Below are 72089 nucleotides of genomic sequence, written 5' to 3'. Positions count from 1 at the left end.
ATCTTTTATATTTTACCAAATAATTGGCCAATATATTGTGTTTTTGTGCATTAAAAGTAAAAAAAAGTGTTTTTTTTTTCATTTGCTTTTGAAAAATCGCTGCTCAAGTACTATGTGACAAAGAATTGTAGCACCCACCATTTTATACACTAGGGTGTCTGCTTTACAATATATATATATATCTATATATATATATATATATATATATATATATATATAATGTTTGGGGGTTTAAATTAATTTCGTAGCAAAAAATACTAATTTTTTTTCATGTGGACAAAGTGTCAGAAAAGGCTTGGTCTTCAGTTGGTTAGAAGAGTGAGTGATGTGTGGCATAAACTTCTAATGCTGGGCATAAAATGCCCCCACCCCCCAAAACGATCGCTTTTTGGAAAGTAGACACCCCAAACTATTTGCTGAGAGGCATGTTGAATCAATAGAAGAACATATTTTTTTATCACAAGTTTTTGGAAAATGACAAAATAACATTTTTTTTTTTTATGCCATGAGCATATGTGGAATTCCTCCCCAAAATACATTCTGCTACTTCTCCCGTATATTGGGGTACTACATGTGAGAGACTTTTTGGCAGTCTAGCCAAGTACAGGACCCCAAAATCCAAAAAGCACCTTCAGGCTTTTAAAGAGCTTTATTTCCTCATTACACTTCCTGAATACCTATCACAGTTTCAGAGGCCCTGAAATGCCAGGATTGCACCTAGCCCCCCCAAATGACTCTTTTTTGGAAAGTAGACACTCTGATAAGAAGCATGGTGAGTATTTGCAGATCTCATTTGTTGCCAAAAGTTTTTGGAAAATTAATAAAAAAACAAAAACATGTTTTTCTTTTCTCTTTTTTTTATATTTCAAAACCTTGTGAGAAAAAATTAGATCTGCAAAATACTTACCATGCCTCTTTAAATTTCTTGGGGTGTCTACTTTCCAAAAAGGGGTCCTTTGGGAGGGGGGGGATGGTTCTATCCTGACATTTCAGGGCCTCCGAAACTGTGATAGGTAGTGAGGAAGTGAAATGAGGAAGTTGCGCACCTTCAGGCTTTCAAAGTGGTCATTGGATTTCAGGTTCCTGTATGTGGCTAGGCTCCCAAAAAGTCTCACACACGTGGTATACCCATACTACTCGGCAGAAGTAGCAGAATGTATTTTGGGGTGTAATTCCACATATACCCATGGCTTGTGCGAGAAATAATCATTTAAATGACATCTTTGTGTAAGTCATTTTCCAGAAACTTGTGGAAAAAAAATAAATCTTCAATGGACTCAATATGCCTCTCAGCAGATACATTAGAGTGTCTACTTTCCAAAAAGGGATTATTTGGGGGTGTTTGTACTATCCTGGTATTTTAGCACCTCAAGAAATGTGATGGGCAGTCAGAACGTAAAAGCTGTGTAAATTCCATTATCTATACCATAGTTTGTAGATGCTATAACTTTCACACAAAGCAATCAATATACACTTACTGGGATTTTTTTAACCAAAAACATGTAGCAGAATATATTTTGGCCTACATTTAAGACGAAATTTTTGTTTTTTTTGGATATTTAAAAAAATGTTTTTCTTCAAAACTTTTTTTGTTTATAGCGCCAAAAATAAAATGCACACAGGTGATCAAATACCACCAAAAGAAATTTCTATTTGTGTGATTTCATTTATGTACCGTATTGCATGACCGCAAAAAAAAAGGCGTAAATTGCAGTATCTATACCATAGTTTGTAGACACTATAACTTTCACAAAAAGCAATCAATATACACTTATTGGGATTTTTTTTACCAAAAACATGTAGCAGAATACATTTTGGCCTAAATTTATAACGAACTTTGAGTTTACTATATATTTTTTATAGCCGAAAGTAAAAAATATTGTTTTTCTTCAAAATTTTCGGTCTTTTTTTGTTTATAGTGCAAAAAATAAAAAGCACACAGATGACCAAATACCAATACCAGCGAAAGAAAGCTCTATTTGTGTTAAAAAAGGACATAATTTTGTTTGGGTGCAGCATTGCATGACCGCGCAATTATCAGTTGAATTAGTGCAGCGCCGAGTAGCAAAAAGAGGCCAGGTCAGGAAGGGGGGTAAATCCTCAGGAGTGCTAGCTGATAATTTATATATACATATGATGGGAAGCAAAACATAAACTCATTTGCAGACAAATCTGAGAAACATAGCAATTTCACTTTTCCCATGTGTTCCCCAAGTAGAGTAGCAGATTGTAAGATTAAAATCATTTGGGATTATAGCGGTTTTCTTTGGAATGACAAAAGAGAATGCACACAGAGTATAATGGGAACCAAGATGTGACCTGGAGTCAGAACCATTCAACATTCCAAATAAACGCTTAACCTCCCTGGCGGTATGATTCCTTCCGATTTTTTGTGCTGAAAGTGGTACCATTTTTTCGCATGGAAATAGTTTTTTATTGTAGGCTGTAATTTTTAGGAAAATTTCCCCACAAATCATTATCACTCAATTCTGCAAGTGGTTCTGATTTACTATCGCTGTTCTCTAGCCGGTCTAAAACCGCTTTTGACGTAAAGGGACGCTTTTTGGACGCCATGGACTTTTCTAAGTTTCCAGGCAGAAAGAACAGACAAAATGCAGGCAGGGCACAGGACAAAGCACTAGGGACAAAATGTATATGAAATGGGATGAAACAGCAATGTTTTACTATTGAAAATTGAAAAAAAAAAAAAATGACTTTTTTAATTTTTTAAGTTTCCCGCCGCCGGCGGCGCCCGTACGTCCTGACGTCATGGGGACCGGAACACAGAAGCCGGATGCCGGCATCGGCCGCAGGAGATGGCCGGGGACACTGCAGGGGACACATCGTGGGAACGAAGGACAAGGTAAGTGCTGCAGGGACCCCCAGAGCAGCGCCGCATGGTAAGCCCGAGTGTAGCTCGGGGTTACCGCTTGTGGTATAGAAATTCTACCCCGAGCTACACTCGGGAAAACCGCCAGGGAGGTTAACACACATACTCTCCAAGTTCAGTGGTGATGTTTAAAATTGAGATTAAGCTGTCTATAGAATGCCAAAAGTCATTTTCCAACTGTCAAAAAAACCTGTCATTTTCTAAGTGTCATTTTCCAACTGCCAAAAAACTGTCATTTTCCAACTGTCAAAAAAACCCTGCCATTTTTCAGCTGCCATTTTCCAACTGCCAAAAAATAACTGACATTTTCCAACTGTCATTTTCCAACTTTCAAATAAAAAAACCTGCCATTTTCCAACTGTCCTTTTCCAACTGTCCTTTTCCAACTGTCCTTTTCCAACTGTCCTTTTCCAACTGTCCTTTTCCAACTGTCCTTTTCCAACTGTCCTTTTCCAACTGCCCTTTTCCAACTGCCCTTTTCCAACTGCCCTTTTCCAACTGCCCTTTTCCAACTGCCCTTTTCCAACTGCCATTTTCCAACTGCCAAAAAATAACTGCCATTTTCCAACTGTCATTTTCCTTCCAACTGTCATTTTCCTTCCAACTGTCATTTTCCTTCCAACTGTCATTTTCCAACTGTCATTTTCCAACTGTCATTTTCCAACTGCCATTTTCCAACTGCCATTTTCCAACTGTCAAAAAATAACTGCCATTTTCCTTCCAACTGTCATTTTCCAACTGCCATTTTCCAACTGCCATTTTCCAACTGCCATTTTCCAACTGTCATTTTCCAACTGTCATTTTCCAACTGTCATTTTCCAACTGTCATTTTCCAACTGTCATTTTCCAACTGTCATTTTCCAACTGTCATTTTCCAACTGTCATTTTCCAACTGTCATTTTCCAACTGTCATTTTCCAACTGTCAAAAAATAACTGCCATTTTCCTTCCAACTGTCATTTTCCAACTGTCATTTTCCAACTGTCATTTTCCAACTGTCATTTTCCAACTGTCATTTTCCAACTGTCATTTTCCAACTGTCATTTTCCAACTGTCATTTTCCAACTGTCATTTTCCAACTGTCATTTTCCAACTGTCATTTTCCAACTGTCATTTTCCAACTGTCAAAAAATAACTGCCATTTTCCTTCCAACTGTCATTTTCCAACTGTCATTTTCCAACTGTCATTTTCCAACTGTCATTTTCCAACTGTCATTTTCCAACTGTCATTTTCCAACTGTCATTTTCCAACTGTCATTTTCCAACTGTCATTTTCCAACTGTCAAAAAATAACTGCCATTTTCCTTCCAACTGTCATTTTCCAACTGTCATTTTCCAACTGTCATTTTCCAACTGTCATTTTCCAACTGTCATTTTCCAACTGTCATTTTCCAACTGTCATTTTCCAACTGTCATTTTCCAACTGTCATTTTCCAACTGTCATTTTCCAACTGTCAAAAAATAACTGCCATTTTCCTTCCAACTGTCATTTTCCAACTGTCATTTTCCAACTGTCATTTTCCAACTGTCATTTTCCAACTGTCATTTTCCAACTGTCATTTTCCAACTGTCATTTTCCAACTGTCATTTTCCAACTGTCATTTTCCAACTGTCATTTTCCAACTGTCATTTTCCAACTGTCATTTTCCAACTGTCATTTTCCAACTGTCATTTTCCAACTGTCATTTTCCAACTGTCATTTTCCAACTGTCAAAAAATAACTGCCATTTTCCTTCCAACTGTCATTTTCCAACTGTCATTTTCCAACTGTCATTTTCCAACTGTCATTTTCCAACTGTCATTTTCCAACTGTCATTTTCCAACTGTCAAAAAATAACTGTCATTTTCCAACTGTCATTTTCCAACTGTCATTTTCCAACTGTCATTTTCCAACTGTCATTTTCCAACTGCCATTTTCCAACTGTCAAAAAATAACTGCCATTTTCCTTCCAACTGCCATTTTCCAACTGCCATTTTCCAACTGCCATTTTCCAACTGCCATTTTCCAACTGTCATTTTCCAACTGTCATTTTCCAACTGTCATTTTCCAACTGTCATTTTCCAACTGTCATTTTCCAACTGCCATTTTCCAACTGCCATTTTCCAACTGTCATTTTCCAACTGTCATTTTCCAACTGTCATTTTCCAACTGTCATTTTCCAACTGTCATTTTCCAACTGTCATTTTCCAACTGTCATTAAATAACTGCCATTTTCCTTCCAACTGTCATTTTCCAACTGTCATTTTCCAACTGTCATTTTCCAACTGTCATTTTCCTTCTGTCATTTTCCAACTGCCATTTTCCAACTGCCATTTTCCAACTGCCATTTTCCAACTGCCATTTTCCAACTGCCATTTTCCAACTGTCAAAAAATAACTGCCATTTTCCTTCCAACTGTCATTTTCCAACTGTCATTTTCCAACTGTCATTTTCCAACTGTCATTTTCCAACTGTCATTTTCCAACTGTCATTTTCCAACTGTCATTTTCCAACTGTCATTTTCCAACTGTCATTTTCCAACTGTCATTTTCCAACTGTCAAAAAATAACTGCCATTTTCCTTCCAACTGTCATTTTCCAACTGTCATTTTCCAACTGTCATTTTCCAACTGTCATTTTCCAACTGTCATTTTCCAACTGTCATTTTCCAACTGTCATTTTCCAACTGTCATTTTCCAACTGTCATTTTCCAACTGTCATTTTCCAACTGTCATTTTCCAACTGTCAAAAAATAACTGCCATTTTCCTTCCAACTGTCATTTTCCAACTGTCATTTTCCAACTGTCATTTTCCAACTGTCATTTTCCAACTGTCATTTTCCTTCCAACTGTCATTTTCCTTCCAACTGTCATTTTCCTTCCAACTGCCATTTTCCAACTGCCATTTTCCAACTGCCATTTTCCAACTGTCATTTTCCAACTGCCATTTTCCAACTGTCAAAAAATAACTGCCATTTTCCTTCCAACTGTCATTTTCCAACTGTCATTTTCCAACTGTCATTTTCCAACTGTCATTTTCCAACTGTCATTTTCCAACTGTCATTTTCCAACTGTCATTTTCCAACTGCCATTTTCCAACTGCCATTTTCCAACTGTCAAAAAATAACTGCCATTTTCCTTCCAACTGTCATTTTCCAACTGTCATTTTCCAACTGTCATTTTCCAACTGTCATTTTCCAACTGTCATTTTCCAACTGTCATTTTCCAACTGTCATTTTCCAACTGTCATTTTCCAACTGTCAAAAAATAACTGCCATTTTCCTTCCAACTGTCATTTTCCAACTGTCATTTTCCAACTGTCATTTTCCAACTGTCATTTTCCAACTGTCATTTTCCAACTGTCATTTTCCAACTGTCATTTTCCAACTGTCATTTTCCAACTGTCATTTTCCAACTGTCATTTTCCAACTGTCATTTTCCAACTGTCATTTTCCAACTGTCAAAAAATAACTGCCATTTTCCTTCCAACTGTCATTTTCCAACTGTCATTTTGCAACTGTCATTTTCCAACTGTCAAAAAATAACTGCCATTTTCCTTCCAACTGTCATTTTCCAACTCTCATTTTCCAACTGTCAAAAAATAACTGCCATTTTCCTTCCAACTGTCATTTTCCAACTGTCATTTTCCAACTGTCATTTTCCAACTGTCATTTTCCAACTGTCATTTTCCAACTGTCATTTTCCAACTGCCATTTTCCAACTGCCATTTTCCAACTGCCATTTTCCAACTGCCATTTTCCAACTGTCATTTTCCAACTGTCATTTTCCAACTGTCAAAAAATAACTGCCATTTTCCTTCCAACTGTCATTTTCCAACTGTCATTTTCCAACTGTCATTTTCCAACTGCCATTTTCCAACTGCCATTTTCCAACTGCCATTTTCCAACTGTCATTTTCCAACTGTCATTTTCCAACTGTCATTTTCCAACTGTCATTTTCCAACTGTCATTTTCCAACTGTCATTTTCCAACTGTCATTTTCCAACTGTCATTTTCCAACTGTCATTTTCCAACTGTCAAAAAATAACTGCCATTTTCCTTCCAACTGTCATTTTCCAACTGTCATTTTCCAACTGTCATTTTCCAACTGTCATTTTCCAACTGTCATTTTCCAACTGTCAAAAAATAACTGCCATTTTCCTTCCAACTGTCATTTTCCAACTGTCATTTTCCAACTGTCATTTTCCAACTGTCATTTTCCAACTGTCATTTTCCAACTGTCATTTTCCAACTGTCATTTTCCAACTGTCATTTTCCAACTGTCAAAAAATAACTGCCATTTTCCTTCCAACTGTCATTTTCCAACTGTCATTTTCCAACTGTCATTTTCCAACTGTCATTTTCCAACTGTCATTTTCCAACTGTCATTTTCCAACTGTCATTTTCCAACTGTCATTTTCCAACTGTCAAAAAATAACTGCCATTTTCCAACTGTCAAAAAATAACTGCCATTTTCCTTCCAACTGTCATTTTCCAACTGTCATTTTCCAACTGTCATTTTCCAACTGTCATTTTCCAACTGCCATTTTCCAACTGCCATTTTCCAACTGTCATTTTCCAACTGTCATTTTCCAACTGTCATTTTCCAACTGTCATTTTCCAACTGTCATTTTCCAACTGTCATTTTCCAACTGTCATTTTCCAACTGTCATTTTCCAACTGTCATTTTCCAACTGTCAAAAAATAACTGCCATTTTCCTTCCAACTGTCATTTTCCAACTGTCATTTTCCAACTGTCATTTTCCAACTGTCATTTTCCAACTGTCATTTTCCAACTGTCATTTTCCAACTGTCATTTTCCAACTGTCATTTTCCAACTGTCATTTTCCAACTGTCAAAAAATAACTGCCATTTTCCTTCCAACTGTCATTTTCCAACTGTCATTTTCCAACTGTCATTTTCCAACTGTCATTTTCCAACTGTCATTTTCCAACTGTCATTTTCCAACTGTCATTTTCCAACTGTCAAAAAATAACTGCCATTTTCCTTCCAACTGCCATTTTCCTTCCAACTGCCATTTTCCTTCCAACTGCCATTTTCCTTCCAACTGCCATTTTCCTTCCAACTGTCATTTTCCAACTGTCATTTTCCAACTGCCATTTTCCAACTGCCATTTTCCAACTGCCATTTTCCAACTGTCATTTTCCAACTGTCATTTTCCAACTGTCATTTTCCAACTGTCATTTTCCAACTGTCATTTTCCAACTGTCATTTTCCAACTGTCAAAAAATAACTGCCATTTTCCTTCCAACTGTCATTTTCCAACTGTCATTTTCCAACTGTCATTTTCCAACTGTCATTTTCCAACTGTCATTTTCCAACTGTCATTTTCCAACTGTCATTTTCCAACTGTCAAAAAATAACTGCCATTTTCCTTCCAACTGTCATTTTCCAACTGTCATTTTCCAACTGTCATTTTCCAACTGTCATTTTCCAACTGTCATTTTCCAACTGTCATTTTCCAACTGTCATTTTCCAACTGTCATTTTCCAACTGTCATTTTCCAACTGTCATTTTCCAACTGTCATTTTCCAACTGTCAAAAAATAACTGCCATTTTCCTTCCAACTGCCATTTTCCTTCCAACTGCCATTTTCCTTCCAACTGCCATTTTCCAACTGCCATTTTCCAACTGTCATTTTCCAACTGCCATTTTCCAACTGTCATTTTCCAACTGTCATTTTCCAACTGTCATTTTCCAACTGTCATTTTCCAACTGCCATTTTCCAACTGTCATTTTCCAACTGCCATTTTCCAACTGTCAAAAAATAACTGCCATTTTCCTTCCAACTGTCATTTTCCAACTGTCATTTTCCAACTGTCATTTTCCAACTGTCATTTTCCAACTGTCAAAAAATAACTGCCATTTTCCTTCCAACTGTCATTTTCCAACTGTCATTTTCCAACTGTCATTTTCCAACTGTCATTTTCCAACTGTCATTTTCCAACTGCCATTTTCCAACTGTCATTTTCCTTCCAACTGTCATTTTCCTTCCAACTGTCATTTTCCTTCCAACTGTCATTTTCCTTCCAACTGTCATTTTCCTTCCAACTGTCATTTTCCTTCCAACTGTCATTTTCCTTCCAACTGTCATTTTCCTTCCAACTGTCATTTTCCAACTGTCATTTTCCAACTGTCATTTTCCAACTGTCATTTTCCAACTGTCATTTTCCAACTGTCAAAAAATAACTGCCATTTTCCTTCCAACTGTCATTTTCCAACTGTCATTTTCCAACTGTCATTTTCCAACTGTCATTTTCCAACTGTCATTTTCCAACTGTCATTTTCCAACTGTCATTTTCCAACTGTCATTTTCCAACTGTCATTTTCCAACTGTCATTTTCCAACTGCCATTTTCCAACTGTCATTTTCCTTCCAACTGTCATTTTCCTTCCAACTGTCATTTTCCTTCCAACTGTCATTTTCCTTCCAACTGTCATTTTCCTTCCAACTGTCATTTTCCAACTGTCATTTTCCAACTGTCATTTTCCAACTGTCATTTTCCAACTGTCATTTTCCAACTGTCATTTTCCAACTGTCATTTTCCAACTGTCATTTTCCAACTGTCATTTTCCAACTGTCATTTTCCAACTGTCAAAAAATAACTGCCATTTTCCTTCCAACTGTCATTTTCCAACTGTCATTTTCCAACTGTCATTTTCCAACTGTCATTTTCCAACTGTCATTTTCCAACTGTCATTTTCCAACTGTCATTTTCCAACTGTCATTTTCCAACTGTCATTTTCCAACTGTCATTTTCCTTCCAACTGTCATTTTCCTTCCAACTGTCATTTTCCAACTGCCATTTTCCAACTGCCATTTTCCAACTGCCATTTTCCAACTGTCAAAAAATAACTGCCATTTTCCTTCCAACTGTCATTTTCCAACTGTCATTTTCCAACTGCCATTTTCCAACTGCCATTTTCCAACTGCCATTTTCCAACTGTCATTTTCCAACTGTCATTTTCCAACTGTCATTTTCCAACTGTCATTTTCCAACTGTCATTTTCCAACTGTCATTTTCCAACTGTCATTTTCCAACTGTCATTTTCCAACTGTCATTTTCCAACTGTCATTTTCCAACTGTCAAAAAATAACTGCCATTTTCCTTCCAACTGTCATTTTCCAACTGTCATTTTCCAACTGTCATTTTCCAACTGTCATTTTCCAACTGTCATTTTCCAACTGTCATTTTCCAACTGTCATTTTCCAACTGCCATTTTCCAACTGCCATTTTCCAACTGCCATTTTCCAACTGTCAAAAAATAACTGCCATTTTCCTTCCAACTGTCATTTTCCAACTGTCATTTTCCAACTGTCATTTTCCAACTGCCATTTTCCAACTGCCATTTTCCAACTGCCATTTTCCAACTGTCATTTTCCAACTGTCATTTTCCAACTGTCATTTTCCAACTGTCATTTTCCAACTGTCATTTTCCAACTGTCATTTTCCAACTGTCATTTTCCAACTGTCATTTTCCAACTGTCAAAAAATAACTGCCATTTTCCTTCCAACTGTCATTTTCCAACTGTCATTTTCCAACTGTCATTTTCCAACTGTCATTTTCCAACTGTCATTTTCCAACTGTCATTTTCCAACTGTCATTTTCCAACTGTCATTTTCCAACTGTCATTTTCCAACTGTCAAAAAATAACTGCCATTTTCCTTCCAACTGTCATTTTCCAACTGTCATTTTCCAACTGTCATTTTCCAACTGTCATTTTCCAACTGTCATTTTCCAACTGTCATTTTCCAACTGTCATTTTCCAACTGTCATTTTCCAACTGTCATTTTCCAACTGTCAAAAAATAACTGCCATTTTCCTTCCAACTGTCATTTTCCAACTGTCATTTTCCAACTGTCATTTTCCAACTGTCATTTTCCAACTGTCATTTTCCAACTGTCATTTTCCAACTGTCATTTTCCAACTGTCATTTTCCAACTGTCATTTTCCAACTGTCATTTTCCAACTGTCAAAAAATAACTGCCATTTTCCTTCCAACTGTCATTTTCCAACTGTCATTTTCCAACTGTCATTTTCCAACTGTCATTTTCCAACTGTCATTTTCCAACTGTCATTTTCCAACTGTCATTTTCCAACTGTCATTTTCCAACTGTCATTTTCCAACTGTCATTTTCCAACTGTCATTTTCCAACTGTCATTTTCCAACTGTCAAAAAATAACTGCCATTTTCCTTCCAACTGTCATTTTCCAACTGTCATTTTCCAACTGTCATTTTCCAACTGTCATTTTCCAACTGTCATTTTCCAACTGTCATTTTCCAACTGTCATTTTCCAACTGTCAAAAAATAACTGCCATTTTCCTTCCAACTGTCATTTTCCAACTGTCATTTTCCAACTGTCATTTTCCAACTGTCATTTTCCAACTGTCATTTTCCAACTGTCATTTTCCTTCCAACTGTCATTTTCCTTCCAACTGTCATTTTCCTTCCAACTGTCATTTTCCTTCCAACTGTCATTTTCTTTCCAACTGTCATTTTCTTTCCAACTGTCATTTTCCTTCCAACTGTCATTTTCCTTCCAACTGTCATTTTCCTTCCAACTGTCATTTTCCTTCCAACTGTCATTTTCCTTCCAACTGTCATTTTCTTTCCAACTGTCATTTTCCTTCCAACTGTCATTTTCCTTCCAACTGTCATTTTCCTTCCAACTGTCATTTTCTTTCCAACTGTCATTTTCTTTCCAACTGTCATTTTCTTTCCAACTGTCATTTTCTTTCCAACTGTCATTTTCTTTCCAACTGTCATTTTCTTTCCAACTGTCATTTTCTTTCCAACTGTCACTTTCCAACTGTCACTTTCCAACTGTCAAAAAATAACTGCCATTTTCCAACTGCCAAAAAACTGTCATTTTCCAACTGCCAAAAAACTGTCATTTTCCAACTGCCAAAAAACTGTTATTTTCCCACCGCCATTTTCCCACTGTCAAATCCTTAGCAGACATATTCTCCACATTCACGTGGCGATGTTTAAAGTTGATATCAAGCAGGATTATCATTGTTTTCTATGAAATGACGAAGGTGAATGACAGAAGAGAATGCCCATAGCATATAATGGAAAACAAAATCTAAACTCATTTGCAAGCAAATCTGAGAAACGTAGCAATGTCACCTTCCCACAGGTGTTCCCCAAGTACAGTAGCAGATTGTAAGAATAAATTATTTGGAATTCTAGCAGTTTTCTGTGGACTGACAAAGGTGAATGCCAGAAGAGAATGTCCATACAGTATAATGGGAAGCAATGTTGTGACTTGACATCAAAACCATTACACATATTAACCGTTTCAATACCGTGCAATTTTACACCTTCCTGCCCAGGCCATTTTTCAGGTTTCAGCTCTCTCACACTTTGAATGACAATTGCGCAGTCATACAACACTGTACCCAAACTAAAATTTTATCATTTTCTTCACACAACTAGAGCTTTCTTTTGGTGGTATTTAATCACCACTGGGGTTTTTATTTTTTGCTAAATTAACAAAAAAATACCAAAAAGTTTGAAAAAAAAACACGTTTTTCTTTGTTTCTGTTATAAAAGTTTACAAATAAATGTTCTTCATAAATTTAGGCCGAGATGTATTCTACTACATGTCTTTGGTGAAAATAACCCAAATTAGGATGTATTTTTTAGTTTGTAGGAAAGTTATAGAGTTCACAAACTATGGTATAGATCTGAATATTGATCAATCCTGAAGTACTGACAGCCAATCTAATTTCTTGAGGTCCAAGAATGTCAGAACAGTACAGATATCCCCCAAATGACCCCTTTTTGTAATGTAGACAGTCCAACGTACTTCATAAGAGGCATGGTGAGTTTTTTGAAGTTGTATTTTTTTTTGTCATTTTTCGGAAAATGAAAAAATGAAAAAAATAATTTTCACCTTTTTTTTTTTTTTTACATACTGTCACCAGACTAATATATATATATATATATATATATATATATATATATATATATATATATATATATATATATATATATATATATATATATATTTTTTTTTTTATTACATTTTTTTTTTTCTTTAAGATTTTTTTTCATATTTTACTATGACCAAAGTAGTACAATGTTACCATAGTAACATTGTACTACTTTGGGGAAGTGATCAGTATTTTCTTTTTTTTTTTTTTTACACAATTTGCTTATAGCAAAGAATTACTTTGCTATAAGCAAGCATTTACCTGAATGAAATCGATTCATTCAGGTTTTTTTTTTTTTTGTGCTTAGCTGTGATTTGGCCACAGCTAATCACATGATATGTGCATGTGATTAGCTGTGACCATTCACAGCTAGACACTAATATACAATGGATGGCATGAATGAAGCCATCCGTTGTATACAACTGTCATGTGACCTGCTGTGATTGGTCACAGCAGGTCACATGGTACCTGCAACAGGGGCCAGTACTCAGATCTGTCATCGGCCGTGTCCGAGGTATACGTCCGGTGACAGATCGTGCCGCTGCGCAGCTCTGCAACCGCGCATGTGCGGGAGGACGCCAAATGGCGTACACCCCGGAAAGGTAATGCATTTTTGCGGCCGCCAAACGGCTATAGGCTGGGCGGCAAATGGTTGAAGTTGAGATTAGGTTCACACTACATGCAGTCCAGTGCAGGTTTTTTTCCAGCATCAAAAACTCATTGATAGTAGGTCACAATGTTTCCAATGGCATAGTTCACACCAGTGCAGTCAGTTCCACTGCGTTCCAGTGAAAAAAAAAAATGCTGCATTTTTTTTCTGCACTGAACTGTACTGGAACGTAGTGAAACACACCAAAAGCGCACTGAAACACACATGTCCTTATTTAAGCTGAAGAAAAAGAGGGGAAAATGCACCGTAACGCATACAGAAATGCACCTGGGCTGCGTTTCTATGGTGTGAACCAGCCCTAAGTGGGATTATTCTAGTTTTCTTGTAGAGTATGTTGGCTAAGGATTTATTGGATATGTCTAATGGTTCTGATGTCAAGTCACGTAGTACTTCCCATTATACCAGCATTCCATTCTGTCGTTTACCTTTGTCTTTCCGCTATAACCCAAGATCATTTCAATATCACAATCTGCCACTCTACTTAACCTTCATCTTGTGTTAGTTTCCTGTTACCATCTCTTATGTTAATGGATCGGTTTTGACCCGTGTCTTAAATCAGCTGTAAAATACACTAAAAACAATTATCTATCATCCAATTTGTTTCTCATCTCTTGGCTACCTTGTTAGGCTTCCTTATCCATGAAAATATTGGTTTTAATATTTTTGGTGTGGGCCCCTGGGCCTTTTTTTGTCAGTATACCCCTCAATTTCAATTAAAAATGAACCTCAAGAGAATCATATAAATAAATAAAAGGTTATGTCACCTGACCATTACTGAGGGGATTTAGAACACCTCTCTGAAATAAATTTGTTTTGTTTATTTTTTCATTTTAATATTATTAACTATAGTAATATCTATGGTGTTACGGGTCAATTTTGACCCATATATATAATTACTTCAAAAAGTCAAAAAAGTCTCTCTTTTTTTTCAGCAATAGAACTTTAATACAAACACAAAATGAAAAACAGAACAAGTATGTGTGTGTGTGTGTTTGTGTGTGTGTGTATATATATATATATATATATATATATATATATATATATATATATCTCTATCATAAATATATATATCATAAATATAACAAAATATAGATTTGCAAGGTCAAACAAACAACAACCAATCAAACCAATAGAATTCAATTGGAACAAGTAATTACTTGTTCCAACACTAATAAAAAACAAAATCAGAGTAAAAGTCTGTGTGCAAGAAAGAGACACTTTTAGTGTGTTCTTTGCAGAGATATTTGTTGCAGTTGAAGCACAGTACATTTGTCTTTCTGTCCTTACTGCTTGGGCAGACCTGACAGCTCTTTCTTTTAGAATCAGGTGGCCTGAGTGGGGTTGTGGCTGTTGTGGATGATATTGAGGCAGGGCTGGCTGAGGAGGATGCTGGCATGGACAAAGTGCTAGATGGACCTCTGCAGCTGTCTGACCATCTGGGTCTCGGGGCACCCGTTCCCTTCGCTCAATGTGTGGTTTGACAAGGGAATTTCCCAGCTCCTCAAGAAACATTCTCCGCATGTTTTTTTTTGGTTGAGTTCCATCCTTGGTGGATGTGGGTCCACAACACAAATGCATTATATGCAGACACATCAAGGATGTTGTAAAACACAACCATTGGCTATCTCCTGGTCATTCGCTGGCAAGTGTAGGTGGCAGTCAGCTTGTCCAGGTTATCCACTCCTCCTTTGTTTTTGTTATAGTCGAGGATAATTGTGGGCTTTTTGTCACTTCCTGATGACACAGCTGCATCTTTGTGAAGAGTAGACCTAAGTATCACATTCCGTTTTTTTTTTTTAACAATATGAGACAACAGTGGTGGTGTCTGTAAAAGCAAACTTTGTGGACAGTGCAGCCCTGTCCTTCACCTGCAAGATTTCAGCAGGCTGCTCAGGTTTATTTTTCTTCACTGTGCCCACCATGGTAAGTTTCCTTCTGAGAAGTTCTTGTCCAAGGTCATAGCTGGTAAAAAAATTGTCACAAGTGATATTGTGACCCTGCAGTCCAGTAGTCATATCGAGGACCACACGTTTTCCTTGGTTTTTCTCAGGGATGCCACTTGCAGCTTTGCCTGTGTAAATCTGTAGATTCCAGGCATAGCTGTTTTTTGCATCACAGGCTGCCCAGATTTTTATGCCGTACTTCCCTGGCTTACTGGGTATGTATTGCCGGAAGGGGCATTTTCCTCGGAAAGGGACAAGACGTTCATCCACTGTCACCTCTGGCTCAGGGTTGAACATCAGTGGAAGGAGCTGCACCCATCTCTCCCAGACATCCCTGATGGGGGCAAGCTTGTCAGCTCTTGCTCTGGTATCTCTGTTGTCAAATCCGAGGACTCTTGATATCATTTGAAAGGTCTGAAGTGACATTGTTGCCCGGAAAATATTTCTGCCTGTCGATGCGTCCCGCAGACTATCAGGGGCCTCATTGCAGCATCTGTACACTCCAGGAAGAAGAAGAACACCAATATAGGCATCCAGGTATTCCTCATCAATGTCTTTCCACATGCTGCCATGGACTTTTTTTCCTTCAAGGTTTGTCATAGCAATGATGACTCTTTTTAGTGACAATGGCATAAATAGCTCAAAACATGCCTTGATGTCACTGACTCTCACAGCAAACCTTGTGATTCCAGGGGTCATTTTGATGACATTTGCAGCAGCTGCCCTGCTATGTACATCAGGAGGTACTGAGCTCCAACAGATCTTACTATTTTTGGACTTGAATATTTCAGCGAGAGCAGCTTCAGCACCAGTGGCCTCCTCATCAGATTCATCAGACTGTCTGTGTCTTCTGGATGATACTCCACATTGTCTTCCTCCTCAGAAACCTGCTCATCCAAATCACTATGCTCCTCTGTATCCTCTCCCTCATTTTCACCAAAAATATTATCCAGAACTTGGCTCAATGAAAATCTTCTCATTTTTGCATGCTACAAATTGGAGATGTGCACTCTGCAAGTCACCAATTCTATACTGAATTGTCCTCACATGTCTGGACATGCCCGTCTTTGTTTGTTTTGTTTTTGTGCAGGTATACTGGAAAACAAGGCAAAATGAGAATCCCCTAAAGCTCACGTGATTGGGAGAGGAGCTGGCTGTCAGTGTGCTGGTTGACAGTAGACTTATGATTTCAGTTTTGGCTCTAATTAGTGCTTTATAATCTTATTTTTATAACCGGGTCGAAACCGACCCTAACAACACAAATTTCAACTTGAGCATTTTTTAATTTAATGAAAACAATTTTTTTTTTTATTTTGTTGAAATAGAGGTTCCTGACAAAGTCATAAAGCCTTGATGCAATAAACAAATTTATATGGTTATTTTATGCATTGAAAACCTAAAAACGGTTCAGTGCCAACCCTAACACAAGACAAAGGTTAAGGAAAACCTGTGCTGAAGTTAAATTGTGACAAATGTGGTACAGATTTGTCTGCAAATACTTTCGTATTTTGTTTTCCATTCTACTTTCTGGGCATTCCCTTCTGTCATTCCATAGAAATTCAAAATATTCTCACTTATTCTCAATTTTAATCATTTTAATGTTGATAAATGTAAGGTTCTTCACTTGGGGGGCTAAGAATATGCATGCATCATAATACTAGGGGGGGTACAAGTGGGGGAATCAATGGTGGAGAAGGATCTGGGAGTTCTGGTAGATCACAAGCTTAATAATGGCATGCAATGCCAAGCTGCGGTTTCTAAAGCGAGCAAAATCCTCTCTTGTATTAAGAGGTATAGACTCCAGAGAGAGAGAGATCATATTACTCCTGTACATATCATTAGTAACACCTCATCTGGAATATGCAGTTCAGTTTTGGGCATCAAGTCACAAAGAACATTGGGGAACTGGAGAAAGTACAGAGAAGGGCAACCAAACTGATAAGAGGCATGGAGGAGATCAGCTATGAGGAAAGATTAGAGGAACTAAATTTATTCTCTCTTGAGAAGAGGATATTAAGGGGGGATATGATCTCCATGTATAATACATAAGGGGGGATATGATGAACATGTATAAATACATCAGTGGTTCATATAGTGAACTCGGTGTAGAGCTATTCACCCTGAGGTCATCACAGAGTACAAGGGGGCACTCTTTACATCTGGAGGAAAAGAAATTTAATCTCCAAACACAGAAAGGTTTCTTCACAGTGAGAGCTGTGAAAATGTGGAATAGACTCCCTCAATGGTTGGTTCTGGCCAGCTCAGTGGATTGCTCCAAAAAAAGGCCTGGATTGTTTCTTGGATACACAGAATATAACTGGATACTAAGATTTATAGGTAAAGTTGATCCGGGGAAAATCCGATTGCCTCTCGGGGGATCAGGAAGGAATTTCTTCTCAGCGGGAGCAAATTGGATCGTGCTTTGCTGGGTTTTTTTTTGCCTTCCTTTGGATCAACTGTGGGTATAGGATTATAACTTTTTTTTTTTCTCTTGGTGAACTGGATGGACTTTTTTGTGTTTTTGCAGCCAGACTAACTATGTAACTATGAAACTTAAATGTCAGCTAAGGATTTATGTGCTATGTCTAATGCTTCTGACTCCAGGTTCACATTTTGATTCCCATTATACTCTATGTGCATTCTCTTTTGTCACTCCATAGAAAACCGCTATAACTCCAAATAATTTCAATGTTACAATCTGCTTCTCTACTTGGGAAACTTGGGATAACCACTTGCCCTCTGGAAGATTTACCCCCCTTCCTGACCAGGCCATTTTTTTGCGACACGGCACTGTGTTACTTTTAATTGACGGTTGTGCGGTCATGCAACACTGCACCAATATGAAATTTATGTCCTTTTTCCCCACAAATAAAGCTTTCTTTCGGATGTATTTGATCACCTCCTGTGATTTTTACTTTTTGCATTATAAACCAAAAAAAGACCGACCATTTTGAAAAAAAAAAAAACAATATTTTTTATTTTCTACTAGAAAACCTATCCAATAACATTTTTTTTTTAAATCAAATGTCTTCTTAAATTTAGGCCAAAATGTATTCTGCTATATATTTTTGGTAAAAAAAATCCCAATAAGAGTATATTGAATAATTGCGCAAAAGTTATAGTGTCTAGAAACTATGGGACACTGGAATTTTTTTATTTTAGTAATGCCAGCGATCAGCAACTTATAGCTGGACTAATATTTCGGTGGACGTTTATACACTAACTGACACTCTGGGAACCAGTGACACTAATACAGTGATCAATGTTAAAAATATAAACTGATCACTATACTAATGACTGGTTGGGAAGGGGTTAACATGTAGGATGATCAAAAGGTTAACTGCGTGCCTAGCTATGTGCTTGATTTACACTAGATGGTGCTGGTACAAGAGGAAGTGATCAATCGTGTTTCCAGCTCTGTAGGAACACTATCTTCTGTTACAGCACAACTGTGAAAACATAAGCACACCTGTGTTCTTTCTCCCTGCCTGATGATCTGCAGGTGCCAGTGATGATCCAGTCACCTGAAATCAGACTGCCTTCTATAGTTCACAGCAGAAACTATCCGCCGGCGGAGCATGCTCTCCCCCGTGAGACAGAAGTGCAAAATCAGGTGTATATATACAAGATTTTGCACAGGAGAGCCACCCTGTAGCAGTAAAACTGGTTTTGTGGCAGAGGGAAAGTGGGTAAATTGTTACATGACACAGATTTTGTCTGCAAATAAATATTTTGCTTCCCATAATATTCTATGGGCATTCCTTTCTGTCATTCACCCTTGTCATTCCATAAAGAGCAATGATAATCCCGCTTAATCTCAATTTTAAACATCACCATGGAGCTTGGAGAGTATACCTGCTAAGGTTTTTTTTTTGTTTTACACCTAATGGTTTTGACTCCAAGTCACTTCTTGCTTCCCATTATATTCTATGGGCATTTCTTTTTGTCATTCACCATTTTCATTCCATAGAAGACAATAAACTCAGTTTTAAACATCCCCACTGAATTTGGAGAGTATGTCTACTAAGGATTTATTTGGAATGTTGAATGGTTCTGACTCCAGGTCACATCTTGGTTCCCATTATACTCTGTGTGCATTCTCTTTTGTCATTCCAAAGAAAACCGCTATAATCCCAAATGATTTTAATCTTACAATCTGCTACTCTACTTGGGGAACACATGGGAAAAGTGAAATTGCTATGTTTCTCAGATTTGTCTGCAAATGAGTTTGTTTTGTTTTCCATTATTCTCTATAGGCATTCCACTGCCCTGTTAAAGTCTATGGGCATTCCACTCTGTCATTCCTTTTAGTTTGTCCCTCTCTTAAGGGTATTGTCAGTAGATTTGGAACATATTTTGTGTGTTTGAAAGTGTGTGTGTATAGAGAGACAGAGACACTGGGGAGATGGACATGTAGAAGGGACCTAGGGGTGGATGGGGTCCAAATCATCTGGGCATGTACAGCTTATGTAACAACATATACAGGTGGGAACTAAGGGCTAGTTTATGTTCCCAAGAGTGATCTGTGGTGGATCAATTTTCAAAGGGTGCATGACAGGAGCTGAGGAGGCATTCTGTCACCCACACCACTGTGTCGCAATTACATGCAGTCCCATTCATTTGAATGGGTTACATCCGCCAGGGGTACTGCCTGCTGAACATTACAGCTCTATAGCCTAAACAGTAAATGAGAGGAAATCCCTACAAGGTGAGGGAATCCCAGGTGTGTCACCAGAACTAGTGTTCCTATTAGAAGATTTCCTCTCTATTCCTGTTCTGATGTCCACCAGAAATTTGGGATTTTGCTTTTACTTTCATGGGTAATGGTAAACAGAAAAAATAAATGGGCGCAAGCAGTAATACCCCCTTCCCAGTGCAGCGATAGGCCCTGTTGTTGCTTGTCTTCTCTCCCTGTCTATAACAGGCACAGAGGCTGTCAGTTGACACACAGCCTGGCTCAGGAGTGAGCCCACATACTTGCTGCCATAGCAAGCAGCTTGCTATGGAGGCAGACACAGAAAAAAGTTTCAGGGTCTCTCAATGCACTCTCAATATCATTGCACAGAACAAGTATGTATAACATCTTTTTTTTATCTTGGGTCTTTAGTATCACTTTAATTCTTGCTCTGCCCTTAAAGTAAAGCATCACAGCCTCAGCATGCGTACACCCCCACCTTCTGTTTTTGCAGCTTGAAGCTGAATTCCAGGTTTACTGTCCCTTTAGCAAATTTGTTTGGGTTAAGTTGGTCCAAACAAATAATTTTCTACACTAACTAAACTAGAAGGTAAGGGATTAGGACATGGGTTGGCAACCTTTGGCACTAGTGCTGGAGGTGGCACTTGACAGCATCAAAGATGGCACCCAAGGCCAGTCCTGGGAGAGCCACCTCCCAAGCTAGCAGCTGCATACTGAGGAAGCAGTACAGCTGGTGCCTGCCCACCTCTATTCCCCCTGGTGTTAGTTCCTGCGTTTCTCTCTTCACAGTGAAGCTGTGTCTAGTTGGTTTCCCCAGGCTGCTGGTTCTCACTTTGTAATGGTAATTATATTCTGTATTTTTCCTGCTTTGTGGTACAGCACTCCTTTAGCCTGAGCCAGCTCATTGTCAGGCTTTTACAATTGGTGTACCTGCCCTCCCTCTGAAATTTTCTCTCCCTCACCATCCATGCGCCTAGCTCAGCTTGGAGAGGATATAGCCAGAGAGGTTTGTATTTAAATGGATATTAATCCCGTTCACAGCAATCTTATATGAGTAACTCAATGCAAAGAAGGATTAAATGTGGAGGGAGAAGGGTTTTAAAGGCTTGTCTGACATAACAGCTATTGGGAATTACTAATTTAAGCTTCATTCACACAGGCATTTAGCCATGGTGTGAATGGCAGCAGCAGGAATCTGCTGATTCCTGATGCTATTTTTGAAACCAATGAGCAGTTAGCTGCAGCTGCCAAGCCTGTAAAGTACGCTGCAATGACAGGTTACTGGGTGCTGCAGCTATTCATGACTGTTCACATAGTCAGTGATTACCTGCGCTGATGGCTGCTGAACACACACTTTGTGTGCATTCAGCAGCGATCCCCACAAGTAATCACCGGTTGTGTGAACAGCCACAAATAGCTACGGCCATCGGCAACTTGTCATAAAAGTGTACTGTACAGGCTCGGTGGCTGCAGCTAGCAGTTCACAGGTGTCAAAAACAGCAGCAGGAATCATCAGATTCCTGTCGCTGCTATTCACCATGGAAGCCAAATAAAAGGAACTATTACTTTAAAACAAAGTTTGGTAATTACTACTTTAGAACTTCTTTGGGGAACTACAACTTCAGAACAGATATAGGTAACTACAACCTTAGAAAAAGGAATTAGGAACTGCAGGAATTGAGGCTCAATTCTCCAGTTCTACTGCATAGTACAGGCGGTGCTGTCTTGACTGGAGCATTGGCTGGTGTTCAGTTCTGGAGCATCAATCTGGAAACGGCTTGGTCCATTTATGCCAGAAGGTGCAGGAATTGGGGCTGATCTGAGGCCTGATGAAGCAGAAATTGGGGCTGATCTTGGTTGTGAAAGTGCAGGAATTGGGGTGGGCTGGGGTGTGAAAGTGCAGGAATTGGGGTGGGCTGAGGTGTGAAAGTGAATTTATTAGGTGATCAGAGGTTTGGAGGTACAGGAATGGAGGTGATCTGAGGTGTGAAAGTGCAGTAATTGGGGTGATATGAGCTGTAAGGGTGTAGGAATTGGAGATGAGCAAAGGTGTAAATGTACAAGTATATGGGTGATCTGAGGTGGGAAACTGCAGGAATTGGGACTAATCTGAGGCCTGAAGGTACAGGAATTGGGGTTGATCTGAGTTGTAAAAATGTAGGAATTGGGGTGAACTGAACTGCAGGGATTGGGCTGATTTGAGGTGTGAAGGTGCAGGAATTAGGGCTGATCTGAGGTTTGGAGGTGCAGGAATTGGGGCTTTTCTGAGGTTTGGAGGTGTAGGAATCGGGGCTGATCTGAGGTTTGGAGGTGCAGGAATCAGGGCTGATCTGAGGTTTTGAGGTGCAGGAATCAGGGCTGATCTGAGGTTTTGAGGTGCAGGAATTGGCGCTGATCTGAGGTTTGGAGGTGCAGGAATTGGTGCTGATCTGAGGTTTGGAGGTGCAGGAATTAGGGCTGATCTGAGGTTTGGAGGTGCAGGAATTGGGGCTGATCTGAGGTGTAGGAATTGGGGTTAATCTGAGGTTTGGAAGTGCAGGAATTGGGGGTGATCTGAGGTGTGAAGGTGCAGGAATGGAAATCAGCGTTCTGGGGGTTCAAGAATTGGGGCTTTTCTGAGGCCTAAAGGAATAGGAATTGGGACTGATCTGATCCCTGAAGAAACAGGAATTGTTGCTGGAGCATGGGGTGTGAAGGTGCAGAAATCGGGGCTGTCTGAGGTTTGGAGGTGCAGGAATTGGGGCTGATCTGAGATTTGGAGGTGCAGGAATTGGGGCTGATCTGAGGTTTGGAGGTGCAAGAATTGGGGCTGATCTGAAGTTTGGAGGTGCAGGAATTGGGGCTGATCTGAGGTTTGGAGGTGCAGGAATTGGGGCTGATCTGAGGTTTGGAGGTGCAGGAATTGGGGCTGATCTGAGGTGTGGAGGTGCAGGAATTGGGGCTGATCTGAGGTGTGGAGGTGCAGGAATTGAGGCTGATCTGAGGTGTGGAGGTGCAGGCATTGGGGCTGATCTGAGGTGTGGAGGTGCAGGCATTGGGGCTGATCTGAGGTGTGGAGGTGCAGGAATGGTAATCAGCGTTCTGGGGGTTCAAGGATTGGGGCTTTTCTGAGGCCTAAAGGAATAGGAATTGGGACTGATCTGATCCCTGAAGAAACAGAAATTGTTGCTGGAGAATGGGGTGTGAAGGTGCAGAAATTGAGGCTGATCTGAGGCCTGGAGTTGCAGGAATTGGGGCTGATCTGAGGCCTGAAGGCACAGGAGTTGTCACTGAAGAATGGGTTGTGAAGTTGCAAGAATTGCGTTGAGCTGAGGTGTGAAGTTGCAGAAATTGGGGCTGATCTGAGGCCTGGAGGTGCAGACATTGGGGCTAATCTGGGGTGCGAAGGTACAGAATTTGGGGTGAGCTGAAGTATGAAGGTACAGGAATTGGGGTGATATGAGCTGTAACTGCGGGAATTGGGACTATTCTGAGGCCTGAAGGAACAGGAATGGGGGCTGAACTGGGTTATACAAATGCAGGAATTGGGGTGAACTGAGGTCCAGAGGTGCACAAATTGGGGTAATCTGAGGTGTGAAGGTGCAAGAATTGGGAGTGATCTGAGGTGTGAAGGTGCAGGAATTGTGGTCTGAGATGTAAAGGTGCAGGGATTGGGATGATCTGAGGTGTGAAGTTGCACAAATTGGGGCTGATCTGAGGCTTGGAGGTTTAGGTATGGGGGCTGATCTAAGGCTTGGAGGTGCCGGAATTGGGGCTGATCTGAGATCTGGAGTTGCAGGGATTGGGCTGATCTGAGGTGTGAAGGTGCAGAAATTGTGATCAGAGTTCTGGGGGTTCAGGAATTGGGGCTTATCTGAGCCCTGAAGGCACAGGAATTGTCGCTGGGAACTGCGGTGTGAAGTTGCAGGAATTGGGGTGAGCTGAGGTGTGAATGTGCAGAACTTGGGGTGATCTGAGGGGTGAAGGTGCAGGAATTGGGTATGATCTGACACTTGGAGGTGCAAGAATTGGAGCTGATCTGAAGTGTGAAATTGCAGGATTTGGGGCTGATCTGGTGTGTGAAAGTAGAGACATTGGGGTGAGCTGACAGCTGAAGGCGCAGGCATTTGTGAAAGCTGAAATTTGAAGGTGCAGAAATTGGGGTGATCTGAGGTGTGAAAGTGCAGGAATTTGGCTAATCTGAGGTACAGAATGAAGGTGCAGGAATTGGGGTGATCTGAGAGGTAAAGGTGCAGGAATGAGGGCTGATTTAGGGTCTGAAGGGGCAGAAATTGGGTTTGATTTGAGAGAACTTTATTAGGGGGACTGCTATCACCTCACACTTCATTTTCAACTGTGTATTTCGCAGAAGTCCTCGGTTGACATTCATTTCAGCCTTATCATACTTGCCTCACAGCACATGTGTTCTGGAAAAGGGGTAAGTTACCATTTACCATCCTTGATAGCTCAAAGTTTTCTTACTGGTTTTTAAATAGTTTACAGCATTTACTGTATAAAAATTCCTTTTCGTGATTGAGTGTGTAAAGTTGAAATTATTTTATATAGCTGGCACTCTCAATTTCCTCAAACATTTTTCAGCACACCATGCTCAAAAGGTTGCCTACCTCTGGATTAGAACCTTTTAGGTACCAAACATTAAAGAAAATGTGTCAATTTAAAATGCTTCATTTTATTCACAAATTTTAAAAACAATCATCATGCAAGAAACAGTGAAAATTGTGACATCAACAGCCCGCCTCTCTGCTTCATTCGTAGAATACAAAGCTACCTATGAATGGCTCAGCGCCAACTCTATTTTGTTCTGCTTGTAGTTGGGAAGGTCTCATCTGTCTCTCTACCAGAACACAAGGCTGTATACTGTATGTAGCTGAGGTTACATACAGGTAATACAGCTTGCCCAGCCGGTACACCTGTTAGCATAGAAAATATACCAAAATTTGATGCTGAATTCTTATGAAGAAACCTAATTAGAAGGCAAGGGAATAGGACTTTATAAGTACCAAACATAGAAAATGTGTAGATGAAATGCTTAATTTTATTCACAAGTTTTTAAAACAATCATCATGCAAGAAACAGTGAAACGTAACCAAAATACATCAATGGTTTCTGCATTAATGAGTTCCATCTATTAGAATTTTCAGATGATAACTTACATCCTCAACATATGTTCAGGATGCAAGTTTAGTCTTCATTAGGAGAAAGCAGTGTATTCTGGAATATAAATATATGTAAGTACCAGAAGTTAAAGGATAAGTTCACCTTTCGTAACATGTTACACCCATATTCAGGGTGTAACATGTTGGGGGTAGACCAGTCCCCTCTCCCTTGGTTTGACAGCTAGCGGGGCATCTTTTCCCTCCCCCCGCTAGCTGTCAAATGTAAAAAAAAAACTCGGACGTGCAGATATCACTTGTGTACACTGTGAATGAGAGACTACAAGTCCCAACGGCCTTAACATCTTCAATGAACTAACACGTGGAGTGCCTTGGTAGTTCATTCATTGGAGTGCTGTGGAGTGCCATGGTAGTTCATTCTTCCTGTTAGTATATCTGCTTGCTTGTACATCCCATACGGGCAAGCCGATATATTGACAGGTCTGCAGGAGAGCTGCATGGCACCAGCGATCTGCTGATTGCTGATGCAATGCTTTACAGGCTAATTTTTTTATCTGCAAAAAAAATGTGCATTTATAAATGTGAACTTATCCTTTAATAACATCAGCTACTGAATAAAAAAGCTAATCCAACATCTAATAACATCAGCTACTGAGTAAAAAAGCTAATCCAACTGCTAACTATCTACGTATACATACCCAAAGATGTAACACTATAAAAACAATAGATGAATGCATGTTTCACAGAAGAAGGCTCACGTGGTGGAATCTCAAGGTACGTAAGGGAGAAACACCTAACCAACTCCCAAAGGTTGTAGGGAGAGGACTAGCAACCTACCAAAAATTAATAACAAAGTACAAATGGGCAAAATAACCCAAATAACAAAAAAAGAAAAGGAACATATATACAGTGGGGATCGAAAGTTTGAGCACCCCAGCTAAAAATTTGTATTAATGTGCATAAAGAAGCCAAGGAAAGATGGAAAAGTCTCCAAAAGGCATCAAATTACAGATTAGACATTCTTATAATATGTCAACAAAAGTTAGATTTTATTTCCATCATTTACACTTTCAAAATAACAGAAAACAAAAAAATGGCGTCTGCAAAAGTTTGGGCACCCTGCAGAGTTATTATCTTGTACTGCCCCCTTTGGCAAGTATCACAGCTTGTAAACGCTTTTTGTAGCCAGCCAAGAGTCTTTCAATTCTTGTTTGAGGTATCTTTGCCCATTCTTCCTTACAAAAGTCTTCCAGTTCTTTGAGATTTCTGGGCTGTCTGTCACACACTGCTCTTTTAAGGTCTATCCATAGACTTTCAATTATGTTGAGGTCAGGAGATTGTGAAGGCCATGGCAAAACCTTCAGTTTACGCCTCTTAATGTAATCCCCCGTGGATTTCGAGGTGTGTTTAGGATCATTATCCATTTGTAGAAGCCATCCTCTCTTTAACTTCAGCTTTTTCACAGATGGCATCAAGTTACCATCCAAAATTTGCTGAAATTTTATTGAATCCATTTTTCCTTCTACTTACTCATGAGATGTTCCCTGTGCCACTGGCTGCAACACAACCCCAAAGCATGATTGATCCAACCCCATGCTTAACAGTTGGACAGAGGTTCTTTTCATTAAATTCTGTGCCCCTTCTTCTCCAAACGTACCTTTGCTCATTCCGGCCAAAAAGTTCAATTTTAACCTCATCGGTCCACAGAACTTGTTTCCAAAATGCATCAGGCTTGTCTATATGTTCATTTGCAAAGTTCAAACGATGATTTTTGTGGTGAGGACGTAGAAGAGGTTTTCTTCTGATGACTCTTCCATGAAGACCATATTTGTACAAGTATCTCTTTATAGTGGAATAGTGTACCACAACTCCAGTGCCTGCCAGATCGTGCAGTCAAACGTGGGTTTTGAATTGTTTTTCTCACAATCCTACGAGCTGTTCTGTCTGATATTTTTCTTGGTCTTCCAGATCTTGCTTTAACTTCCACTGTTCCTGATGACTGCCATTTCTTAATTACATTCCGAACAGAGGATATTGACATCTGAAAACGCTTTGCTATCTTCTTATAGCCTTCTCCAGCTTTGTGAGCGTCAACTATTTTCAGTTTCAGTTTTCTAGACAACTGCTTAGAAGAACCCATGGTGCTGATTGTTGGGGCAAGGTCAGATGAGTCTGGGCATTTAAAACCTTTGAGATTGACATAACCTGGTCTTCCCAGACTATGATTGAGAACAATCCATGACACTGGCAGGTCTCAGCTTTGCAAAGGGGGCAGTGCATGCTATAAATTCTGCAGGGTGGCCAAACTTTTGCAGACGCCATTTTTTTGTTTTCCGTTATTTTGAAAGTGTAAATGATGGAAATAAAATCTAACTTTTGTTGACATATTATAAGAATGTCTAATCTGTAATGTGATGCCTTTTGGAGATTTTTCCATCTTTCCTTGGCTTCTTTATGCACATTAATACAAATTTTTAGCTGGGGTGCCCAAACTTTCGATCACCACTGTGTGTGTATATATGTGTGTGTGTATATATATATATATATATATATATATATATATATATATATACACACACACACACACACACGGCTGCATGTGTATATATAGCACAAACACACCGCAACATGGAGATTATCTACCTGCAATGAACAAACGGTCAATTTAAGAGCTCCAAGGATTGCCGCGATGGTACCAACCAGACCCACAGCAGAGACAACACTGGTCAGTCAGCCTAAACCTCTCATTAAAGAAGTATTCCACCTGAAAAAAAAAGTCAGCAGCTACAAAATCTGTAGCTGCTGACTTTTAAAATACAGCCACTTACCTGTCCCTCGGTCCAGTGGTGTTCTCACCACCGCTGGTTTCACCGGCTGCTCTCCCTGGCATCTTCAGTGTGGGCACCTGGCTGTGACAGCTTGCGGCTTCAAAGCCCGGTGTCCACTGCACATGTGCGAGAAGCGTTGTACTTTGTGAATGGCCCGTCGTCTTCTGGGACCTGTCACGTGTCCCAGAAGAAAGGGGAAGGACAACTTCCGCTTCCGATTGTCTAGGCGATCACAGAGAAAGTGGGAGCGGGTACCTGTCAAATTCGGGTACCCGCTCCCCAAAAGTGCCAATCCTTAATGGGGAGTGGGGGACAAAGGCTTAAAGCAGAACTTCCCCTTTTGGGTAGAGCTCCACTTTAACTCTATTCCATACTCAAAATATTCACGCCTATGGCGCGACTGCAGTGGTAAAGAAAAGTTCAAAATTGCAGCAAACAACTAGAAAGAGGTTATTTCAAAAGGTGCTTACATAAGGCTTATACTAAAGCCATACATCATTCTCACACAGATTTACTGTTTAACAATGAGTGGAAACTCTCTAAAGAACAACTGTTAAAAATCATCAATACTTATAATAATCAACACTGGACAGTAAGGAAATATATCAGGAGATATTGGCATTTAATAACCTCTGACCCCAAGATCTCCCAAATTGTCCCTTCTGAACCTCAAATCAGTTTCCGTTGAGCCTGTTCACTGAAGGAACAAATCCATCAGAGAGATAGCAGCAACATTAGGAGTGGCCAAATTAACAGTTTGGTACATTCTGAGGAAAAAAAGAATACACTGGTGAGCTCAGCAACATAAAAAAGCATGGACATCCATGAAAGACAACAGTGGTGGATGATCGCAGGATCCTCTCTAAGAAAAGAAAGAAAAACCCATTCACAGCATCCAGACAACTGAAGGACACTCTCCAGGAGGCGGGTGTATCATTGTCAAAGTTTACAATCAAGAGAAGACTTCACAAGAGCAAATACAGAGGGTTCACCACAAGGTGCAAACCATTTGCCAAAAAATATCTAAGAAAGGCAGACCAGTTCTGGAAAAACATTCTTTGGATGGATGAAACTAAGATTAATCTGTACCAGAATGGCGGGAAGAAAAAAGTGTGGAGAAGGCTTGAAACAGTTCATAATCCAAAGCGCACAACGTCATCTGTAAAACATGGTGGAGGCAGTATGATGGCATGAGCATGCATGGCTTCCAGTGGCACTGGGTCATTGGTGTTTATTGATGTTGTGACAGAAGACAGAAGCAGCCGGATTAATTCTGCAGTGTTTAGAGATATACGGTCAGCCCAGATTCGGCCAAATGCTGCAAAGTTGATTGGACGGTTCTTCACAGTACAGATGGACAATGATCCAAAACACACTGCAAAGGCAACCCAGGAGCTTTTGAAGGAAAAGAAGTGGGATATTCTGCAATGGCCAAGTCAATCACCTGATCTCAACCCAATTGCCCAGCATTTCACTTGCTGAAGGCAAAACTAAAGGCAGAAAGACCCACAAAGAACAACTGAAGACAGCTGCAGTTAGAGCCTGGCAAAGCATCAGAATGGAGGAAACCAATCTTTGGTAATGTCCATGAGTTCCAGACTTCAGGCAGTCATTGCCAGTAAAGGATTCTCAACAAAATATTACAAATGAACATTTTATTTATGATTATATTAAATTTTCCAATTACTTGTTCCCTTGAAAAAGGGGGGATGGCTACTTTTAAGAGCTGTAATTCCAAAACCCTTCCTCCAATTTGGATGTACATACCCTCAAATTAAACCTGAGAGTGTGCACTTTCAGCCCATATCCATTATATAACTATAGCTTGAATATGTTTTGGTAAATACCTGAAAAATCTAAATTTGAGCCTGTGTCCAAATATATATGGACATCTATCTATATATTCTATAATATTATATATATATTTATTAGGGATGCACCGAAATTTCGGAGGCCAAAAATACCCCTTGCAGCCGTCGGCCGAAATAAAAAAGCACAGATGCCGAAATAACCTCGCCACCGGCCGGCGCTTAGTAGTTTAGCCTTACCTGAGAAACCATCGATCCTGGCGCTGGACATAGAGATGTGTGAAGGAAAGATGGCTGCCACACATCTCTATGCCCTTGGAGGACCGGAGCGATGTCACTTCCTGTTCTGGCCATTTTTTTTCTTTAAAGCACTAGTTCAATTTTTTTTTTTTTTTTTTTGATCCAATGCTTTACATTGCAGAGGAGAGATATAGGGTCTTTCCATAAAGAGGACCTGTCACTAATTACTTCTATCACAAGGGATGAGTGCATTTCTTGTGATAAGAATAAAAGTGATTACATTTTTTTTTTTTTAAAGGAACAATGCAAAAAAACCCAAAAAACATTAAATACATTTTTTAAAAAAAGTTTAAAGTGCCTCCGTTCCCCCGTGCTCGCACATAGTGGTGAACACATACGTAGGCCATGCCCACATATGTAAATGGTGTTCAAATCACACATGTGAGGTATCGCCACAAACATCAGAGCAAGAGCAATAATTCTCGCACTAGACATCCTCTGTAACTTTGCACTGCTAACCTGTAGAAATTTTTAAAGCATCACACATGGAGATTTTTATGTACTGCAGTTTCACGCCATTCCACGAGCGCGCACAATTTTAAAGCGTGACATGTTTGGTATCTGTTTACTCGCCATAACATCCTCTCTCATATTTAAAAAAAAAAAAAAAAATTGGGGTATATATTATTTTTTTTTTTTTTAAATCAATGTGTATTCTTGTCCAAAAAATTATATATTCATTTTTAAAAACTGCACATTTCGGTTTTTGTCCAAGTGCATTTTAACTTTTGGTTTCTGCACCAGAATTTTAATTTTGGTGCACCACTAATAAATAAAAAAAAAAAAAAAAATATATATATATATATATATATATATATATGTGTGTATATAAATATATATATATATATATATATATATATATATATATTTTTTCCTCATTCTTTGGGCTATATTGCTAATTTGTACTTTATCATTAATTTTTGGTGGGTTGCTAGTCCCCTCCCTACAACCTTTAGGAGTTGGGAGTATGTATACTTGGCTACTTAGGTGTCCGGTCAGCTTTTTTACTCAGTAGCTAATGTTATTAGGTTCTGGTAGTTATGTATATTCCAGAATACACTGCTTTCTCCTGATGAAGACACTTTAAGCGTTGAAACACGTTGAGGTTGCAAGTTACCATCTGAAGATTCTAATAGATGGAACTCATTAATGCAGATAATCATTGATTTATTTTGGTTACTTTTCACTGTTTTTCCTGCATGGTGATTGTTAGAAGCTTTCCTTAACCCAATATCTAATATCTTCTTATTAACAGTACTAACATAAGTATGAATGAGTTGGATCTTAATAGAATAATTGAGTTATTATATTTATATTTGTTCTAGATTGGGAAAAGTGAGTAATTAGACTTCAGAGTCTGTGAACATATATCTTGGGTTTTTCCTTTACATTCAAGCCACATATGAGAGCAATTAGCTATACCTTCCCCCATCCTCCCCCATCTATGTAAGAGATAAAGTTACACTCAGACTTTGAGAGAAGCAATTATCTTAGTAGGACTACAAGAGAATACCAACCCACTTTTAGGTTGGTGGGGGCTGGATTGCTTTTTTAATAGCAGAACAAAGGTTTGAGTTTCTCTCACTCTATAGCAGCCTTGATGCGACAGACATACACACACACATACACACACATATACATATATACAATCTTATCATCAAGAACTTAACTATATTTTTTGGACATTATTTAAACATTCTGTATGCCAATATTTTATTTCTAATTTTATGCAACGTTATTATTAAATCATCTTTTTGAGTTTTTACAAGAAGTGGAAGGACTTTCTATTTGAACAATTCTCATCAATACAAGTTAATAAAATATCGAGACAATACGATATTTTACAGTGGCGAGCCTCCAGTTCGATTCGTTTCCGCCGCTCGATTATTTTTGACTTTTTTCTCTTTCATCTTGATGAGAGGGAAGTTGTTTGCAAATTCAGCAAAATATGAAATCAAGCTTTCAGGAGAAGTAAAGTCTGCAACAGATGAATCATCGGCATAATCGAGAACCTAAACGCAGAATTGGTGAGAATTTTGCGCAATTGCAAGAAACGCTGTTCCTTGGTGATGTCATTTCCCGCCAAGAGAGAAAAGACGCGTTATGTAAAGAAAGACCTTCTTAATCGGTAAGTAATGGATTTTATTGATGAATTATCTAGAGAGAGTAAGTTAGAATTCAAGAATCTGTCTACATTTGTTAAAGATGATGAACTTTGGCGGTACATGTATAATGAGTGCTTACAGGCTAATATTAAGATAGAAAAATCTAAGTTTTCCTTTAAGAAACTGAGCAAACAAGTTAGAAATGTAATGAAGTTAGTTAATGTTTTTAACGCCATGATTTTTGATGTTCCTAAGACTGCTACATGTGTAATGAAGCAAGATCAGAACAGTGTATGTGCTAATTGCCAGATTTTGACTGATCAAATAGATGATATGCAAAGCGCAATTCAAACAAAAGACATTCAGTTATCTGACCTGCAGAATGATGTAAAAAGAATTTGTGTGAATACTAAGGCAGAGAAACAAAAATCTTTTGTACCAGAGATCCAGTCTATAGAAGGAGATCCTACCAATCAGGAAGAAATGTGTAAGAGAAAATTAAGGGATAAAGCTGCAAAACTTAATCTTAAAATCCTTGATCAGCTCATGAAAATTTTGAAGGATATGCCAGCCTATGATATGGACGCCGATGCTTTCTATAACATGGAGGTTTATGAAAATTTTTGTAATAATTTTTGTTTAAATCAGGAGCAAAGAAATTTTCTATTCTGTTTATGGCTCCCCAGCGTTATGGCATGTAGATTAATCAAAACGCCATATATTGAGGATGATGAGGAAATGCATAGCAATGCATCAGACCGACTACGTCAATTATTGAAATTTACTACTGGAGAGGAAACTCCTTCTTTGGAAATCTTAGACTCCTTAAGAGCTACGATTAATGATGATCCTTTTGAATTTAAAAATAGATTTTCTAAAGTATACAAAATGATATTTAATTTAGACAATGAGACTCCTTCTATGGTAAATGCTTTTGTTAAAAAATTCAAGTATCTTGATCCAGCATCTGTTATTATTGCTACTGGAAAAAATGATTTAGATCAAGCAGCCAAAGTTATAGATACATTTAGAAGGCTTAAATTAAACAATCAGAAGAAGGAAAGTTTAATTGTTCAAAATGGAGAACAGAGAGAGACCATGTGCTTAGCCACACCCAGTTATGATGATGAACACGTCACAGGCAGGACGAGAGTCTCAGAGCAGACAGGAAATACTATTTGTTTCTATTGTAAACGATTTGGTCATTTGAAAAGAGATTGTATTCATTATAAATTAGATTTACAAAGAAAAGCTTTGGAATTAGAAGACCAAAATATAATTTCTGAACAATCTGCTCCTCCATGTTCCAACAATAGTCTGTCTGAGTTGCCTTATGCCTCAGAAGTTAAAAAGATCAGTTCACTGAGAGTCAACAACAGCTTAAACAATATGGTAAACAGAGCTGTTGTCATTAATAGGAATGGTTTACTGCCATTGCCGAAATTTAAATCAGGATCAAATCGAGATTCTTCTTCTTTACCGTTGGAATATGTTGCTCCAAATTTATTGGATGAAAGTGGAAGGCCCAAATCAACATTAATTGATTCTTCCATGTACTGTAATGTTGGAAGTATTTGTACAGCAACTGCTGACATGTCTTCAGATCATAAATGGCCACATACAGGAACCAATCTTGAATTGGAACAATTGGTTATATCACATAAGGATCTTTGGAGTCAAAGCAAAAATGATGTAGGTTTGTTTACAAATTTTGAAGTTGACATTGAAGGTAGAGACCCTAAGCCTCAACCTCAATACAAATTGCCATTAGAATCAATTAATCCAATTTCTTCCATTGTAGATGAGTTTTTACAGCAAGGAATTTTAAAGAAAGTACAATCAGTGGTGAATAATTGTATTTGGCCTATCAAAGCTGATAATTCATATTCTTTATCAGTTGACTTCAGGACATTGAACAAATGCATCACAAATAACAGATCTATTGTTCCTGATTGTAACATAATGTCACATCTGGATGCCAAGGCCAAAATATTCTCAGTACTTGAAATTGCCAATAGCCATTTGTCAGTACCATTAGCTAAGAGTTGTCAATATAAACTTGCTTTTAGCTTCAACAAAGAAACATATACATTCACAAGATTAGCCCCAGGCATGGATATAAGTGATGGCATTGTTCATGAGTATTTAGGAAAAATATTATCTAAATTCTCTAGGCCAGAATGTATTGTCCAGCATGTAGACAAGCTTCTCTTGTCTACACAAAATATAACTGAGCATATCTCTCTTTTGTCTGAAATATTTACGTTATTACAAACAGCAGGATTGAAATTGAATACAGAGAAAGTTCAGTTGATGAAAAGACAGGTGGAATTCCTTCATATGCAAATTAGTCATGGACAGAGACAGTTGTTGCAAGAAAAAGTTAGAATTATTTCTGCTTATCCAATTCCAACAAATCGCAAGACTTTGCATCAGTTTTTGAGTGAAGTAAATCATTGTAAAGATTTTATACCCAATTTTGCAGAGAAGTCTAGATCATTATTTGATCGTTTGAGACAAAAAGATGGAGTATTTGATCAATGGGATCAAACTGAGAAAGAAGCTTTTGAACTATTGAAATGGGATTTGCAGAATGCTACTACATTAAATACTGTTGAGTTTTGTAGTAAAATTCCTTTTGTTTTAGAAACCGATGTTTCCAATAATGCAATCTCAGCAACTTTGTCACAATTAAAAGAAGGTAATCAGAAAATAATAGGTTTCTTCTCAAGAACTTTGACAAATATGGAGAAAAACTTTGATGCACATATGAAAAAATTGTTAAGTGTTTTCTTTGCAGTCAAAATAACTGAATACATTGTGAAATCAAGTCAGAGCATATTTCAGACACCTGATTCCTCACTGAAACTCCTAGGGGAAGATGGTTCAACAGAAAAGTATCGTGAAAATTATCCTATATGGTACAAAACACTGTCTTCCAAACACATTCAGATAGATGTAACAAAAAGACCTTTTCAGGTAAACATACCAACACATGTTTGTACAGCTGTAGGTGAGAAGTTTGTACCTCATGTTTTCAACATAGGAACTGAGAAAAGTTTGAAACCAGTATGTATTACTGCAGATCAGTCTTACACTACAAGAAGTGAGCCAACACAGAAAACAGTTACGCATTTTTCCAATTTTATAGAGATAAGATCAAAGGCATGATCCTTTGTCATCTCTGGGTTGATACAAAACCTTTCTTTGGTTTTGAAACCAAGGTTTTGAATCATGACCAATAATGGAGATGTAGCGTCCTGTTATATTTATTTTAGGTACTTATATAGCGTCGTCAATTTTACTATTTTATATGTAGTGCTTTTTACATATATAGTACATTCACATAAGTTCCTAACCCTCAAGAGGTGTATAATCTGAGGTCCCTAACTCACAGTCATACATACACATACTAGGGCCAATTTAGATAGGAACCAATTCTCCTACCAACATGACTTTGGAGTGTGGAAGGAAACCGGAGTACCCGAAGGAAACCCACGCAAGCACAGGGAGAACATACAAACTCCAGGCAGGTGATGCCATGGTTGGAATTTGAATCAGTGACCCTAGTACTGTTAGGCGGAAGTGTCTGCATTCTAAAATAGAACACTACAAGTCAATAAGAAGTGTTATAATCAAAATATGTCTTCCATGTCATGACTAGAAATGTTTGTGATTGTGATATGTAATGTTAACAGATAAATGTAAGAGGATTAATCAATGTAAAATTATCTATGCCAAAATGATACTGCATTTCTGTTACAGGAAATGACCTAAGAGTAACTGTTAAAGGAAGAAAGTTCAAATATTTCTAAACCTTTCAGATGATAATACATTTTCCAAGAAGGAAATTTATTCTGGAAGAAGCTTTGCAACAAGAATTTCACTCATCATAGTTTTTGTTGTTCTTTTTATGTTCAATAAAGTTATTTTAACTTTACAGAGCGCTAGAAGAAGACAAGACATCTCAAGGCATCTCATAGAGGAAGAACTTATAAAACAATTGACTTTTGACTACTGATGAAATAATTCATTCATCAGATATATTGGTTTTTTTTTGTGTGTACATTTTATTTTGACATAATATGTTTACCATATCAAGATGAGATCAGTTTTCACATGAACATTTGCAATCACACACTATGTACTTTCAGAAGTGAAGAGGTTAAACTTTTGTTACAACAGAGTCACGCTAATTAGTCAGAACATCTGTTGTTAATTAAACTAGAGATACGTTTTTCTAAGGTACATATAGAAAAACTTAGGTAAGCTTTACATTGTTATATGTATGTTTTTTTAAAAAAAAATCATTTGATATACATGTATGGATTGAAGTTAGAGAACATATGTTATGTTTAAATGTTGATAAGGTAATTTGAAAAATGCATGGATTATAGAACTGTGTGCAACACACATTTTGGAGGGAAAATATGAAACATCTATTTTTTTAAGTGACATATTTTAAAGTATTGTACTATAATGTTAGTTATACATTTATTAAGGGGATGAATTATTTGGTAAAAGGAAAATAATAAGGGTAAAAATATTTTTATGTGATACATAACAAAAGGTTTATCAAAGAATTTGTTTTCCCATTATAGAATCAAATTAAAGATATGTTCAGATCAATTATCTTAAGATCCAAAAAACGCATGAATGGATACGAAAGTGACGAGAATGTGTATAAATGGATTAAGATAAGGAAAATGATTAAGATTCGATAAAATCGATCATTTTGAGAGGGAAATGTTAGAAGCTTTCCTTAACCCAATATCTAATATCTTCTTATTAACAGTACTAACCTAAGTAGGAATGAGTTGGATCTTAATAGAATAATTGAGTTATTATATTTATATTTGTTCTAGATTGGGAAAAGTGAGTAATTAGACTTCAGAGTCTGTGAACATATATCTTGGGTTTTTCCTTTACATTCAAGCCACATATGAGAGCAATTAGCTATACCTTCCCCCATCCTCCCCCATCTATGTAAGAGATAAAGTTACACTCAGACTTTGAGAGAAGCAATTATCTTAGTAGGACTACAAGAGAATACCAACCCACTTTTAGGTTGGTGGGGGCTGGATTGCTTTTTTAATAGCAGAACAAAGGTTTGAGTTTCTCTCACTCTATAGCAGCCTTGATGCGACAGACATACACACACACACACACATACACACACATATACATATATACAATCTTATCATCAAGAACTTAACTATATTTTTTGGACATTATTTAAACATTCTGTATGCCAATATTTTATTTCTAATTTTATGCAACGTTATTATTAAATCATCTTTTTGAGTTTTTACAAGAAGTGGAAGGACTTTCTATTTGAACATTTCTCATCAATACAAGTTAATAAAATATCGAGACAATACGATATTTTACAGTGATTGTTTTAAAAATATGTGAATAAATTAAGCATTTTATCTACACATTTTCTTTTGTCATGTTTAGTTATGCTTGTCCATAAAGATGTGGTACCATAATTATACTTGATTCGGCATCAAGTTTTGGTATATTTTCTACACTAGCAGCTGCATCGGCATCGGCTGGGCACGCTTCTATTAACTTTATGTAGCCTCAGCTACATACAATATACAGACTTGTGTTCTGACCATCCCATCTCACATGCAGAACAAAATAGGGTTGAGCATAGTGCGCTCAGCTATTCATAAGCAGCTTTGTATTCTATGAATGAGGCAGAGAGGCGGGCAGTTCATGTCACGATTTCCAACTCAACTGGTCAGAGGAAGCTCTGTATTCTTTCACACCTGATAATACTGCCCTGAAGGACCTTGTTCAGATACTAGTTGTTATAGGGTAGCAACACTGACCCTATCTCGCAGTTAGTCTTCTGCATTGTCACCCTTTCAGACTCTCCGCTGATAATTACAAGCAGCCCTGCCGACACTCACTACACTGTCATAGTACGCTGTTGTCAACTATTTGTAGCTTTAAAGTAAGCTGTGGGGTGAGCCAGGCCGGCAGGCTTCAGGAACATCTTCTAATTTGACAATTGTGCGATACAACAAAGTACCAAGGCCATTTTACGGTCAACAGTTTTTAAAGTGCTGTCACATATTGTATTTGAACCGGAACATTTAAAAATGTACCTTGTTGCTGACAGAGACCAGTGTTCAAAAAAGTACTAGCAAAACTTAATGTGAGCAAATTACCAGGACAGGATTTCTTACACCTAAGTGTTCTCAAAGAATTTAGCCATGTTATAGGTAGACCATTATTCCTAATTTTCCCAAGTCATGTTCCAAAACAGCTTACAGAAGAGAGAGGCTCCTCCCACATAAACAGGAAACACATGATCCACATAATTATAAAAGGCCTGGACAGAACCCAAGCCCCTCAGTTAATGTGTTTTCTCCGGCCACACAGGATAGCATAATTATTTCTTTTGTTTTTCCTACAGGTCGTTCTGCTAGTGGCAGGGGCATCCCAGGGAAGTCGGGGCCTAGTCAGGAGCAGTGTTCCTGGAATAGATTGTTCCCTGAGGTATCATCTCCTAAGTGGGTCTTTTTTCAGTTCAAAAATGGGACCCTCTCTCCCATAAGCAGGCTTTGGAGCTCCAGGGGAAGCTTCATCTTGCTTATGTCTCGCTGCTGGATATTAAGATGTCTGGGTATATGCATTGTCTCCATCAAGCCCTCTGGCCATGGTGAAAAAGTCAGTGTCTTGTCATGTTATCTAATATCACGGAGTCCTCTCACCTACCTTCTGCCCACTGGCTCCATCACCAGCTTCATGTAGCAAGGCAAGATCACAGCCCGGGACCCCGATGTGTGCCACTACTTCATAGGTCGGGTGCCGCTGCCTCCTCCACTATCGTCACCAGTAGTCCCCTGCACGTTCTGCCTTGACTGGCTCCCTCACCCTCCTGCCAGGCCCCTGTCTGAATAATGTGTCTGGGTTTCAGCTGTGCACATTATTCAGATAGACATTGAATGGACTGACAAATGCCCAGGCACTAGGACACAATATCTGGTCACTATGGTGACCTGGTGCCTGGGATTTGTTGAGCCCTGCCCAGGACTAATATATCACCTGCAAGTCAGAAATGGTTGCTTTTACCCAAGGAAGACAGTTTTTAGCTTAACGACTCATTCAGTTTAAACAGCATTCATGTACTTAACAAGAAAGCCAGTAAATAGAGCCAGTGTTCCCAGAGCATGCCACCATTTTTCCATATGCCTGTACATTGTGTTCACAAGATACACAAGTTTTTTTTTTTTAATGTATCTTCCTTGCCCACTGACACCACCAACTGGGAATTCTTCATCTTTACTGCTCTAACAGTAAAGAAACCCTTAGGCTGGCTATCCACTATTCAATTTTCTTACAATTTTCTTACAATTTCCTTTTAGATTTACCTTCAACTATGTAGTGCAAGGGCCTGCCTAATTGGATACAATTGAAAGTGTTGTTTAGGTTTGGCCTCTTATTATATGGGTTTTGTTAAATCTAAAGCAAAATTCTCAAGAAAATTGTATAATGTATGGCCAGCCTTACCCAGTTTTAAGACTGAACCACTTCTCGTCCAACATCATTGTGTGGCTTGTCTATTTTGAGACCTAAGAATCAACAATTTTCTCCAAATGCTAGAGTCGCCATTCAAGGATTTGTATATTGGGATCATAGCTCCTCTTATATTAAAGGCCCAAATTAATAAAATAAATAACAAACATGTTGTACTTACCTGCTTTGTGCAGTGGTTTTGCACAGAGCAGCCCCAATCCTCCTCTTCTCGGGTCTCCCATCGACTCTCCTGGCCCCTCCCCCCTGCTCAGTTCCCCCATAGCAAGGGCCGCTGTGCTGTAAGTAAGTTAGAGTTAGCAAATTACATGCCTTGCCCCAGGCGCTGACAATGAGAAAAGAAAAAAAAACTGGCTTCTGACTTTATAGCTTGCTCCTGGATTCAAAGCAAATTTGTCAAGCTCTGGTCCTGGGTATTAAATGATTGCAATGAAGCTAAAAGGCTCAAGAGGCTTGGATGCGTTGGTACTAGTATAAAACCTAATAGCCAGTGATTGGCCGCTTTCATGTACTGCTTTTTGAAAGATGTATTTATAGGAATTAACAAAAAATAAATAAAAACCAGGTTCATATATTAAAGTGATACTAAACTTGGATTTTTTGTAACATAACAAACATGTTATACTTACCTGCTGTGCGCAGTGGTTTTGCACAGAGCAGACTGGATCCTCTTCTCGGGTCCCGCGCAGGTTCTGCTTTCTTTCGGGTGCAAGCTGCTTGCTGTGGGGGCACCCTCTGCTCCCTGTGTCCATTCACACACACAGCCGCGGCTTGGCCCCCTCTCTTTCCACATTGGCTGACTGGCTGTGATTGACAGCAGCGAAAGCCAATGGCTCCCTCTTGCTGTCTCAGCCAATGAGGAGGCAGAGACTTGGGACAGCCGAGGCTGTCGTGCACATCGCTGGATCTCGATGAGGATCAGGTAAGTATTGAGGGGGCTGGGGGCACTGCTACACACAGAAGGTTTTTTACCTTCATGCATAGAAAAACTATGCGCCTTTACAACCACTTATTGAATACTTGTATTAGCCTTTCAAATGAAAAACTATTGAAATGTGAAGAAACTCCTTTTATACCCTGCTTTCCAGCTTCTCTAAACCTCCCCGATAAAAACTTGATGTGTTACAGTTGAGTTCAGGCAGAACTCAGTTGTCACCGCCTCTGTTCAGTTAGTGTGCGGGGGAGTTGGGGACCTGTTGTCTGGAGGGCTCCCACCCAGTTCCTCTGATCCGCCATCTGTGTGTGTTTCATTTTCTGCTAGGGACGGCCTATGTCCTAGCAACTAATTAAAAGATTGGTAAAACAGGGCAGCTGACATGCCCCCTCCCCTTGCACGCCTAGTGATGGCATTTGTCTTGGGGAAGCAGCTGGTTCCTGAGACAAATACTGTCAGTCATAGTTTATTAAATATTGGTCCCCTTGATAGATGCATGGTTGAAAGTGGTGATGATGGGGGGGGGGGGGGGCGGGGGCACTGTCGACCACATTACGAGACAAGCTAGAAATGTGTTATATGCATTTTGTTGCATGGTGCGTAGTAAGACTACTTCTTTAATTCATTGGCAGTTTCTCTTTAAGGGTCTTGTTTATAAAAGTTGGGCTGCTTTCGCGCTTGGCATGTTTATGCAATCATATTCTGTTGTGCTCTGTTTCATCTCCCATTGCTGTTTACAAGTGCTGCACATTTTACTGGCAGATAGTGGTCTCTGATACTAGACCTGCATCGCCTAACTATTTTTCTTTTCCCTTCTCTCCATCTGCCTACTGCATTCATTCTGTAGTATTGGTATTTGCCATTCATTTCACCTGCTGCATCTCATGGTATGTTTCTGAAAACACTTTTATTTAGTATTTTAGCATAGTTGTGATTGTGCTGCATCTATGAAATTGATGCAGCTCCTTACCGTTAAAATGTATACCATTTCCAAGCTTCCTGCAGACACTCTAGTGATATAAATGTTTTAGAACAGGGGTCTCCAAACTTCCTTAACAAAGGACCATGTTACTGCTTTTCAGACTTTAGGGGGGCCGGACTGTGGTCAGTGAAAGTACAAAATACCCCAGTGGTCAGTGGGAGGAGGAATAGTGCCCCTTCATTGGTATCAGTGGGAGGAATAGTGAGCCATCATTGGTATTAATGGGAAGAATAGTGCCCCATCATTAGTATTCATGGCAAAAGCCACTCACCATTGTTGGTGTCAGTAGAAGGAATGATGCCCCATCATTGGTGCAATTGACAGCCCCTGCGTGGGTGTGTTTTGTTGCCTCTGTTTTATACTGTTTAAAATAATAAAAACCATTGAAATACAAATATATACTTAATATAAATGTGTCTTGGTCTTGTTGGTTTTTATGAATCGTGTGCGGATTTTGTTAAAGGATAAGTCCACCTTTCATAACATGTTACACCCATATTCGGGGCGTAACGTGAAAAACAGAATGATCCCCGATCTTCTCCTCCCCACTGTCACAATTTAAAATAAACCCAAACAAAAAAAAAAAAAACAAAACACATGGCCGAGCAAAGCCCTGTCCGCAGGCGTCATTCATGCACAAAATTCTGTTAATGGGTAAACTACAAGTTCTGACAGTCTTTGCAGCTGTCGGCTTGTAATTCTCAATGAACTAGCATGGCGCACCAAGGTAGTTCATTGAGCCTTCATGTCAGCAAGCATCTGCCCAAAAATGCCAGGAAATTGTACTAGGGATTGTAACCGCATACACACAGAGATGGACGTAGTTCAACCAATTTGGCTTCAACCTCCATCTTGGCAAAGCTGTTAACCACCCTGGCAAACATATTTCCCCCTCATTCTCCCCCTCCCTTTCTGAGAGTCATAGCGACATTTGGCCATTGTGTATGTGTGTTAGGAGTGTCACAGGAGGCCAGGGCCCAGCAGGGGGCTAGGAGCTATAAAGTCCCCAAGGGAGCTGGGGCCTAGCTGTCAGAAGAACCTGTAAAATGTAACACCTCGTATAAGATAAGGCAAGCTTTCCCCAGAGTTCAAGAAATTCCAAGGAAGGCGGGACCAGCTAACACTTTTAAAAATCCATTTTTCCCCTATGTCTCATATCTTGGAATATGAGACTTACATAAAAAAACAGACATATCGTCAGATTGGCAAAGAGAAGATGAACAATTTGATAGGTCACTCGCCTTGTCTCGAATACATAGGAAAGCCGAAAAGTAGATCTCGTGAACTGTTCAGTGTATAATTTCAGAATTCATATCTAATCAATCCTCAAACGTGTCTGCATAATAATCTACCCGCGGGTGAAGTGTCACTGGTGCATATGAAGAATTATGAGCCAAAATATGAGTTAGGAAAGATTTTGGCTCTAGTTTAGGTCCACACCCAGCCCTCCACGCCCTAAAAGGGGTATTGGTCCTTGACTTCAGAGACGCCCCCTGCTGGGGAACTACAAATCAGGCTGTCAGGCCTAAGAAGAAGAGGTTGAAGACGACTCCCATTTTAACATCAATACCACCTGGGGAGTCCCGTGCCCTTTTGCTCTGAAACTTGGATCTGCTAACCCAGGACTTTGGCAAGTACCTTAACTCTTTCACCTCTCTCTGATATCTCTTTGCTGTGCTGTTGGTCTTATATATATATATATATATCAATCAGTTACATCTTTTCTGTAAATATTTAGTGCACCCGTTTGACCTTTTAGTAATAAATCTTTCTTTCTGAAAGTGTTGAACTGTTTCTATAGCAATTTACGAATTCCTGCCTCTAAAGAGAACGCTACTGTGTTTGTTTAACCCTCTGTATAGCCATGTTATACAGACGATTACCTCAACCATTAGTGTTATAACTGATATCGCCGAGTTTCCTCTCTGTACAAACGAGGTGGTGGCAGTGTGAAGGGTTAATTGCGTAATTAACCTGACCCAGTAACAATCGCTCAGGCTGCCAGTACATCGATTGTAGTCCAATTAGCTGGAAAATCATTGTGCAGGGTGCAGCTGGGTGTGGTATTGTTACACACGACATCGCGGTTTTAGATCGGCTAGTCCTTCAGTCATGATTTTGGTCAGAAGGGCTGGGGTCTGATGCTGCGATCGTGACAGGGATATCCCCCAAATGACCCCTTTTTGGAAACTAGACAGTCCAAGGTATTTAGTAAAAAGAAAAAGGTGAGCTTTTTTGAAGTTTAATAATTTTTCTATGATTTACTGTAACTGGAAGACAGGAGATCAAAATTTTTTTTTTTTTTTTGCACACTATGCTTATATCTGTAAATTTCACCAATATAAGCAACAATTTTTAGTGAATGAAAGATTACCGGTAATTCAGTGTTTACAATTGTGATTTGCTGTAATTGGCAACAGCTAATCACACGGTACAGATGGGCTATGATTGGCCCTACCATGTGATCACTGACTAATCACAGAGATTGAACACAATAGTACACAATGAATGGCTTGAAAAGAAACCTTCATTATGTACAATTGTCATGTGATCTGCTGTGATTGGTCGCAGTGCTCATATGGTACCAGCAGCAGGCCGATAAACTGATGTCATTCGCTGTGTCCAATGGACACAGCAATTGACAGATTGTGCCACGATCCAGGGATAACATCATAAGACAACCACCCGAATCAAGAGTGGTCTCGCCCGGCCACCAATTGACTATAGGCTGGCCAGAAATTGTTAAAAATGGTACATACTGTATATTACCAATTCTCCAAGTATGCATTATTTTGAGCACAACTGTACATGACAACCGTGCACCATCATCCATCTACAGCTTAAGGAGGATTGCTCACCAGCCCACTGCCGTCGTGGTACTTGCACCAGTTCTAATATTTACATTGCACTCACATCATACAAGTGTTTTAACCGCTTTCTGCCCATGTACTGCGGCTGGGCAGCAGCTACAGGCAAAGCGATGTACCCGTACATCATACTGGCAACTAACACAGGGGGTGCTTCCCACCCCCCGCGATTGCTGTTCATCGGACACAGCGGAATGAAGACCCTGGTGAACAGGACCCGGTGATCATGTGATCGCTATGCAATCACATTGTAAGCCAAGCTATTATTAATCAATCTCATTCATAACAGCTCTGCTTCTCCTAGTGAGCTGTGATTGTCCCACAGCTGTCACGATACATGGGGCCAATCACAGCACCCTGTACCATGTGACCAGCTCCAGCCAAATCACAGATCTCTATCTTGAGCTGTCAAAAATCTAACTCATTCATGACCGCAAGCTTTGCATTGCAGAAATTATCTTTATTTGTCCTGCAAAGTGTATAAAAAAAAAAAAACCCCGGATTACTATGGTAGCATTGTACTATTCTGATAAAAATATTCAAAAAATAAATAAAATAAAGATACCATATTAAGAATTTTTTTTTTAAACTACTTGCCAACCGCTTACCCACATTTTGCAGGAGAGCAGCAGCTTTTTGCAAAGCAACATAATCTTGCATCACTTCCTGTTTTGGGGTGTGAACGCACCTGCACCCCCCCCCCCCCCCCCCCCCCCGGTCGGTCCAGGGAGAGAAGAGAGAACAAAGCAGAGTAGAAGCACAACATTTTACACACACACACACAATTAGCACATTTAACCTTTTGATTGCCCCTATTAACCCTTTGATCGCCCCGTCACCCAGCCAGGGCCATTAGTAGTGTCAGTATATAAACTTTCACTGATCACTGCCACTAGCAACAGCAAATAACGTCAGGGTCAGCTAGCATTAGATTGCTATCTGACCCCTACACACTATCACACTTTCGCTATAGGTCGCCGATTACCCTCATTACTAGTAGTGTTTGTACAGATCAATATAATGATCCTGAACAGAACTATACTAGTGACTTAGTATAGTGTCCCCAAAAACAGTGTTAGCAGGATCAGCCCAGTTTGCTGCCAGCACTAGTGTTTTGCCCTTACGCTCTTTCACAGAAGATTTTTACCAATTGATTGTGGGCCAAAGCAACTTATACGCACAATACATCGCCGCTCACCCAAATTAAGCTAGTCAGACAATTTGTATGAAAACCTATCGCAGTTTCTGAATTTAAAACTTTTTTGGGCTTAACCCTGAACATAGACATTACAAAAAAGAAAGAATTGCGGTCATAATGATCCACAGAGCCAATTCATCGTATGCCCGTGTTCTCTGCCGATATATATATATATATATATATATATATATATATATATCCATATCCAACATAGACCAGCAATGTACTGGTACATCACTGGACCTTGAGTGGTTATACCGGGATGATGCCTGCAGCTAAAGGCATCATCCTGGTATAGTTTTTCAGCTGGCAGTCAGCTTTCATGTAAAAGCAATCCTAGTGGCCAATTAGCTGCTGAATTGTTTTTACGAGCAGCGGGAAGGGACATCCCCCCCCCCCCCCCCGTAGCCTTCCAGTTTTTTCCAGAAGGGCTCCAATCATCTCTATAGCCTAAGAAATCGGAAGCTGTAAGAATTTCAAAACATCAGTTTCGCAGGATACAAAGAGCGCCATTTGTAAATTGGGAAAGCATCTGATCACACTGATCTTGGCAAGATCAGATAATGTAAGGGGAGAGATCTCTAGAGTCTAATAGACACAAGATTTCTCAAAAAAGAATACGTCAAAGCCTATTGCAGTCAGAGGGGATATTTAACATTCCCTGTGATAGCAAAAGGGATTATAAAAAAAAAACAACCCTTGCCCTCCTGCGCACACACAAGCGTTGACCCCGTGTCGGTTGTACCGTGCACGTGAGGCATCGTCGCAAACATCAGATCAATGGCAGTAATTCTAGCACTAGCCCTCCTGTGTAAATATAAATTGATGACCTGTAAAAGGCTTTTACAGTGTCGCCTATCGAAAATAAAAATGAAATCTACTTTGTTGCCTTTGCACGGGCATGTGCAATTTTAAAGCATGTCATGTTTGGTATCTATTTACTCGGCGTAACAATCTTTTATGTTTAATCAAACAATTGGGCAATATATTGTGTTTTTGCGCATTAAAATTAAAAAAAAAAAAAATTACTGCACAAATATTGTGTAACGTCACAAATTTCATAACCCGTTTTATTCTCTAGGGCCTCTATTAGAAAAAAAAAAAAAAAAGAAGTATATTTGGGGGTTCAAAGTAATTTGAGCAAAAAGTTTTTTCATGTGAACAAAAAGCGTCAGTAAAGGCTTGGTCTTCAAGGAGTGGGTGATGTGTGGCATAAGCTTGTAATGTTGACCCTGAAATGCCAGGATAGTAGAAGCAACCCCTCCAAATGACCCCTTTTAGGAAAGTAGACAATTCAAGGTATTTGCTAAGAGACATGGTATTTTGAAGATCTCATTTGTTGCTACGTTTTTGTAAAAAGAATAAAAATGTTTTTCAAAACCGTGACAAAAATATCTGTAAAATACTCAACATGCCTCATCAAATTCCTTGGGGTGTCTATTTCCAAAAAGGGGTCATTTGTACTATTATCCTGGCACTTTAGGGCCTCCAAAACTGTGATAGGTAGTGGGGAAGTGATATGAGGAAATATGCCCTTTGAAAGCCTGGAGGTGGTCATTGGATTTTGGAGGCCTGTATGTAGCTAGGCTGCCAAAATATCTCACATGTGGTATCCCCATACTTGGGAGAAGTAGAATGTGCTTTGGGGTATTATTCCATATATACCCATGGCATGCATGAGCAATATATCAAAGTGACAACTTTGTGTAAAAAAAAAAAAAAAAAAAAAAAAAGTAATTTTCAAAAAATATGTTCCATGGACTCAAGATGCGCCTCTGCAAAATCCTTCGGGTGTCTACTTTCCAGAAAGGGGTCAATGGGGGGGGGGGGGATGTTGTACTGCCCTGGCATTTTAGCACTTCAAGAAATGTGATAGGCAGTCAGAAAGTAAAAGCTACATAAATTCCAATATATACAATAGTTTGTAGACGCTAGAACTTTCACACAAACCAATATATATGTATTGAGATTTTTTTTTAACAAAGACAAGTTGCAGAATACAATTTGGCCTATAGTTATGAGTTTATCGGATTTTTTTTTTTTATAAAAAAAAGTGAAAAAATATCTTTTCAAAATTTTTGGTCTTTTTTGTTTATAGCGAAAAAAAAAAACAAAAAAAAAAAACAAAAAACACAGAGGTGATCAAATACCACCAAAAAAAGCTCTATTTGTGTGAAAAAGGACATACATTTTGTTTGGGTACAGCATTGCACGACCGTGCAATTACCAGTTGAAAGAGCGCAGTGCCGAACAGCAAAAAATGGCCTGGTCATGAAGGATGGGGGGGTGTAAATCTTCTGGAGGGCAAGTGGTTAATATTCTTTTGTTAAAGATATCAAAAAAATGTAACTGTACTAGGGTTTATGCTTCCCTCTTTTCTGTTGTATCAACGGTTCTACCTTGCAAGAAGTTTTGGAAGCTGCAAAAGCTTTAGATTTGGTACATCTTTAACATAGTACCCATACATAGACTGGATCCTTTAGTGCAGTGGTTCTCAACCTTCCTAATGCCGTGACCCTTTAATACAGTTCCTCATGTTGTGGTGACCCCCAACCATAAAATTATTTACCCAGTAATTATAATTCATGAGTGTCGTTTTACCTCCAATACTGCTGCTTTCTACACAGCAGCTGCTGCTGCTTTCTACACAGCAGCTGCTGCTGCTTTCTACACAGCAGCTGCTCTTTACACATCGGAAATATGTGTTTTCTGATGGTCTTAGGGGACACCTGTGAAAGGGTTGTTCGACCCCCAAAGGGGTCACGACCCACAGGTTGAGAACCACTGCTTTAGTGGGACTTTGAACCCAGGTCCACACCAATGCAGTGCAGGAATCGCCGATTCCTGCGCGTTACCCGCACCACATTGCAACTGCATCGCGTTCATGCAACCTGGTACAGGTGTCCATGATAAATTAAGAACACCCTTAAACAGATCGCAAACTACAATGTGATTGCCAGAAAATGCATTGCATGGGTGAGAACACCCATGAGATGCAATTCAGGTGCAGGTTCAAAAAAAGGGTCTTGCCCTTTTTGGTGCGGATGCAATTTGAGCCATACAAAATGTATGGCTCAAATCGCACCACAGACATTTGCATGTAATTCTCACAGGACTTCGGTGCGACTCCTGTATGAATTACATGCGGTGCCCTGCACCACAGTGTGAACCTGGGCTCGGGTGTTTGTCTAGGGCAGTGCTATATGTTTTTTTTACCTTCACGTTTACACAGCACTGCTTGCAAGACATTGATTTTGTTAGGTAGTAAATCACGCTCATGACAACATCCCCACAAAGTGCACCTTTACAAACAGGCAGCGCAGCTCCCATACGTCTCAATTAAAGGTGACATTCAGTTCCAGAACTATGCTTTCTAAGATCCAGTGTTCCAAGTTCTAGGGTGCAGGTAGCCTAACCCTGCATCACAGGACCATCTGTGGCTATTAGCAAATCAAAATTTGCAAATCACAATTAAATAATTAAGCTAGCAAGGTTTTAGTATGCAGCAATATTTTTTTTGTCAGATAAAAGTGTACAAGATTTGAGAATAGTGAATAGGAAAACCACAGGAAAAGTCAAAAAAATGTAAATGAATAAATGAAAAAGCATTGCTCTAGCATGGGATAAAAAAAAAAAAACCTCACACTGAGGGTTTACTAAAACTGGAGTGTGCAAGATCTTCTGCAATTTTGCATAGAAACCAGTCAGTTTCCAGGTTTTGTTGTCAAAGCTTAACTGAACAAGCTGAAGTTAGAACATGATTGACTACCATGCACAGCTGCACCAGATTCTGAGTGCTTCAGCTTTTGTAAATTTCCCCTAAATATCCGATAAGAGTCATTACCTTTACATCTCGGTTTTAACCGTCATTTTATGAGATTAAAAGTTTTTGTGTATGTATCTCTCTTCTGGGAAATTAAACTTTGCCCATGACCGATTGCGTGAACTGAGAGCTATACTAGACAACACACTACGGACAAGTCTTAAAAGCTACACACCCCAAGACTAAGGGCTCTGTGTTCTGTTTTGCACTATAGTCACACTTGTGAAAATCTAAAGATCAAGTTTTTGAACTACAAAGTGCAGGCATACCTGCAACAACCTCCTAATAAACTGCTGTTACGGCCAAATCCTGGGCCATTTTGACAAGCAAAAGGTGTCTTTTTTTCCCCCCCAAGGCAAACATTTTAGCATTCAGTTGTTCATTCTAGATAAACTCGGAATTAGAAAAGGATTATCAGTGCTTCCTGTGCCAGTTTGAATAAGCAACATAGCTTGGGTGGGGTACAGGGGTGAGAATCATGTACAGTAACAAGTGGAGGCAATTACAGTGATTCTAAAGGCTTTTTTTTTTTATAAATAAAAACATGTCTATATTCATCTGCTATGCTCACTGGCCAATGGCTCCCACTTCTGTCTCAGCTGATGAGAAGAGGGAGTCCAGGGATAGAGACTCCAGTGCACATCGCTGGATCAAGAAGGGGGCTTAGGTATTATGGGGGGGATGCTGCACAGAGAAGGTTTTTTTACTTTCACGCAAAGAATGATTGAAGGTAAAAACCTTGAGCGTTTACAACCACTTTTAAGTCTGAAACTGTTGCCATAAGAGTCTAGAGAGCAATGTGATGTGTTTTTGCTGGAACGCTACATTAGCCTTTGTGTTTTAGGATTGGAGGATTCTTTGCAAGAAATAAGATTAACATCAAGTTCACATCAAACCCAACTTTGAAATCATGCGAAATCGCATGAAAAGTAGTGAAAGTACTATTTTAGAAATCAGTGCGGCTCCAACCAAGTTGGAACCGCACCCATTTGACCGCTGTAATTGTAGACAATAGGGTGCAACTTGGCATATGATTTGCAAGTCGCATGGCATGAAAATCACACCCAGTGTGACCGGGGTGTAAAGATTTTTGCAGCTAATATGGAGCCAATATCTGCAATAAAAGAAGCTGCTACATTAAAACTGACTGAACAGATGCTGAACATTATTTTATATTTTTATAAAGAGATCATGCATCTGTACTCCAAAGCACAACTAAAAATAAAGAGTGCTAAAATAAGTGGTGTTCCAAAAATTTATTCACAAATTAAATCTGATGTGCATTATTGGGGGGGCTGCTGTCCACGACCACGTCCAAATCCTCCTCTCTAAAAAAAAAAAAAAAAAAGGAAGTAAAAATGGAATAATTAGATTAAAACAAAAGGGCTATACATTTCACAAGACCATACTTGATTTGCCAAAAGAAAAAAAGTTTACTTACAAATTGGAATTCTGTAGCTGCTCCAGCACCAGCCTCAGCCTTTTTATCAGCTCCAGCTGCAAAATTAGAAAATTAATGAAAAATTAGAAAAAGTAGCCATGTCCCTTATTTAACCATTTACCACCTGGCCAATGGTAAAATGACGGCCGGGCGAGACTCGCATCGATCTGGGAGGGCGTTATAGGACATCCTTTCCGGATTGCACATGCCTGCAGGGCCACTCTGTCGAGATTTGTCACCGGCTGTGTACCTTGAACAAGGTCGATGACAGATCTGTGCACCGGCCCCATTGCCAGCACCATGTGACCTGCTGTGACAAAGCACAGCAGGTCACATGACAGTTGTAAACAATGGATGGCTTCCTTTCATGCCATCCATTGTATACAAGTGTCTAGCTGTGAATGGTCACAGTGATTGTGTGTAAAAAAAATAAAAAAATACTGATCACTTCCCCAAAGTAGTACAATGTTACTATGGTAACATTCTACTACTTTGGTCATAGTGTAATATGAAAAGAAAATCCTAAGAGAAAAAAGATTTTTATAAAAATCATCAATAAAATTTAAGGACAATTTAACAAAAAAAAAAAAATAAAAATATTTATTTTTTTCCAGTACCATCACCAGTTAGTGTCCCTGATCACGGCCACACCAGTTATATGATGACACTATACTGCACTCGTAACAGTATATATATATAAAAAAAAAAAAGTTTCTAATTTCTTCATTTTCCAAAAAAAAAAATTACAACATCAAAAAACTCGCCATGCTTCTTATGAAATACGTTAGACTGTCTACTTTGCAAAAAGGAGTCATTTGAGGGATATCTGTACTGTTCTGATATTTTTGGGCCTCAAGAAATTATATTGGCTGTCAGTACTTCAGGACTGATCAATTTTCAGATGTATGCCATATAGTTTGTGAACTCTAGCTTTCCTACAGACTAAATAAATACTGATTTGGGTTATTTTCACCAAAGAAATGTAGCAGAATACATCTTGCCCTAAATTTATGAACAATTATTTATTTGCAAACTTTTATAACAGAAGCAAAGAAAAACATGATTTTTTTTGTTCAAAATTTTTTGGCTTTTTTTGTATATTTAGCAAAAAAATAAAAATCCCAGTGGTGATTAAATACCACCAAAAGATAGCTCTATTTCTGTGAAGTGATAAAAATTTAGTTTGGGTACAGTGTTGCATGACAGCGCAATTGTCAAAGTGTGGGAGCGCTGAAACCTGAAAATTGGCCTGGGCAGGAAGGCGGTAAAAGTGCCCGGTATTGAACTGGTTAAGAACTGCACCTATTATATTATATATGGGCAAACACCCCCCCCCCACCAAAATCCAGTGTGCTCCTAAGTTGCTGCACCCAACTGACAATACCTTCTTTCACTTGTGGACTATCTACATATTCTAAAGATAGGAAGATTCCAGCAGAGAAACAAAAAAACTTGGGTATATTGTTTGGAATATCCTGTGCAGCAGACAGTTGTGCAATCAGGTTGTCCGCTCAGGACCAGGCATCTGTCTGTATTTTCAGTGTTTTTAAAGTTATTAAACATGGGCAAATTAACATGAACTGCAGGCGAAGTAGTAATATGTATAATATGTAGTTTATTTTCATTATTTTGCCCAGACACTTAACAAAAAAAATTAAAAACAAAAATTGTTTAGAAGGTACACCGCTTTTTTTTGGGGGGGCTGGGGAGATTCGCCTGACACCGTGTTACACCCTAAATACAGGTTTACCATGTAAGAAAAGGTGGAGTTAGCCACACACACTTACGTGGAGCAGTGCTGCGTCTGTAGGTATCTCTGTCTGTCTCACCACGGGATAAACGGGCAGGACGTTCACCCTCTAAACCTGAAAAAAAAAAAAAAAAACAACACACACACATTAGTGGTAGAGCATAAGAAATATATACTAATGGGGAAACGATCATTTTAAAACTTCAGAATGATGTTCTGACCCTTGGAAGAAATGTGTAACTTATTAAAAAACCTGCCTCCTTTAAAGAACTGTAAAAAAAAAAAAAAAACAAAACCCTGCTAAACATTTTCTGGCAGATCCAAGTCAATAAAAACTAATGCATTTAAAACAGGGGTGTCCATTTTCACGTAGAAAATGGAAGATCGTACAGCTTCTTCCTGCTATAAAAGTTTGTGACTGGGGTTAATCTTAACATGTATCCATAACCAAAACTTTGAGTTTTTAAATAGATTGGGGAAGGATTAGAACTGCCATCAAGGAAGTTGGAGAGATTCCTTCACTTTATGTTTGGGGAAAAAAAAAAAAAACACAAAAAAAAAAAACACCACACAAAAAACAAAAAAGGAAAGCTGTCCCGAAATCCTATTGTCATTCTCATCCACTGAGAGATAGAGAAATCATATACTGTTGGCAAGTCTAAAAGCAGTCCAGCTGAGAGGTGGGCAACAGCAGACACACCATGAAGCAAACAAGGCTGGATTGTAAAGTTTTGCCCAGAACAAGATCTACTCTACTTCTCTTGATGTGGCAAGTCTTCCTCTGATGGTTGATGCATGACAATGCCATAGAATCCGGATGAGATGACCCTCCAAGCCTGCATATCCAGCATTACACCGACAACCACATCACCTGAAGTTTCCGAATATTAATAGAAGGACCAAGATTCTCCCACACTTACAAGAGATATTTTTTTTTCTTTTGTACAAACATTCTAAATATGATGAACAGGCAACAGTCAACATAATCACTTTCCAGGATTCCGCCAACCTGCATATATTTAGATCAGTGGTTGTCAACCGCTAAAAAGGGGCCTCACATGCGGCCCCCGACTTCACCAAAGTGCAGCAGAGAACGTTCAATAAATGAGAGGACTGTCGGAAACTGATACCTAGACCTAACAGAGGAAATGAGGGTCAGAAAATGAGGACATGCAACACTTTTGGCTAAGGGAAATGTTACAGGAGACCATATAAGGCTAGTAGAGATCAATGCTATTACCCTAGTCAATATTCCCATTACAAACTACTGAGGTTATAGGGCTGCACATTATGTACCAAAGGCAGCAGAGATCTGCAAGTGGAAGGAAAGAAAACTGCTCAATTCCCCCCATCAAGTCAGTATTGAGGTGGGCATCCCATGTGCAACGTCATTGTGTTCTTGCTGGCGGCACTAAATCATTTGGGGAAAAAATTAACAAGCTGGTTTGCACAATTTGATCGATAGGTTGACTTGTTTACAATCAGGGTACCCATACATGGATTGAAATTCAAGCGGTCCCTGCTGAACCTCCTGAATGTCAACCCATGTATGGCCGGCTTTAGTTGATATATGCAAGTCCACACAACTAAACCAACCAGGTGTGAAAGACACCTGGAGAAAAAAAAAAACCCCTGCACAGTCAGTGAATGTAAACCAAGGGAAAAAAAAAAAAAAAAGTTAAGTTGACAGTACCTTAGGGAGTCTCTGTGACAAGTCTATGGACAACAGTTCCCATGTCAACCCATCAAATGCAGCCATAAATGAGAAAATTCGTACATCTTTTGATTATTATTTTATTTATTTTAAATCAGAATATTAGTGGAAAATGAATGAATGTGACAAAGCCAATATTTAGCCAGGTACTGAGGGGAGGTAACTTTAAAGTGGATCTAAAGGCTGAAGGTTTTTTTTTTTTTTTACTGTATTCCTACACCGTCAACAGGGGGGCTCGGGAAGAGAATCGGATCGGGGCTGCTCTGTGCACAACCACTGCACAGAGCAGTGTTTTTTTTTTCCTAAATAACAATCACTTTAACAAAAAATGCGAACACACTGCTTGTAGGGAAAATAGCAAGACTGCCAATTTTGCTCTTTTGAAAATACTGTTTGCCTGGCTATCATGCTGTTACAAGTTACCAAGTGATATAGTCAGAGATCCATGCTACAAGTATTCTTAGAAGATGATCAAAAATAGCAGTCCCGATATCACTCCTAATAGTGTTGATAGCCTAATTTGGGAAGGGGGAATCCCAGCGACATGACTGGCAGAAAATGGCCTGTCATATGCTGTACCTCATTGGCTATAGATCTACTCCTTGTGGAAACTAAGGGGGATAAGCATACGTACTAACAACTGAGCAAACAAGTGTACCAGATGAGCAGTTATAAGAATGCAGTCCAACAATTCACTGGAGCTTCATGAATTTTAGAAAGACAAATACACAGTATAATACCAAAGCTAAAAAACCTTGAAGTGCCCACTTTAACAGACTAACCAGCATTCCATCCATTACCTTTAGGTCGTGGTCTGCCTGTCTCAGGACGACTCCTCCTTAGAGTTGCAGGAACAATCTCTGGAGGTAAGTGTAGAAAATCCCGCAAGTACTGGATGCCCTCATTTGTCAGGTACCAGTAAAAGTGACGCCACGCAAACTGCTCTTTCACGTATCCCCGAGACTTCAAAGACTACAGGAGAAAAACAGTAAGGATGACGATTTCAAAGTGCCTAAATATTTCAAATTACATATGAAGGGTTTAAATTATCCTCAGAATTACTGATAATAGGAAACAGCTTTTTGCAGATTTGCAAATATACAGTGGGGTTGATTTACTAAAGGCAAATATACTGTGCACTGCAAGTGCAGTAGCTCTACATAGTTCTGTAATGAGGGGAAGCTCTGTCGATTTCTATCATCCAATGATGTGCAAACACAAATGCTGGGTTTTTTTTTTTTTTATTTTGCTTGCATGCGACTGGGTATTCTTTGCAAAGTGAAGCTTTACCTCACTTACTAAGGTCTGGAGAAACTGTACTTGCAACGCACAGCATATTTGCCTTTAGTAAATCAACCCCACAACGTTTCAATCCCCACACAAGCTTGACAACTATCAAGGTGAACACAAAAGATATACAAGTGTTGTAAAAAGATTTCCTTCTCTTTTACCTGCATAGCCTTCATGACATGGAGGTTAGGTACATTCTTGTCTGCCAATTCTGGATGCTTTGGCATATGCACATCCTTCTTGGCCACCATAACTCCCTCCTTAAACAGGAGCTCGTAGATGGCAATGCGGTTTTTCTTAGGCATCAACATCTAAAAAGGGAGAGAACACACTGCAAAATCACACATCTGTTCTTTAAAATATTAGTGCTGCATATATAAACAAACAACCACCACAATAGGACCTGTGTAGCCTTATTCATAGTAAACCCACGACAAGAGAAATAGAGACACTGGCGAGGATGGCTCATACAAATGCTAGATTCCTGGTGTGAAGGCACTGACATCAATACTTTGAAAAGTATGAAGACACAGGGATTCAAAAGTCCTTAACTGCATATATGTTTCAGGTAAGTGAATTAAAGTGTTACTAAACCCAGGACCCTGGGTTCACTCTGGTTTCCCACAGTACACACACCATGGAAATTATTTTAGTAAAAATAAACTGCTAAATACCTTTTCTCATCAGCAGTTAGAGCAGTCTTATGACTTCTATCAGTGTTCAACAGAGCACGGATTACAGCTTGTAGGAGGAGTTTTCTTTCTGCTCTATGAGGATGCAGAACCCCTAACCTCTGTCTGGATAGTGCTGATTGGCCCTGTGCTGATCACATGCACCCTCCCAAGGGGAAAAAAACAACCTCTAGCAATATACACCAAACTGAGCATGTGCAGAATGTCTACACATGATATATCTTATCTCGAGATAAGAGGGGGTAACTGGAAGAAGGGGAGGATCAGAGAAGTCAGGATCAAACAGCATTTTTAGACAGTGCAGAGGATTAACCCCTTAGGCTCCACATTGAGTACATCAATCATGCTTTACTGAATATACAGACTGAATTAACTGTTGTGGGTTTAGTAACACTTTAAATTCTGGAACCAAGGTGGAAAGAATGATGGGCAACTTGCAGTTTAAGAAGAATAAAGCCATCCATTTAGAGCACAGTGTGCGTGCGTCAGTGATGTCACTGGCTGCTTCAAGTGTGAATATCTAAACACCACACGTTTAACAGTCACTGTACCTACAGGTAAACCTTATTAGAGGCTTACCTGTGGGTACAAGTTAAAAAGCATAGTTTACTACTACTTTAAAGCACAGGTGGCTCATTGGATACAGCTACTGTTGGGGATGACAATTTACAAACTGTACTGTCCTAAATAAGGGCCACTTTACACCATTGTAAAGCAGTAGTGCATGTTAACCCACATTGCCAAAACTGCTGCTTGTACAATTTTTGCACAGCTTGGGTATGTTAGCAGCTCATTCAACAGACTGGAGTGGTGTGCACAGGCCCTTTATGTACATAAATCCTATACAACTCAGCACCACTGTTGCCTCTTACATTGACACAATGTACCAACAAGGGGGAAGACTATTGTTTTGTACCTAACTGAACATTTCAGGCCTAGAGCACAGTAACACGAATGGCACTCAAGCCTAACTTCTTAACCCCGAACACATATGTGCGGCAGCAGTAGGGTGGACTTCAAAGTGGTTCTAAAGGCTTACTTTTTTTTTACCTTCATGAATTCTATGCATGAAGGTAAAAAACCTTCTGTGTGTAGTAGCCCCCCTAATACATCAATGTCCACAAGAGTATCAGTTCACTGGGGACTCTGAGGGGACAGGGCCAAGCCACGGTTCTGTTGGTGAATGGACATGCAGAGTAGTGGCTTAGGAGCATGCCTGCTTGGGTGCCCCCGTAGTAAACTGCTTGCTGGAGGGGCACCAAGCAGGAGAGAGGGGCCAAAAGCGTAAGCAGGGGACCAGAGAAGAGCAGGCCAGCAGGGGTGCTCTGTGCAAAACCACTGCACACAGCAGGTAGGTATGACATGTCATTAAACAAAAAAAAAAAAAAGGAAGACGTTTAGTATCACTTTAACACTCACACGCTGCACATGTGCATTACTAGGCAGCCAACGTTTCTGTGCTGAAAGTTCCCTCCTAGCACAAAGACTGAACTGTGAAAAAACAGCTTTTGTTCCCCGCTAACGATTGGTAGCTGGTGGGACCAGCTCCTGATCATGTGACAGCCTGCCGTATGGGATGTACGAATAAGCAGATATCTTATGAACTACCATGGCGCTCCAAAGCGCCATGGTAGTTTATTGTGAACTACAAGCCGCTAAGGCTGCTGGGACTTGTAGGCACTTATTCACAGAACACTGTGAATGATGGACGCAGCCATGTGGGCGGTGGGAACATGTTAGGTGTTCCACCCTAAACGTATGCTTTAAGGCAGTGGTCTCCAAACTGCAGCCCTTTGCTTGCTTTTATCTGGCCCTTGGGGCACAGTGCCCCCCAATGACACCGACGACGGGGCACAGTGCCCCCCAATGACACCAACGACGGGGCACAGTTCCTCCCAATGACACCAACAACGGGGCACAGTTCCTCCCAATGACACCAACGACGGGGCACAGTTCCTCCCAATGACACCAACGACGGGGCACAGTGCCCCCCAATGACGGGGCACAGTGCCCCCCAATGACACCAACGACGGGGCACAGTTCCTCCCAATGACACCAACGACGGGGCACAGTTCCTCCCAATGACACCAACGACGGGGCACAGTTCCTCAGAATGACACCAACGACGGGGCACAGTTCCTCCCAATGACACCAACGACGGGGCACAGTGCCTCCCAATGACACCAACGACGGGGCACAGTGCCTCCCAATGACACCAACGACGGGGCACAGTGCCTCCCAATGACGGGGCACAGTGCCCCCCAATGACACCAACGATGGGGCACAGTTCCTCCCAATGACACCAACGACGGGGCACAGTTCCTCCCAATGACACCAACGACGGGGCACAGTGCCCCCCAATGACGGGGCACAGTGCCCCCCAATGACACCAACGACGGGGCACAGTTCCTCCCAATGACACCAACGACGGGGCACAGTTCCTCCCAATGACACCAACGACGGGGCACAGTTCCTCAGAATGACACCAACGACGGGGCACAGTTCCTCCCAATGACACCAACGACGGGGCACAGTGCCTCCCAATGACACCAACGACGGGGCACAGTGCCTCCCAATGACACCAACGACGGGGCACAGTGCCTCCCAATGACGGGGCACAGTGCCCCCCAATGACACCAACGATGGGGCACAGTTCCTCCCAATGACACCAACGACGGGGCACAGTTCCTCCCAATGACACCAACGACGGGGCACAGTTCCTCCCAATGACACCAACGACGGGGCCCAATTCCTACCAATATTATTTATTTCAGGTACTTCTATAGCACCGTCAATTTACGCAGCGCTTTACACATATGTATTGTACATTCACATCAGTCTCTAACCCTCATGGGGTGCACAATATAATGTCCCTAACTCACATTCATACATACACATACTAGGGACAATTTAGACAGGATCCAATTCACCTACCAGCATGTCTTTGGAGTGTAGGAGGAAACCGGAGTACCCAGAGGAAACCCACACAGGCACAGAGAGAACATGCAAACTCCAGGCAGCTGGTGCCGTGGCTGGGATTCGAACCAACGACCCTAGTACTGCCAGGCGGAAGTGCTAACCATTTAGCCACTGAGCTGCCCAATGACACCAGTTATGGGGCACAATTCCTGCCAATATGGCACAGTTCCTCCCAATGACGCCAATGATGAGGCAGTTTCTCCCAATTACATCAGTGATGGGAGACAATTCCTCCTCAACACACCGATGATGGGGCACTATTCCTACCAATGACATCAACAATGGGCCCCAATTACACCAAGAATGGGGTACTATTCCTACCAATGACACCAAGGATGGGGCATTGTTTACTCCAACTGATGCTGGGACATTTTCTACTCCCGATGGGCACAGTGCAGCCCCTCTAAAGTCAGGACAGTAAACTGGCCCTTTGTTCAAAAAGTTTGGAGATCCCTGCTTTAAGGGATGGGTTATAATCCCTGATTAGTATTTTTGCCATCCCATGGCAAGGTTTTCCTTCACTACCTGACCCATAGTCGAAACAGGAAGCAAGGGGAATCCCTGGTAGTCACTAGAACAAGAGTCCCCAATGAAGGATTTCCCCCTCTATTCCTGTTCTGGTGACAACCCAAATAGTCTCAAGTGATCAGGACAGGCAGGATAAATCCCCCTAAGAGGAAACAGAGGATGTAAAAATCAAAAGCACACACCACACCATCACATGCACCCCTCTCCATTCTAATAAAAGAAAAGAAAAAAAAAGTTTCGGACTTCAGCTATACTTTATTAGCACTTGTCAGGATCTTCTGCATGACGATACAAAGGCCACGTGAATTGGTAATAATTTGAATGTTGTGCTTCCTATGTCCAGCATAGCAGAGATAGGTTTCCCTCCCATGGTGCTTTCTAAAGCCTATGTATACATAAAGCTCCCACTCCTGAACTCTCCTATGAAGTGCTCCGTGGGTCCTCCATGTCCCCCTACTACACGAAACAAGCAGTGCACTCGGCGGAGGTTTAGCAGCAGAGGCGAACACACGCTGTACAATACAGCCAGCAAAGGAGAGCCGCCTGTGGACACAGCAACAACGAGCAGGCCGCAACACAAGCCCAAACCCCACCATGTCACTGAATACACATCTTCCTAGTCACAGACACACAATATTCAACGCCTCTGTTCCTTCTGAGAACCTTCTACTTCTCTGCCGGGCACCCGACCCGCACGGTGAACGGATGGCCGAGAAACACAACGGATTCCAATTACCCCGGTAGTAGCTCACCTTTGCAGCTTTCTCGGCGGCCTGAGCAGGAAAGGAAAGAGCATGCGCAGAGCGAGCTACTTCCTTCTGCCTGTAGGACCCCAGTTGGGACGTCTAAGACACTGCCTGATTTAAAAAAAAATAAATCATGACCTGTACGAAAGTACTCAACTGATTATTGCATACTGAACTATTTTTAGGTACAAAAGATGTATTCAGCTTTCTTTTTAATAACTGAAAAGTGATGAACGATGTCTGCTAATAAGGAACAATACCAACCAATCATGGCTACTTGTTTGGGAACCTTGCATTGTCACAAGGCTGTAAAGCCAATCACAAACACTTCACACCAGATGCAGTCCAGTGCATTTTTTTCCTGCATCAAAAATGCATGCACAGTGTTTTCCATGTATTCACACCAGTGCAGTCAGCTCCCAGTGCAGAAAAAAAAGTAGAAGATGCATCAAATCTACACCGGAACGGCACGTGGTGTGAACTGTAAGCAAAAACGTATCTGGAATGCATCCAGAGTGCGTTTTTGTGATGTGAACTGGCCCTTAGTTATGCACACTTTCTGGTGCGTTTTTGATGCATTCCAGTTAATTTTTTCCCCTTTTTCTTCACTTCATATTGGGACATGTGCGTTCCAGTGCTTTTTGGTGCGGTCTGGTGTGTTTTAGTACAGTTATGTGCAGGAAAAATGCAGCCTGTTCTTTTTTTCTGCAACCAGAACACACTGGAACTGGAAACACCGATGTGAACTAACATCGACAACCATATAACCTACTTTATGTGCAGTTTGGATGCAGAAAAACAGCACACTGAAATGTCTGTAGTGTGAACTGACCCTTAATGTAACTTGCCTGCTCATTTTTAATAGAGCATTTAGTTCCACATTCATGCCAAACTCCAGCTAATACTTAGGGCTGGTTCAGACTGGAATGCAGTCCAGTGTGTGTTTTTTTCTGCATCAAAAATGCTTGCACAGTGTTTTCCATGTATTCCAATGCTCACACCTGTGCAGTCAGTTACAGACAGTTTCCGATGCAGATATAAAAAGTAGAACATGCTGCATTTTTTCTGCACAGAACCATACTGGAACACAGCAAAACGCATCAGCAACGAACCGGAACAAAGTGTGGTGTGAACTTTAAAGCGATTCTAAAGGCTCTTTTTTATGTAAAAAAACATTATATAGTATCACTCCTAATGCAGTGAATACAAGCGGCGCATACATTTCATAATGCTATCATTAAACATCAATTAACATTCATATATTGTGTCATTCTTTGTCTTCACCAATATTGCTGTAACAAAAAATACATCAATGAATAAAATTATAATATTATTATACAGTATTTATATAGCGCCAACAGTTTGCTCAGCGCTGTACATTATAATGGGAGACAGTACACGAGACAGTACAGTAACAATACAATACACGAAGGGTTTGAGGGCCCTGCTCCTTGGAGCTTATAATCTAGGAGGGAGGGGATAGTGGTACAGGAGGAAATAGCTGTGGGGAATGGAGTGGTAGGAAGAGTTGAGGAGATAAGCAATTAGGTGAGGGCGGGGTAGGCTTCCCTGAAGAGATGGGTTTTCAGGGTGCACCTAAAGGTGAGGAGGGTAGGTGACAGTCTGATGGATTGCGGTAGTGAGTTCCAGAGGATGGGGGAAGCCCTGGAGAGGTCCTGGAGATGGGCATGGGAGGAGGAGACCAGGGAACTAGAGAGTAGGAGGTCTTCTGAGGAGCGGAGAGTACGTTTTGGGTGGTAAATGGATATCAGGTCGGCGATGTAGTTTGGGGCAGTGTTATGAACAGCTTTGTACGTCAATGTTAGTAATTTGAATTTTATGCGTTGGGCAATCGTAAGCCAGTGGAGGGATTGGCAGAGGGAGGTGGCGGATACGGAGCGGTTAGTAAGGTGGATGAGTCTGGCTGCAGAATTCAGGATAGACTGAAGCGGGGATAGGTGACTAAATTAGCACACTCTAATTATTAAAGTAAACCCAAGGAAAAACATTCACTTTCACCCTTTAAAGCTGACACAACTATAAATTATAAAATCTTTTTCCTTTCCCAAATTATATTAATACATTAAAAAATATAAATAAGATAAAAATAATAAGTAAAAAGTAAAAAAATATATAAAATAAATATAAATAAATATTTCCTTATCCAAATGGCCACAAGTGCAATTCCAAAAAACTATAGTCCTCTTTTTTTCTTCTTCCAAGAAAATATCTCTCCTATTTTCAATCTTCAAATCATGTCCAAATATTCATATACCTCAAAAACCAAAAAAAAACAACATAGTGTAATGTGATATGATACCTTCCCTAATTGCCAATTCATTTATGAGGAGAATGGAGGAGGAATTCCAGGATTGATCTGGACCCGGGAGCCTGAAGCCATCTCTTATATGTGTGACAAGTTTGTTTGAGACATCATTGGGGAGAGTGGAGGAGGAATACCAGGATTGATCTGGACCCGGGAGTTTGATGCCATCTCTTATGTGCTTTACAAAGTTTGTTTAAAACATTATTGGGGTAATTATCCACTGCTACACGAGTTGGAGTGCTGTTTGTTCTGTGCAGTGGGTTAAATAATAACATTGAATTGTCACAGAGTATGTATGATAGCAGTGGTCACTTGAGTGGATCACTATTGTTGGTTGAAGTGTTCACAGAAGAGTGTTTTTACACTTGGATTTATTTATATACTTTTTATATATGGGTGTATATGTTTAAGCACGTATATATAGAGATATATATTTGAATATATATATATATATATATATATATATATATAAAATATATATATATATTATTTATCACATGCACAATTTTAGTGTTTGCTGTGACTCACTACATATGGCACGTTTTCCCTTTTGATATAAGGATAATACACTATGTTAAGTTTTTTTTTTGTTTTTGAGGTATATGAATATTTGGACATGATTTGAAGATTGAAAATAGGAGAGATATTTTCTTGGAAGAAGAAAAAAAGAGGACTATAGTTTTTTGGAATTGCACTTGTGGACATTTAAGGATAAGGAGGATATTTATTTATATTTATTTTATATATTTTTTTACTTATTATTTTTATCTTATTTATATTTTTTAATGTATTAATATAATTTGGGAAAGGAAAAAGATTTTATAATTTATAGTTGAAGCGGGGATAGGCTGTGGTGAGGTAGGCCGGTGAGGAGGGAGTTACAGTAGTCAAGTCGTGATATAATAAGGGAGTGAATGAGTTGCTTTGTAGTTTCTGGGGTTAGGAACGGACGTATTTTGGAGATGTTGCGGAGGTGGAGTCTACATGAATTTGTCAGCGATTGGACCTGGGGTTGGAAAGACAGATTGGAGTCTAGAATGACACCTAGTACTCTGGCTTGCGTGGTGGGACTGATGGTGGTGTTGTTGGTCTTGATGGAGAAGTGGGGAATGCAGGCTGGGGGGAAAACTAGGAGCTCGGTTTTGGAAAGGTTTAATTTGAGGAAGTGGAGTGTCATCCAATCTGATATGTCATTCAGAAGGCTAGTGATTCGGGTGGAGACTGAAGGATTGAGGCGAGGGGTAGAGAGGTAGATTTGGGTGTCATCGGCATAGAGATGGAAGTTGAAGCCGTGGGAGTGTATCAGTTGGCCAAGGGAGGAGGTGTAGATGGAGAAGAGAAGGGGCCCGAGGACAGAACCTTGAGAGACCCCAACAGAGAGGGGGAGTGAGGGGGAGGAGGCAGCGTCATAGGTAACACTGAAGGAGTGCTGTGATAGGAAGAGAGCCAGGAGAGAGCGGAGTCTCTGAGGCCAAAAGAGTATAGTTTTTTGCGGAGGAGGGGGTGGGCGACCATGTCTAAAGCCGTGGAGAGGTCAAGGAGTAGGAGCACTGAGTAGTGGCCATTAGCTTTGGCGGTTAGCAGGTCGTTGGTGAGAGTGAGTAGGGTGGTTTCGGTGGAGTGAAGGGGATGGAAGTCAGACTGTAGGGGATCAAGGAGGTTGTTGTCGTTGAAGTGGGAGCTTAGGCGATTATAGACTAAGCGCTCAAGGAGTTTGGATGTAAATGGCAGCAGGGAGACGGGTCTAAGGTTGTTTAGATCGGTGGGATCCAGGGAGGGTTTTTTAAGTATGGGAGTGATGTCCACGTGCTTCAGAGGGGAGGGGAATGCACCAGTAGAGAGGGAGAGATTAAAGATATCAGTGAGGGAGCATAGGATGGAGGAAGAGGGTGATCGTAGGAGTTGTGTGGGGACAGGGTCAAGGGGGCAAGTGGTAAGGCGAGCTTCAGAGAAGACCTTAGTGACCTCTTCAGTGGTAGCAGGGTCGAAGGAGTGGAGTGTTGAGGGGTTTTTAGTGTGAGGAATGTTGGGCGGGGTGGAGGTCTGGACAGTGGCGAGGTCGAAGGAAAGGGGTGTTGAGGGGGTTTACGTGTGAGGGATGCTAGGTGGGGCGGAAGTCGATCTTGCTTTGGAAGTGGTTAGCAATCTCGTGGGCGGTGAGTGAGGTACTGGGTGGAGGTGGGGGCGGAGAGAGTAGAGAGTTAAAAGTAGAGAAGAGCCAGCGAAGACTGGAGGAGAGGGTATTGATGAGGATTACAAAGTAGGCTTGCTTGGCAGCGTGGAGGGAAGAAGTGTAGTTGCGGAGGGCAGACTTATTGCCCTGGGTGAACGCTTGTTGGGATCTGGATAATGAATCAACTAAGTGAATATGACACAAAATTGTGACAATCTACGTATTCCGTGAAAAAAAAAATATATATAAAAACTCAGAAAAAGTCCCGTGATAGAAATTAAAGTCCAGTGTTGAAATAAATTCATTAAGAAAAAATTAAAGTCCAGTGATGAAATGAATTCATGTGACGCAAAAAACATAAACGTGTTGAAATTCTGTGCTGAGCCCACCATGCACCCCCACTCAGGTGTGCACTCACCAGAAATAGCCTTTTTTAAAGCATAATCAAGAGGATATCCATTAATTGGACCAGGAGGTTCCTCCAAGGTGTCTGCAGCTGGCTGGAGTTACTCTTGAAGGACTGAGTAGCCAGCGCATAAAGTGTGCTTTTAATTTGGGGCTGATGGGCCAATGGCTCCCGCTTGCTGCCTCAGCCAATGAGAAGGCAGAAACCTGGGATTGCCGAGGCTGTCATTCACAATGCTGGATCGCAATGAGGCTCAGGTAAGTATGGAGGGGGCAGAGGGGACTGCTGCACACAGAAGGTTTTTTTACGTGCATGCATAGAATGCACTGTACTGGAACACAGCAAAACACATCAAAAGCACACCGGAACAGAGTGTGGTGTAAACTGTAAGCAAAAACGTATCCGGAGTATAGGTGAACTAGCCCTTAAGCAGTTACAGAAAAAAAAATTTTCATCTCCTGTACTGTGTCCGCAGTCTCTGGTCATCCCCTGTACTGTGTCCGCAGTCTCTGGTCATCCCCTGTACTGTCTGCAGTCTCTGGTCATCTCCTGTACTGTCTGCAGTCTCTGGTCATCTCCTGTACTGTGTCCACAGTCTCTGGTCATCTCCTGTACTGTGTCCACAGTCTCTGGTCATCTGTACTGTGTCCGCAGTCTCTGGTCATCTCCTGTACTATGTCCGTGGTCTCTGGTCATCTCCTGTACTATGTCCACGGTCTCTGGTCATCTCCTGTACTGTGTCCGCGGTCTCTGGTCATCCCCTGTGCTGTGTCTGCAGTCTCTGGTCATCTCCTGTGCTATGTCCGCAGTCTCTGGTCATCTTCTGTGCTATGTCCGCAGTCTCTGGTCATCTCTTGTGCTATGTCCGCAGTCTCTGGTCATCTCCTGAACTATGTATGCAGTCTCTGGTCATCTCCTGTACTGTGTCTGCAGACTCTGGTCATTTCCTGTACTATGTCTACAGTCCATTGGTTCAGAATATTTTTTTGTTTTTCACCTCTAAAACCTAGAAAACCTGTCAAATTCAGGTACCCGCTCCCCCTCCCTCCCCAAAGGTCCGCAGTCTCTAGGTCATCCCCTGTACTGTTTGCAGTCTCTGGTCATCCCCTGTACTGTCTACAGTCTCTGGTCATCTCCTGTACTGTCTGCAGTCTTTGGTCATCCCCTGTACTGTCTGCAGTCTCTGGTCATCCCCTGTACTGTCTGCAGTCTCTGGTCATCTCCTGTACTGTGTCCGCAGTCTCTGGTCATTTCCTGTACTGTGTCCGCAGTCTCTGGTCATCTGTACTGTGTCCGCAGTCTCTGGTCATCTGTACTGTGTCCGCAGTCTCTGGTCATCTCCTGTACTATGTCTGTGGTCTCTGGTCATCTCCTGTACTATGTCCGCGGTCTCTGGTCATCCCCTGTACTGTGTCCGCAGTCTCTGGTCATCTCCTGTGCTATGTCCGCAGTCTCTGGTCATCTCCTGTGCTATGTCCGCAGTCTCTGGTCATCTCTTGTGCTATGTCCGCAGTCTCTGGTCATCTCCTGAACTATGTATGCAGTCTCTGGTCATCTCCTGTACTGTGTCTGCAGACTCTAGTCATTTCCTGTACTATGTCTACAGTCCATTGGTTCAGAATATTTTTTTTTGTTTTTCACCTCTAAAACCTAGGCGCGCCTTATGGTCTGGTGCGTCTTATGGGGCGAAAAATACGGTATATTAACCAGTTGCCCTCTGCCCTATAGCAGAAGTACTGCTACAGGGCGGCAGGGCTGCGCAAAATAACGCATATATACGTGATTTGCATTTCTGAGCAGGGCGTGCGCTGCTATTAATGGCTACAGATGTCAGCCACCGGGTCCCAGCCGGCACTCGCCGATCATCAGGGAAAGCTGACAGGAGAGAGACCTGTGTGTAAATCTAGGGAACTGTTATTTTATACACTAGTTGTGGTTTGTTTACATCCATATACAGCCACAACCATAGAGGTCCCATTACAGACAAGTCCCTGGGTGTGCTTCCTGCCCCTACAAGGAGGTCAGGAAACCCCAGGATGTTATATAGTTGTTTTCCAAGAAGTATCAGGCAGAGGGTTCCAGCCTGCCATGTGCTATGTATCTGGGGAGAACTGTATGGGGATTCTGTGAGTAATGATCCAGATTAACAAGGCTGTTATCTATGTAGTTGTTACTGAAGCAGATTAGGTCTGCCTCTGTTATATTTCAACTTCTGTATAGGAACCCTAATAACTCTGTAAGAGAGAGATTTGTGGTTCATTATCATTCTATTTACACACTGCAGAATCCTTATAGTTGTCTAAATATATATATAGATCAGTGTTTTCACCTGCATAAGACTGTCAGGTGAACTTTCTGTTAATTGCAGTGTATCTTTGCAGCCTCTTTGCTTGAAGAGCCTTATTGGTCTGGATCTCTCTTTAGCTAGGATTAGCATAGGGAGTGTTGGATAAGATTAGGCTAGAGGTAGGTTAGGCATCCGACGGCCACTTAGACAGATAGAGGCCCGGTTACAGTGACAGCCCAGTTTAGGGATAGGGACTAAGAGTAAGGATAGATAGAGCATTTTATCCTTTTAGGTGATGCATCGCTGATCTTCAGACAAGCAGTGCAATCATCCGCATGTTACTTGGACGCCATCACAGCATCTAAAGTGGAAGCGTGCATCTTATTGACTCTCGCCTCTCCAGGGGCCCCTGCAACCGGACTGCGCTATAACCCATGGTTGGAGGTATTCTGTATACTACATGCACATATACCCGGGTATAATTGCAACCTCCCAATTTATGCTAAATTGTAATTCCTGAATGTTATTCTTATGCATCCTGTTTTATGTGGCTGCTTTATATAAACTTTGCATTAATCTCATACAGGTGTGGTGACATGTTTATCATGTTAGAAATATAAGCTGGATGCATTAATACTGCTATGTATAGTTACTTTAAGTTGTCTACCTGTTACATTCCTAGAAAGGGGTGAGTCTCCTCAATTGCAGGATCCCTATTCTATAGGTGGAGGCACTGCCATTTGTATTATCACAACCCCCTCTTCCATGTAGCGAAGGCTCAGGATTGCCTGCTCATATACAGGTTAGCGCCATAGCTTGTTTGGTGTGGGCCATTTCACATAACCCCCCCCCCCCAAAACAGGGCTACATTTGGAGGCACTGCTGAGATCGAAGTGGGTTTAATAGTCAGTCATGGAGGAGCAACACAAAGAAAAGTGGCGCCCTCAACCTACTCCTAGAAGGAGGTACCTTCCCTCTGTCCCACAAAACGTCAGTGTAAAAGAAGAACAAATGCCAGTTAACTATTCTTATCAGGAAGATGTCAATATTTCACAATCTAGTGAGAATGCTGTTGGCACTTTAAATCAACTGACTGAGATGCTAGCACAAGGGTTACAGGCGGCACATTATAGAAAGCTAAAAGTGTTCTCTGGTAATGTTCCTGTACCACAAGGAGAAGAAGCTTTCGAAGTTTGGAAAGAGCACACCCTTCAATGCTTGAAAGAATGGTCCTGCTCAGAGGAAGGCAAGCGTCAGCGTGTTATGGAAAGTCTGCGATCTCCAGCAGCAGAACTAATCCGCTTGTATCGAGATACCCATGAGGGGGTAAGTGCAACAGACTATATACAAGTACTGTCTGACCATTTTGAACCATACTATGACCTTGAACAGATGGTTGCTGACTATCGTATGACCCGTCAGAAAGAAGGAGAGAGTGTTTCCACTTTTATTAATCGATTGCAGTTACTGTTGTCACGTCTGGTGTATCACACTGCTATACATCCTGATGCAGTGAATTCAATGAGAACTAGTTAATTAGTACGGGGGTTGTTACCTCATCATCCTCTCGCACAGCTCCTCAAAGTGAAGTTATCTGACGATGATCTTCCTCTTCATGGACTAATGAAGTTAGTGAAGAAATTGGAAGCTGACATTCAGTTTAGCACCCCTAAGAAAGTGAAACAACCTTTTAAAGAGGACCTCCCTTCTCGTCCTGTTCAAACTGATCAACCTGAATTCACTTGGTCCAAGTCTTCCATTAACAAGCCCGTTGCATTGCACAGAGGGAGAGACTCTAGAAAGTGCTTCAGGTGTGGTCAGACGGGCCATTCAGCTAGACAATGTCATGACGATTATGAGGGAATGGTGCAAAGTGTGTCATTCCCTGTACAAAAGCACAAAGGACGACTGAAATATTCAAAGTCAGGATCAAAACAGCCTATCATAGGCTCCAAGTCCATTGTTAACGTTACTGTCAACGGACTTAAAACTTCAGCTTTGTTTGACACTGGGTCTCAAGTTACCCTTATCTATCGTTCCTTCTATCAGAAGCATTTGAGCAACACACCACTTCAATCTACTGGACAGATGAAGTTGTGGGGGTTGAACTCTAAGTCATACCCCGTTGATGGAAGCCTGCGCATAATTGTTACTGTACCTGGTTTAGAGGACAAAGGTGTTCCTCCCATGGAGATCACTGCACTTGTGTGTCCTGACACTGGGGACTCCAATGCCGCTCCTGTGATATTAGGTACTAATTGTAAAGCAGTACACTGTGCTTTTCAGAAGTTTCTTGAAGGAGGTCGAACTGCTTCTTTTGATCAAATTGAACTGTCTTCTGATCTTAAAGAGCTTTGTAATGTAATGGGTGGCAGGTGATTCCTGAAAGGAAAGACTGGAGGGCCAGAGTGGACCTATCTACGGTTGTGACTGTGAGAAACTGTTCACCTTACCCCATTGTAATTGATCCTTACCAAAAGGTAGCCCATTGCTATCCTGTGTTTGGTGTTAACCCCTATGCTGAAGTGTGCAAAGTGCAAGTTGAAGGTACCGCTCCTACTGTTGAATTTGATCTGACTGATCCAAACTTATCAGAGCTTTGGGTTCACAGATTGACACAGCAGTTATCAGGATTACCAGAAGTATTTTCTATGGGTGAAATGGATGTAGGCTGTGCCAAAAGTGCTCAACACACTTTCAGGCTAACAGATGCCACTCCCTTCCGGGAAAGGCCCAGAAGGATAGCTCCAAAGGATGTTGATGAGCTCAGACAGACCTTACGTCAGATGAAAGATCAGGGGATCATTGCAGATAGTAAAAGTCCCTATGCTTCACCTATTGTTGTGGTAAGAAAGAAGTGTGGATCTATTCGCCTATGTGTGGACTATCGAACCCTGAATCGAAGGACAATACCTGATCAGTATACACTACCCAGGATAGAAGAGGCTTTGGAAGCTCTGAATGGAAATCAGTGGTTCACAGTTCTTGATTTGCGGTCAGGATACTATCAGGTTCCAATGGCTCCTGAAGACCAAGAGAAAACAGCCTTCATATGTCCTTTGGGCTTCTTTCAGTTTACCCGCATGCCACAAGGCATAAGGGGTGCACCAGCAACATTTCAAAGATTAATGGAACGCGTTTTGGGTGATTTAGTTCCACGAGAGTGTCTTGTGTACCTCGATGACATTATTGTATTTGGAGCTTCATTGGAGGAACATGAAGAACGTCTCATGCGAGTGTTGCATCGTCTAAAGGAGGAAGGGCTGAAGTTGTCTTCAGACAAGTGTAAGTTCTGCCGTTCATCTGTTACCTATGTAGGCCACATTGTTTCTGCTGAAGGAGTGGCCACAGATCCTGCCAAAGTTGAAGCAGTTGTGAATTGGCCATGACCTCAGAATATCACAGAGTTACGTTCATTCCTTGGATTCTGTGGTTATTACCGCAGATTTGTAGAAGGATATTCGAAAGTGGCCAAGTCCCTACATGACTTGTTGAAGACTGATTCGAGCGGTCAAGAAAAACAGAAGAAATCCACCAAAAATCCTTTTGGCGATAAGTGGACTTCAGCCTGTGAGGATGCCTTCATTCAGTTAAAGAAGAAGTTAACAGAGGCACCCGTTCTGGCCTATGCTAATGCTCGAAAGCCGTATGTTCTCCATGTAGATGCTAGCTTTGAAGGACTGGGTGGAGTGTTACACCAGGAGTATCCAGCTGGGTTGCGTCCCGTCGCCTTCATCAGCCGAAGCCTCACAGTTAGCGAGCACAATTACCCAGTTCACAAGTTGGAATTCTTAGCTCTCAAATGGGCTATTGTCGATAAGTTACATGATTATCTTTATGGAGCAGCTTTCGAAGTAAGAACGGATAACAATCCTTTGACATATGTCTTAACCACAGCAAAACTAGATGCCACTGGACATCGCTGGTTGGCTGCTCTATCAAATTATCAATTCACCTTGAAATACAAACCTGGTCCAAAGAACATTGGTGCAGATGCGTTATCCAGACGCCCTGGGTTACCGCCTGTCTCTGAAGACAATGAATGGGAGGAAGTCCCTGGTCCTGGTGTTGGAGCACTATGTTCTATGGCTGCAGTAGTGGACGATAAC

General features: G+C 40.5%; 2 protein-coding genes across 2 annotated transcripts; one reads left to right on the top strand and one right to left on the bottom strand.

Annotated features, from left to right (window-relative positions):
- Window positions 1–50889: 50889 nt before the first annotated feature.
- On the bottom strand, window positions 50890–60937 carry RPS10 (ribosomal protein S10). Its single transcript, XM_089671933.1, has 6 exons — window positions 60795–60937; window positions 56005–56154; window positions 55354–55525; window positions 52877–52954; window positions 51090–51145; window positions 50890–50976 (listed from the first exon to the last, which is right to left on the bottom strand). Exons 2-6 carry the CDS (start codon window positions 56152–56154, stop codon window positions 50932–50934), a joined length of 501 nt encoding a protein of 166 aa, XP_089528059.1. The 5' UTR covers window positions 60795–60937; the 3' UTR covers window positions 50890–50931.
- Window positions 60938–68892: 7955 nt separating this feature from the next.
- On the top strand, window positions 68893–69516 carry LOC149467338 (modulator of apoptosis 1-like). Its single transcript, XM_089671935.1, has one exon. It carries the CDS (start codon window positions 68893–68895, stop codon window positions 69514–69516), a length of 624 nt encoding a protein of 207 aa, XP_089528061.1.
- The last annotated feature ends 2573 nt before the right edge of the window (window positions 69517–72089 follow it).

Source organism: Staurois parvus, unplaced genomic scaffold (assembly GCF_062004578.1).
Source record: "Staurois parvus isolate SC_StPar_1 unplaced genomic scaffold, SC_StPar_1.0 ptg000115l, whole genome shotgun sequence".
NCBI lineage: Eukaryota > Metazoa > Chordata > Amphibia > Anura > Ranidae > Staurois > Staurois parvus.
Note: the sequence above shows the minus strand (reverse complement) of the source record. Positions and strands in the feature narration are given on the sequence as shown.

Excerpts from the sequence above, each read along its gene's own strand:
- RPS10 (XM_089671933.1), bottom strand. The coding sequence starts at position 56,154 with ATGTTGATGCCTAAGAAAAACCGCATTGCCATCTACGAGCTCCTGTTT. Across the intron at positions 52,955-55,353 it reads AGGCAGACCACGACCTAAAG|GTTTAGAGGGTGAACGTCCT; the intron begins GTAATGGATGGA and ends TTTTTTTTTCAG. Across the intron at positions 51,146-52,876 it reads CAGACGCAGCACTGCTCCAC|CTGGAGCTGATAAAAAGGCT; the intron begins GTAAGTGTGTGT and ends CTAATTTTGCAG.
- LOC149467338 (XM_089671935.1), top strand. The coding sequence starts at position 68,893 with ATGGAGGAGCAACACAAAGAAAAGTGGCGCCCTCAACCTACTCCTAGA.